The sequence below is a fragment of the Meriones unguiculatus genome, chromosome 21 (genome assembly GCF_030254825.1).
Source record: "Meriones unguiculatus strain TT.TT164.6M chromosome 21, Bangor_MerUng_6.1, whole genome shotgun sequence".
Lineage (NCBI taxonomy): Eukaryota > Metazoa > Chordata > Mammalia > Rodentia > Muridae > Meriones > Meriones unguiculatus.
In genome coordinates, this window is record NC_083368.1 from 33,862,942 (window position 1) to 33,918,674 (window position 55,733).

The window sequence follows — 55,733 nt, forward strand, 5'->3', positions numbered from 1 at the left end:
CTTAAAAAATGTTCAGTATCCTTAGCCACCAGGGAAATGCAACTCAAAATGACTTTGAGATTCCACCTTACACCTGTCAGAATGGTTAAGATGGATAAAACAAGTGACAGCGCATGCTGCAAGGATGTGGAACAAAGGGAGAATTCTTTCTTTGCTGGTGGGAGTACAAACCTGTACAGCCATTTTGAAAATCAATCTGGTAGTTTCTCTGAAAATTGGGAAAACATCTACCTCAAGATCCAGCTATACCATTCTTAGCCATATACTCAAAGGATGCCCCACCATACCACAAGGACACTTACTCAACTATGTTCATCGAAGCTTTAGCCATAATAGTCAGACACTGGAAAAAAAAAAAGAGCTGTCCCTAAACCGAAGAATAGGTAAGGAAAATGTGGTACATTTACACAATGAACTATTATTCAGCTGTTAAAAAAATTGTAACATGAAATTTGCAAGCAAATAGATGGAACTAGAAAAAAATTCATCCCTAGTGAGGTAACCAAGACCCAGAAAGACAAACATGGTATGTACTCACTTAGAAGTAGATATTAGCTGTATAGTAAGGGATAACCATGCTACAATCCACAGACCCAAAGAAGACAAGTAACAAGGGGTGCTCAAGGTGGGAAGCATGAAGCTTTCTGGAAAGAGGAAATAGAACAGATACCACCGGCGGACTGGGTATGGGTCATGATGAGAAAAGGAGTGATCAGGTAGGGAGAAGATGGAGAGAGTTCTGAGAAAGACCCCCGTAATTGGGTGGCATTTTAGGGGTGAGGTAGAGACCTGTGCAATGGAAACTCCCAGGAATCTTTGTGGGTGACTCTAGCTAAGACTCTCATCAGTGGGGGATATGGAGCCTGTACTGGCCATCTCCTGTAACCAAGCAAGGCGTCCAGTGGAGGGATTGGGACAACAACCCGGTATGAAACCTTCAACCTACAACGTGTCCTGCCTGCAAGATGTGCTGCAGTAAAGGTGGAGGAGAACTTGTGACAATGGTCAACCAGTGATTGAATGACTGGCCATGAGAGGGAGCCCAACCCTGGCACTGCCTGCAGGGCCAGGAACTAGAGGCTGGATAGCCCAGGGACCTAGGATGAAACCAAACATGACCAGAAAAAAAGTCAAAATCATTCTTTTTTTAAATTTATTTATTTTTTTATTAATTACACTTTATCCACCCTGCATCCCCCCATAAACCCCTCCCTCCTCCCTTCCCAGTCCCACCCTCTCTCCCCCTCCTCACGCTTGCCCCTCCCCAAGTCCACCAATAGGGAAAGCCCTCCTCCCCTTCCCTCCAATCCCAGCCCACCAGATCACATCAGGAGTGGCCGCATTGTCATCCTCCGTGGCCCGGTAAGGCTTCCCTATCCTCAGGAGGAGGTGATCCAAGAGCAGGCCAACCAGACTATGCCAGAGGCAGTCCCTCCTCCCATCACCGTGTAACCCACTTAGACACTAAACTGCCATGGACCACATCTGTGCAGGGGCCCTAGGCCATCTCCATGCCTGGTACTTGATTGGGGTATGAGTCTCTGGGAAGACCCCTGTGTTCAAATTTTCTGGTTCTGTTGCTCTCCTTGTGGAGTTCCTGTCCTCTCCAGATCCTACTATTTCCCATTTCTTACATAAGATTCCATGCGCTCCGCTCAACCATCGGCCATAAGTCTCAGTGACCGCCCCAACAGTCCACAGGGCAGAGCCCCCCAGAGGCCCTCCCCGGCAGGCTCCTAGGCTGTTTCCTGCTTTCTTCTTCTGATGTCCATCCTCTTTGCCCTTCAGGATGTGGATTTTGCATTCTAGTCAGAGTCCTCTCTCTAGATCAGTTTCTCTATATGTACAGATTTTAGTAGGTTTATCCTATATTATATGTCTATATGAGTGGGTATATACCGTGTGTGTCCTTCTGTTTCTGGGACAGCTCACTCAAGATGATCCTTTCCAGGTCCCACCTGCAAATTTCATGATTTCCTTATTTTTCATTGCAGAGTAATACTCCATTGTGTAGATGTACCACAATTTCTGCATCAATTCTTCAGCTGAGGGGCATCTGGGCTGTTTCCAGCTTCCAGCTATTACAAATAAGGCTGCTACAAACATGGTTGAGCAAATGTCCTTATTGTGTATTTGAGCTTCTTCAAAATCATTCTTAATGATCTTCTGCTTTACTTGTAGACTGGAACCTGGCGTAATTGTCAGAGGCTTCATCCAGCAGCTGATAGGAGCAGATGCAGAGACCCACAGCCAAACATTAAACAGAGCTTAGGGAATCCTGTGGTAGAGCAGGAGGAAGGATTGTAGGAGCCAGGTGGGTCACCAGCATCACAAGAAAACCCACAGAATCAACTAACTGGGCTCGCAGGGACCCACAGAGACTGAACTGACAACCAGCGAGCCTGCGTGGGGCTGACCTAGGCCGTCTGCATATATTTTATGGTTGTGTAGCTTCATCTTCTTGTGGGACCTCTAACAGTAAGAGGGGGTCCTGCCTCTGACTCTTTTGCCTGCTTTGGGGACCCATTTTCTCCTTAGTGGGCTACCTCGTTCAGCTGTACTATGAGGGAAGGTGTCTAGTCTTATTGCAACTTGATATTTTGTGTTTAGGTGATATCTCTCTGGGAGTCCTGCCTTTTTCTGAAGGGAAATGGAGGAGGAGTGGATCTGGGGGAGAGGAGAAATAAGGGGTAGGACTGCGAGGAGGAGGAAGGGAAAATGCAGTTAGGATATAATATATGAGAGAAGAATAAAGAAAAGAAAAGAAAAAAATAATAAAACCTCATTCTATTTGGGGTGGACTGATATTTCTGCTTATTTTTTTTAAGGAAACATAATTATTCCTTGTAATTTTTATGGGAGGAGTATATACTTCTCCTTTCAGGGTGGGCTGGGCCTTTTCTCACTTGGGAAATGTAAACAAATAGCCTATCACACAGTTGTTGAAATGGGAGCTGAGAAGAGGCAGGTCCTATCCAAAACCTCCTGGAGGAGCCATATGACCTCTGATTGACAGGGGACACTGGCAGGGAGAAAAATGAATGAAAGGGCCAGCTACAGCCATCTGCTTCCCGGGCACCATGTGAGACACATAAGCATCCCCTGAGACAAATGCTGTGGTCAGTGGTCAGTGTGTCTCTGCTAGATGGGCGTCTCAGTGTGTTTTTCTGTTACTGTGATCAAGTACTCTGAAAAAAGCCGCTTAAGGTAGAAAGAGTTTATCCGGCTCCAATTCCAGGTTCCAGACCACCACGGCAGGGACGTCACGGTCACAGAAGTCTGAGAAGACTGGCCGAGTAGCATGCCCTTGCTCTCGAGAACAGAGAGCAATGAATTAACACATGCGTCCAAGTACTCAGCTTGCCCTGCCCCTTTCATACCTGTTCCCTGCCCAGAAAATCTCTCACACACAGTCCCAGAACCTAACTTAATCTAGACGGCCCCTCACAGGTGTGCCCTGCGGCTTGCTTCCAGGAGGTTGAGGTGACAATAGTAATCATTAGAGTTGAGTACGAAAAAAAATTTTTTTTCTTTGAAGGGAGTAAATTTTAAACACTGAAATGAAAAGTCTCCAAACTGCTTTTAACTCACTTCCAAGCCTTAACTTTTATTGTGGCTAGATTCAAAAGAAACCAGGCCTGGCCTTATAATGAGTGATGAGTCATGAGCTGCTACTGCTGTCCATTGATCCTGTGATAAAGCCCTACCAATGGCAGGTTTAAACGAACTCCAAGGTAACAAACTAGAAATGAAAGTGGCCAACACAGCTATCATTCTTTCTTAGGCACATCAGGCATTTTAAAGCCACCTAGAGCAACTACTTCTAGGCTAAAATAAATAATATCGAGGTTAAATATTTTCTCTTGGTTGTCCTGAAGGGGTGGAGTGCTGCTTTTATGCCTAAAGCCTAGGTCGCTCTGGATGGAGGGCAATTTTGTCTTCTTCCGTGAAAGATACAAGGAGCAAAGTCCCTGAGCGGTGAGTTCCTGTACTTTCCTGGAGTGTCTCCCTTTTCTCTCAGAGTGTACCCTTTTTCTCATACTCTAGTTCAGGTGTTAACTCCTCCTATCTCCCTCCTCCTGGCAGTTGCCAAGCTAGCTAGCTCCCCTGGCCTGCTCTCTCTCTTTCTGACTTCCAATAAATTGTTCACAAGTTTTCTTCTGAGTCCGTCTTTAAATTCTTTTTCTTTTTTTTTAAATTTTTTCAAAAAGTATTTATTTATTAATGGGAAAGTCACAAATGACTGTATTTCTAAGCTATACTCTAGAATGTAGCTATTTCTGACAAGCAACTTGGTATAAACATTAGAAAGATCCTAACCACCACAGAGAAGTAACCATCTCCCATGAAACTGATGACCTATACAGCCACCACCAGGAGCTAAGTGGTGCTTTTTTTTTTTTTCAATACAGTTTATTCAGGAACCTTGAACAATCTTCTGACCCTGGGGAAAGCCAGCCCACAGCTTAAATAGCCTCTGGGTAGCCAACCCCAGCGTGCCACGTGGGCAATGCAGATAGGTCCACATACATGGAAGCAAGCCAGATCCTCAGCCTTAGCCAAATGTGGAATTGTTCGTGACAGAGAGCACTCACCATCGGGAAGGTGGAAGGCGGAAACCAGCTGCATCTTTAAGGCATAGCATTCCTCAGCTCTCTACAGTTCCCCCTTTTTGTTTTAGACGCATCAGGCAAGAGTAGAGGTCTGATCTCTGATATTAGAAATAAATTAGGACTTTGTACCGATGTTCATTTAGGTGTCATCCACCCAAAGAGCATCAGACCTGTCTGATACCTTTTTCTCAGAGGCAGGACCTGGGGCATCAACCTGCATGCAATCAGACATGCTCTTCTCTGGGTTCAAAGCATCTGACCCTGAGTGCAGTGCTTAGCCTCGCATCCTGAGCGTAACATTTTAGCTTTTTATGGTAGCCAACCATGCTTGGGGAGAATGTCCTGCTTCAATGGCTGTAAAGGCCTGAATGATCATGGCTCCATCACACTGTTGTGAGACTCTAATCTTGCATATATACCACAGGCAAACCAAGGAGACCATCACCAGAAGGCCTGCTAACGCTCCCATGCCCGCCCATTCCTTCAGATGATTCATGGCTGCAGCAATCCATGTTGATAATCCTGTGGCTAGTCCTGCGTCCAATCTGGTAGAATTTACTGTGACAATGGCCACTCTCAGCTGCTCCATCGTAGTATCGAATTCTCCAGTCCAATTACCTAAAATACAGCTCGACAATTGTTTAGACAGATTTGCAGCACAGGAAAAATTCTCATGTTATATGCTAGTGACTCAAAGTCCAGCATATTTTCATTGACAGCCAAGTTGAGCGATTTGCCATAGGGTATCAATTTGCTCCTGCACGAGGTCAATCCTCTGATTGAACACCATGAAGTCTCCTTTTAGTTGAGCATTAATTCCTTTATGTACAACTAAGGCATGAGCTACATTGGCTAAATGATTATTCAGGGTCTGAGCAGTCTGCCCAGTATGACTCATGGCTAATGCCCTGGTGGTAGCTCCAACAGCCGCCAATGAGATGGTAGTAACAATGGTGGCTGTAGTTCCAAGATCCCTTTTCTGTCTGAAGAGAGTCATAGCGTGAGGGGCATCAACGGGCACAGGCACCCAGTGAGGCATGTGAGTAACCAGGGCATACCTAAATTTACTAGCATTCCAGCATTGGGCAAAAAAGCAAGTATCAGCACCACAATTACTTGGCTCTATCTGGCTAATAATGAATAAAAATGGGGGATATAAACAAACAGGTGTGGGCTTATAGGAAATATTATGAGAAGCCTTAACCCCCTCTAAATTCTTTTTCTAAACAAGACTGAGAACCTGCAGCGAGGACTTTGTGCCCAGGTGATGTGAAGACAGTCATGGCTTGTGGGACCATGGGAATTCCCTCTCTAGAACTTCCCTCATCTGTGTCACACCTTGGGGTATCTTACTTGCCACAGCCTGTTCTTAGCTGCTTTGTAATGTTTTCACCTGGGCCTTCACCTGGACAGAGAGGAGAGCAGGTGTCGCCAAATTCCTTAAAGCTTGTTCCAAATTCTTTCAAGGCTGGTCTGTGTGACCTTGGACCATAACTGCTTTAGGGAATTAGTTTTAGGAAAGGACTATGTCCGCTATAGGGAAGTAGTTTTTGAAAAGAAGTTAGGGGTTTCCAGGAACCTTTTCTTTTTGTATCGATGTGACTTGAACCCTGAATAAACCCACGCTGCTTCAGTCATACTGACAGCCCTCTCAAGCTGATCCTGTGTGTAGTGTGATTTGTTTTAATTATTTTAATCCTCACTCCCCACTCAGGTACTGTTTGACTCTGCTGGCAGGCTCTGGCAATTTGGTGCCCAAAGCAGGGACCTGGGATATGGGGAAAGCAGTGAAGGACACCATGGTGTCCTCAAGCTCGGATCATAAAGGGGCACGGTGAGTAACACTGAGAGTCAAAATGGGAGAAGGCAGCAGTGTCAGGTTTTTTTTTATATGGTCTTTAATTAGAGACAAAGAAAGTGAAACTTTCAGGGTCAGAGAGAAGGAGGAAAGACAAACAGGAGGTTTTGAGACAAAATCGGCCCCTCCTGAAGAGTTCTATGTTGCTTCTGATGACGATAATTCTTTGTCAGAAGAAGACTCTGAGGATGACTTGAATCCTGATGAGGTTGCAGGGCTGGAGGATTCTGAGAGAAATCCTCCAATTCAGGCTATGACTTAAAAAAACTTGAGCCTTGGAAAAAAGAAATTAAGAAGTTGGAATAGGGCGTGGAGGAAATAAACAGAAAAATTAGAGAATTAACAGGGAAAATGAGGCTAAGTCCCCCACTCCAACTCCCTCATTGATTGCAGGTGTGGACCCTCCTCCTGGGATGGCTACTGCTGCTATAGCTCAAAACAGGAGTGGGCCTTTTCCTTTGTCCCCTGCATGAGCAACTGTATCCCTTTTACAAGCTTCTTTACAACAAGCTATGCAGAAAGGAGAAGATATAACTGAGTTTGATGGCTTTCCAATTATAGAACAACCTGACAGACAGGGTAAAAGGGTGGGAGTCCATGCTCCTATTTCTTTTAAGCAATTAAAAGAATTAAAAACTGCATGCTCTCAATATGGTCCTACAGCACCTTTTACTCAAGCTCTGTTAGAATCCTTGTCTACTGAGGCCTTCTGCCCAGGAGACTGGAATCAATTAGCAAGAGCACGTTTATCAGGAGGAAATCATTTATTATGGAAGTCAGATTTTTGCAGAGCACTGTCAAGTTACAGCTGAATTCAATCGAGCTCAAGGAGTTCCTGTAACTTAGGACATGTTTGCTGGGGAAGGAATCTATAGAGAAACAGGACAGCAGTTGGATTTTGATGTGGCATTTTATGCTCAAGTGAATGCTGCTGCCTGAAAGGCCTGGAATAAACTTCTGAAAACAGGTAGACAGGTGGAGGATTTGTCTAAAATCTGTCAGGGACCTGGTGAGTTATTTCAAGATTTTGTGGCAAGATAATACAAGCTTCATGCAGACTTGTAGGCGATGAAAATTCTGGGTTATTATTAGTAAAATGATTGGCTTATGAGAATGCTAACATTGCCTGTCAAGCAGCTTTGAGACCCTTTAGGAAGACCCTTTAGGAGATATTTCTGATTATATTAGGTTATGTTCTGACATCGGTCCATCTTATACTCAAGGAGTAGCTATGGCTGCCACCCTACAAGGAAAGACTATTAAAGAGGCATTATTTCAGCAAAAGAATGGCCCAAAGAATGGAGTATCTGGAAGTTGTTTTGGCTGTGGGCAAGTGGGACATCAAAGAAAAAAATTGTCCTAATAATGCTAATAAGAAAGAAGGGAATCAAGAGGAACCTGGTCTATGCCCAAGATGTAAAAGAGGAAAGCACTGGGCTACAGAATGTAGGTCTAAAAGAGATGCTGCAGGAAACTCTTCAATGCAGGGAAACAAGAAGAGGGGCCAGCCGCAGGCCCCACAACAATATTATGGGACGCTACAGAACTTCGTCCCTCCGCAAGGAAATTCATCCAGGGCCCATGTAGAGCAACCACAGGTAGCACAGGACTGGACCTCAGTTCCTCCAACTACACAGTATTAACTCCTGAAATGGAGATGCAGGCCCTACGTACAGGAGTTTATAGCCCATTACCTAGGGGGACTGTAGGATTATTACTAGGAAGAAGTAGTACTACTATGCAGGGAAATTTAGTAGATGCTGATTTTGAAGAGGAGATAAAAATTATGACACACTCTCTAAATGGAATTTCTGTAATAAATCAAGGTCAAAGATTAGCTCAATTAATATTGCTCCCCCAAGTTCAGACAAAAATGCAAGTAAGAAGGATAGGAGAGGAGATGGAGGTTTTAGAACCTCTGATACTTATTGGATACAAGCTATTGGTCCCAATCAACCTGAACCAGCATTACAAATTAAAGGAAGAGAATTTACAGGATTATTGGATACAGGAGCTGATGTCTCTGTCTTAACTTCTGATCAATGGCCTATGCATTGGCCTAAACAATCCTCTATAACACAATTACGAGGAATAGGACAAAGCCAATGTCCTGAACAAAGTAGTGATGAGTTAACTTGGAAGGAAGAGGAAGGACACAGGAACTGGCCTTCCTGCTAACCTGTGGAGTAGAGATGTAATGAGTAACATGGGATTATATATCTTTACAGTCCTAGTAATGTAGTTACCAATCAGACGCTTAATCAGGGATATTTACCAAATTCAGGATTAGGAAAATTTGGACAAGGCATAGCGCAGCCATTAATGCCTACCCCAAGAAATTTTAAAAAGGGGTTGGGTTATTTTTAGGGGAGGTCACTGAATGACCTGTACCTTATGCAGATCCAATTACGTGGAAAGTGGATATTCCTGTGTGGGTGAATCAGTGGCTTCTTTCCCTTGAGAAAATTGAAGCCTCTGAGCAGTTAGTACAGGAACAGCTTGATAGTGGCCATATTGCTCCATCAAACTCACCGTGGAACTCTCCTATTTTTGTTATAAAAAAGAAATCAGGAAAATGGAGACTTTTACAAGATCTCAGAAAAGTAAATGGGACCATGGCGTTAATGGGAGCCTTATAACCCGGACTACCTACCCCTTCTGCTACACCCAAAGATACTTTTAAGATTATACTAGATTTAAAAGATTGTTTTTATACTATCTCTCTTGCTCCTCAAGATTGTAAAAGATTTGCTTTTAGCGTGCCGTCAGTAAAATTTTAAAGAACCTATGAAGAGGTATCATTGGCTTGTATTACCTCAAGGTATGACGAACAGTCCAACCTTATGTCAAAAATCTGTGGCTCAAGCTGTTTTTAAAACTAGACAAGCATATTCTGTGTATATTGTTCATTATATGGATGACATTTTATTAGCTCACAAGAATGAAGGGATTTTATTAAGGGCTTTTGCATACTTACAACAAGCTTTGAAGGATCAAGGTTCAGTAGTTGCACCAGAAAAAGTGCAGGCAGAGCCACCTTATTTGTATTTGGGACATAAATTATACCCTCAGACTATTATGCCTCAGAAAATTCAATTAAGGAAAAACAACCTAAAAACTTTAAATTATTTTCAAAAGTTGTTAGGTGATATTAATTGGCTTAGACCCCATTTGAAATTAACTACAGGAGAGCTGAAACCACTTTTTGACATTTTAAAAGGAGAGGCTGATCCTTTGTCTAAAAGGGAATTTACCAAAGAAGCTCGTGATGCCTTGCAAAAGATAGAATTAGCTATTGAAAAGGAACATATTCAATATATAGATTAGTCAAAAGAATGGGGTGCATTTTTTTGGCTATTATTCATACTCCCACTGCAGTATTGTGGCAAGAAGGACCATTATTATGGTTACACTTGCCTGTTTCTCCTGTGCAAGTTCTAGTGCCGTATTATGAAGCAGTGGCTACTTTAGTTCAAATGGCTCACATAGAATCTCGTAAGTATTTTGGTAGAGAGCCCTCCTTAATTGCTGTTCCTTTTACCAAACAGCAAGTAGATTGGTTATTTCAAAATGCAGATTGTTGGGCCATAGCCTTTGTTCATTATTTAGGACGTATTGACAATCATTATCCAAAAGATAAATTACTTCAATTTGTCAATGAGCATGCTTTTGTATTTCTTAAAATAATTAAACAAAAGCCATTTCCTCAAGTTCCAACAGTATTCACAGATGTATCTTCAAATGGAAAAGATATATATATATCTATATATAGTGCAGGGGCAAACTTTTGTTTTGCAAACATTGCCAGCCTCAGCTCAAGTTGTAGAATTACGAGCTGTAGCTGCGGTCTTTAAAAATATGGCTTTTACTTCTTTTAAATTATACACTGATAGCCATTATATTGCTAAGGCTATGCAAGTCCTAGAGACTGTAGCATGTGTTGATATGGCTAATAGACAAATACAAGATCTATTTAGAGAGATACAACAAAGTATCCAGAGCCATGTGCAGCCTTGTTATGTACGGCATATTAGAGCTCAGTCAGGGCTTCCTGGACCTCTAACTTTAGGGAATGATTTAGGAGATCAAGCCACACATTTGGTCGGATTAACTCAACAAGAATTGGCTCAACGGTCTCATGCCTTACATTGTCAAAATAGTCAGAGCTTAAGAAAGCAGTTTAATATTACCAGAGAAGCCGCTAGGCAAATTGTAAGATTATGTTCTTCTTGTCCTGAACATTTTAATGTACCTCAATATGGTGTCAATCCTAGAGGCTTGACTCCTAATCATTTGTGGCAAATGGTCATAACTCATGTCCCAGATTTTGGAAAACTAAAATATGTTCATGTAACAATTGATACTTTTTCAGGATTTATCATGGCAACTCCCTTAACAGAAGAAGCCACCAAACATGTTACAAGTCATTGCTTAAAATGTTTTGCTACAATTGGTATTCCTTCCATTATAAAGACTGATAATGGCTCGGGATATATGAGTCAAGCTTTTCAGCGTTTTTGTGCGTAAATGAATATAAGTCATAAAATGGGCATTCCATATAATCCTCAAGGCCAAGGAAGTATAGAATGTGCCCCTGGATCTCTTAAGAACCAATTGCACAAAATAAAAAAGGACGAGTTATAGCTCCAAACACCACAGAATCATGTTAATCATGCTCTCTTTATTTTGATTTTTTTGAATGTGGATCTACAAGGCTGTTCTGAGGCTGTGAAATGGAAAGATCCGATTACGATTACTGGAATGTGTCAGGGCCCCAACCCTGTATTAATATGTGGAAGAGGGATGTCTGTGTCTTTCCACAGGACACAGAAGGAGCCAGGTGGATCCCAGTAAGGCTGGTGCAATTTGCAGGAAATGTTTCCCAAAAGGAGGCTATTCCTGCTGCAGACAATCTTGAATTCTGTCTTGATGATGAATGGAGAGCTGTATTGGACTTATGCTCCTGACTCACCTTTGTTTCATTCTGCTCATGAGAGAAGATATTGTGCAGATAAACCTTTTAGATACAATGTGACTGGACTTGATTAGTCTGGTAATCAGAACAATTCTCAACAAAATCGGCAAGAATGGTAAAGAGGATTGACTATGGGACTTTGGTCTGAGTCTGTTTTCAGCAGACCAAAACAAGCTTGCTTCAGAAACCCTTGAGAGGCCCTGTACCTGCCTATGCATATTCTCCTTTTGTTTTGTTTTTTGGAAATGTTAACATTTTTATACAAGAACCAAACTTTAATGTTTCTTGCCATTAATGTAAACTAACAAACTGTATTTCTAAGCTTTCAAAAGGACAGCAAGTTCTGGTTGTTAGACTGACTTCTTTTATTATGGTTCCTGTGAATGTTTTTCAGGCTTGATGTTCTGATAAGGGATTATGAGTGCTAGAAGCAGACCTAAAAGAATGCTTGGATTAATTATTGCAGGCATTATGGTCCTCATGGTCATCTTTTTACATCACTTTTCTAGGACTTAGTTTATTCCTCATGTTAGGAGCATGTCTCCTACAAGGGATAATTAAAACCTTCATCAAGGCCTTCTGGAATGTTAAAGCTGATTTGCATGAGATTAAACTCAGGAGTCTACACTAGTGAAGGCTGGTAGTCAAGAACTGATAAGCTCTCTCTGAGGTGTATTCAACCTAAGACAGGGCATGAATGATGGAATTCATGTACCAATGTAAGAATATATCTTTCAAGAAAGACAGGCTAAGACAGACACAATCTTCTGCTCCATAGCTCTTTAGCTATGGTCTTTTAAAAAAAGGGCGACCCGTGGCGAGCTGCTTTGTAATGTTTTCACCTGGGCCTTCACCTTGACAGAGAGGAGAGGAGGTGTCCCCAAATTCCTTAAAAGCTTGTTCCAAATTCTTTCAAAGCTTGTCTGTGTGACCTTGGACCATAACTGCTTTAGGGAATTAGTTCCAGACGTAGTTTTTGAAAAGAAGTTAGGGGTTTCCACAAACCTTTTCTTTTTGTATCGATGTGACTTGTCTTTGCTTTACCTATAAAAAATGAACCCTGGAATAAACCCACACTGCTTCAGTCATACTGACAGCCCTCTCAAGCTGATCCTGTGTGTAGTGTGATTTGTTTTAATTATTTTAATCCTCACTCCCCACTCAGGTACTGTTTGACTCTGCTGGCGGGCTCTGGCAGTTTGTGTAGAAAGCGTGGATAAAACTACATCCACAGGACACTTCAGAAAACTCGGCAGCTTGCGAGAGTCTGTTATCAGATGGAGAGGTGGGATGCAGAAGAAGGCAGCAGTTGGTAGGAATTGAGTCAGCAGCATGCTTGGCTTCCAGAAACAGGAACATGTTTTGGACTACATGAGCCCTTCCAGTTTCATTGGCAATAAGAAGACTGACAGGGTACGGCCTTATTGATGATAAGAAGCATGAAGTCTGGAACAGCTTTTGTTACATTTAAGAAGATATAGAGATAAAGCATATATATATATATATATATATATATACACACACACACACGTATATAATATATTATATAAATATCCTTTTAGCACGTGTTTCATTTTATTGGTGATGGATAGCTTTCAAATTCCAAGGTCTGGAATACTTTTTCCTGGTACTAGGTATACAGGGATAAGCTCCTGGGATGTCATTCCTTGTACTAGAAAGAGGCTAGAAATGGTACAAACTGCCACGAGGAAGCCATCAATCAGGCAGGGGATGGTGGTGAGACAAGAGTTAGTGGCGAAGGTGGTGCTAGCATAGAATCATGAAGAGCAAATCAAAATAGACACTTGGATGACGTGGTGAAAATAACAGTCTTCGAAGGAGAATAGCAAACACCGAGAGCAGGTTGAGAAGTACAGAGAGAAAAAAAACGGAGAAAAAAGCAAGTGGGGAAACGTCTTCCTTTAGAGGAGGCAAGCAGAGATGATGGAGCAGGCTCCCTGGGACTAAGCGTGGGATGCATTCAAACAAAAGACTGCTTTGAATGTTGATCCCTTCCCCTTTGCATCCCGAAAGAGGTGGGAGACGAAAGTGTGTGCGTGTGTGTGTGTGTGTGTGTGTGTGTGTGTATGCATGCATTGGAGGAGGTCAATGGAGAGTGAGGAGCAATGTACTTCCTTTACACAGAAGCTGTTACTAACACCAAGATGAGGTGAGCGGACCTCTGCAGTTGCTTGACGTCACACTAATTGTGTAGGCAAGGCCTTCTCACACACACTCACGCGCTCACTCATTTACTTACACCTGAAGATTCATGTGCGCATGCACACCCCCGACTATTTATTTAATATAATGTATTAAGACATATTAATTAATTAATAAATATATATTAAGATCTTAATGTATGGATGTAGTGTGTTTATATGTATAAAGTTTCAGCTCACCCAGAGTAGAGGTCTCTGCAACTGTTTAGTTTTTGAATTTTATTTTAATTGTGTTTGTGTGTGTGCACGCACTTGTAAATGTGAGCACAGATGTCAGTGCTGGGCAGAAGGGCGTTAGATCCCTTTGTGCTGAACTTAGGTGGTTGGTTATTAGCCACCTGAAGTGGGTGTTGAAAACTGAACTCAGGTCCTCTGTGAGAGTAGCAAGTGCTCTTAACTGCTGAGCTGTCTTTTTAGCGCTACGTTCACATTCTTCTTAGTTAAATCTCTGGTTTCCTAGAGAAGAAACAAAATCAGAAAAGTGATTTCATTTACAACAGATTTTATTGAGCAGTTAGAGTGTGACTCATTGCAAGGGAAACGTCTTGACTGAATGCGTCTATTTGGGAATACGCATTTAGGATATAGAATGACTGCTGCTTCTGTGGGCCAAGCTCTGTGCCCTCCAAAGTATTCCATAACTGATTGAGAGAAAAAGGAGAAAACTGTGTGGTTATAATGAAGCCAATAGTGTCATGAAAATGCTGTAGGCTATAAAGAGTGGCTACAGTATAAGAAATGCCAATTCACATCGTTGAACTAATATGCCTTCCTAGATTACTTTTATGCCGTATGCCAGAGGGCCCTCGATGGAAAATCCTAGGTAGAAGGACACTCTCTCTATGTTCCTTCCACTTCTGAGTGAACCCGAATACACGGAAGTCACCGGTATTTTTATTTTTGCTTCTGTTCCGTATTCCACAGAGATGAGCTTGCCTTCAGCCTGGCCATCCAGCAGGCGTAGGAGGTCTTTGACCTCTCTCTTTTCCCACACTACCCCACTCTGCCAGAAGGAATTTGAATCTTGCACTTCGCTGAAGTACCGTTCGATTTCGGCCTTGTGGACAAGACTGTGAAGACCCTTCTTCTGCCCCAGGTAGAAGAGCGTGCTCGGCTGTCTGGACCTGCACATGCGCCTGTACTGTCTCCGGAAGGACCGATTCAGGGAGGAGACGTATTTTTCTATTAAGGTGGAATCTTGATCTAGCTCTTTGTTTTCCGGCCAGAACAAGAGGCAAGCCAGGAAATACGGATCAGGATGCGGGTGGCTGAGCCCCACAATCTGCAGGACCTCTCGGAGCTTCGTTTTCAGCGTGTTAAATGGCAGGATGTACTTGGAGCTGGGTTTGAGGCAACTGAGAATAATGTTGGCCAAAATGAAATTTTGTGTCTCTTTTGTCAGCCCTTTTGTTAGCCGCTTGTTTTGCAGTAACAGGAAGCTGTAATCTTTCACTATATTTTCCATGTTGTTAACTTCTTTGTGGTTTGGGTTTAGATATTCGAGGAGTCCCGAAAACGTGTCTGCTCTCCAGGCTTCTATGCGTTTCCTACAGGTCTCCTCTTGAAGTAACAGATCTTCTTTGCCCTGTAACACGTTGGTATCCAATTGGCAGAAGAGTTCTGAGTATTTCTTGAAACTCCGGGTGACTTTCTTCATTAGTAAGAGTTCTGTCATTTCTTTTGGGGTGTTCCTTGGTTTCAGAAGACCCATATAATCCAAAAAAAAGTCAAAGCACCTTTTCAGATCCGACTGTAAATTCTGTAGGTGGAATGTAAAGTTGCTGAGAGCAACATAATATTCATCTTTGGGGTCTGGAGGGGTGATCCCCTTTCCAGATAAAAAGTGTACCATAGATTCTTTCAACATTTCATTTTCTTTGTGGAAAAGCGGGGTGAGCTGAAGAAGCTGGATAGTGTCAAGACCTACTTCTATTTCACCGAAGAAGCCAGCTGTATTGTATGTGTCATATCTTCTTTGGGACCTCTGTGGAGACCAGGCTTCAGTTTCATAGTCTTTGCTATCAGTTTGCTGCTGAGACTCTTTGAAAGCTTTGGAGGCTTTTTCAGCAATTTCTAGAAAATGTTTTAGATCATCCACACTAATAGTTTTACAGCTCTTATTTTCACCCAACCACTGTTTGATCTCACTTTTGTAAACTTGACCGAGCGTATCTGAAATATAGGAATTCTTAGGTGCTTTCCTTTTGGCCAAATTTGCCCAGACCAGAGCCGTGCTAAAGTTCTTCTCTTTAATATAGAAGTGTCTTGCCAAAGCTTGACAAATGAATGCATTTTGTGGGAACCGATCACTTCCTGCTGTCAAGACGTTTTCCGTTTCCTCATTCTGCAGTTCCTCAATTAAGGGGGAAAACAGTGTGTCTGTTTCGGCTCCATGCTCCTTGCGTTGTCTTGTAAGTAAAAGAGTTTGCACATCATGCTTAAATTTGTCTCTTCCTATTCCAGAATCATAGAATATATTGTCTTTTAGCATATTCAGTGCAATTTGACACTTATCCATTCCGTAGCTCACTTCCAGTTCTTTTAAGCAGTAGATGGCAATTAGAGGGTGAATGATACGTATACCAGTGTATCTCCCGTATTCTGAAACTTCAGTTCTTATTAGAAGTGTGGAATAGGTTCCCATGTTGTCTTCTACACTTTCAGGTTTCCCATATTTACTGGTGTAAGTGATTCCAAGAAATATTTCACACTGTGAGACTGAAATTGTAGAGTCTGTAACATAGGAGTTGAGTAATGCCAGGTAAGAAATGAGCTGGGCTTTCCTGCTGGAAGCGTCCAGGTCTTTCAGTGTGTTCTTCACCACATTTTTTATGTAGGTCCTGTCAAAATTGCCTTTCAAGATCATGAAGGAATAAAAGTTTTCACAGTTCTTATACTCCTTTTCAATTTCCTGTAGTTTGGCCTCAAAGGCTCTTTGTTCTTTGGGAGAAAGTTGGTATTTGAGTGAAATGCTGTCCGCTAACTTTGCACTTTCATCTGGATTCTGAGATCTCATGCAGTTCAGGATTATTACTAGTGTCTTTTCATATCTCAGACCCTTTTCTGCTATAAAGGAATTGATGGCATTCTGCAGAATGTAGGTGTTTTCTTGATCTTCAAAATCATCCACAAGGAGAAGAACGGGAATGTAGTCCTGGTGGCTGGTAGCTTTGTAGCTGAACAGCTTGCTTACTTGTTCTCCAATCTCTGCAAAATCAGTTGCTTTGTTTTTCAGTACAGCGCATCGGAACTTCTGCTTTAGGTCCCAGAGAACATGCATAGCCAATGTAGTACCGCCACATCCTGGGTGGTGGTACAGGTTGATGACTTTGGCAAAGATCGGCTTAGGGGAGTCTGCACACTGCTGTATTAAAGTAGTAAGTTCTTCAAACCTATCCCTTTTCACAAAAGCTGAAGAATAGTTTTCAGAAGAAAAATAGAAGTTCCACCAGGATACTTTGCCTCCTCGATAAAAGTGTTCTTCTCTCGATTTCTTAAACTCTAGGAATTCAGATTCATCTTTCTCTATGTCTGTGTCTCTACACTCATTTTCACAGAGGATTTCCAGTGCAGTCAGGATATCTTCCTCCATTTTCTCCAGAATAACGGAGGAGGATCCACAGGAAGGCAAAAATCTTCTTGAAGACTGAATGACTGATTTCAGCTTAAGGATAGTATTGTTGATCAGTTCTAAATTTAAAGTGGAAATACTGTGTTTTTCTAAATCATCTTCGATTCCCAGTCTTACTTGTAGTAGATCACTCCATCGTTGGTAGATATCTGAGTTAACACAGATACACAACGTATTGTCCATTCCATTGAAAACTTGATAGAAAGCACAGAAAGTCTCAATGAGTGGATCTTTTTGGTTTTCTACTGGAGAAAGCAAGAGGAACACCACCAAGACCTTCCCTTTCACTAAAATATTTTCATCTGTGAGGAATGAAATAAGTCTTCTAACCCCAGAAGCCCTTTCTTTCTGCCATGCTTGTGGCTCTAGAGGTTGACAGGACTCATCTGTCAAGTCTACTCTGCCATTGCAGAAGATCCAGCTGGGCTGCTCATAAAGTTTCAGAGAAGAAATTTTCTCTTCTATGGAAGTTTTTTCTTCATACTGACTGGGCAGGTGAAGGTTTGCAACTCTGCTTTCTCTGTAAGCCTTGACCACTCCCTTGACCCGAGAGAAAGGATCAAAATCCAGCACAGCAAACAATTTAATTTCCTTTATAAAATCTAAGTGCTCTGTTTGATTTGGTGCACATTTATTTGTTACAAGAATGTACCAGTCGTAGTAGGATTTATCCAGTGAGCCTTGGTGTCTGGTCAAAAGTTTAGACAGTTTTAGTCCTTCGCTCTCTTTCTTCACCACCACCCTACGCTGTTCTTCTTCAGCCTCCTTTCTAGACTTTGTCCATGTCTTTAAATTCTCTAGAAATTTTTTGAACTCTCTATCCCGCTGCTTGACATTGGCCAGGATATTCTTAGAGCTAGCTCCCTCTCTCACAAACAATGAACTATCTTTGCTCTGTTTCCATGTTTTATCTGTGCAACTTTGCATCATAATGTAGAAATACTTTTCTTTACATATGGAATGTTTAGGAATAACATCTACCTCTATGACAAATCTATTAGATGGAGTATTGTTATGTAGTAGGACTTCCACAAACCTTGGTTCCCGTATACATGCCCTAGCTTCCTTGATGTCACTGTCTTCAAAATACTTTGTGATCATTACATTGAAGTGATTAATAAAGACATCTTTATTGGTGACTTTCACACCAACAATTTCTCCGTGTGGTTTGTCTTTCACTCCAAAATGGATAGTGCCATTGGTGCGTGAGTTCATACAAGCTGCTGCAAATCTGAAGACTTCATTGCTAAATTTCATCTTAAGGTCCTCTTCTGTGGCTGCTTCTGTGTTTGTGAAGGCTTTGAACTCATGTACTGGGTCAATTAAATTGAGTGGCCCTGTTTCAGGCACTCGTAGAATAGAATGTTCTATATATTGTTTGGCTTCATGGAAAGAATCAAACGGGTAGGGCATGCAAGCCATCTGTTCTGGTTTGGGATGACTACCTTCCATGTCTTTAGTTGCTATATCACTAAATGCATTTTCTTCCTTAGGGCTTGGCTCTTGCTCTTCATTCTGTCCTGTCTCTCTGAGATCGTGAGCACTATTGGATGAAACTGATTTTTCTTCTTCATTTTTGGTCGTTTTTTGGTGTTCTTTTATCGAGAGCTTTGTATTAGTTAATTGTCTGGAATCTTGATTGTCACTTTCAGGGGAACTGTTCAATTTGTTATACATACGCCTTATCAGAAGTGCAGGACCCCGTGGTAACCCCATTTCCCTAAGATCCTTTTCAGTTAGTTCTTGAAGGACCATCCCTGTTACCTCCTCATTGAGCAAGATTTGAGCATATTTCTCATCAATGTTAAGGTCTTCAGTTATCCACTTTTTCACATGTTCTTTGGTCCAGTCTTTTATCATTTTAGGTTGAGTTGTTTGTCCATTCATGGCCAAGCTTCAAATTTGTTCCTTGGAAAAAAGTAATACAATAATATTTTAGCATTATATTTTATCACTAACATCACACAGCCAACTTGGTATGTAACATTATACAAATAGATATATGATATTTCTCAAGAATAACTTAAAACTGCTTCATAGTCATTCTTTAGTTTTACAGTCCTAATTACAAGCAATTGTAATTGTGATAGTGAAATAGGCAGTAGCTGTGAGCTAAGCGAAAAAACCCTTTTGTCTTTGATGACTTTCCTTTTTAGACTTATCTATGTGGAAGTTAGGGTTTTGTGACATAAACTAGAATCTTCAGTAACAACATACTTTTCATAGAAGAATATTTTAGTTAAACTTCAAATATATGAACATCCACAAAAATTAGTATCCCAGACTCAAACTGATCAGCAAATAGGGCAATGATCTGAATAGGCCAAAGCAACACTGAGAACATAAAGAACAATGTGGAGGTATCATTCCTGATCTCAAAATTATACCCTGGAGCCATAGTGACAAAACAACATGGATTTAACACAAGGACAGATTCGTAGACTAGAGGATCTAGAAATAATACCTATAGCCACAGTAATCTAAACTTCCACCCAAATGTCAAAAGCACATATTGGAAAAAAAGACTACCTAACCAACGGATGTCTATGGCGAACTAGATGTTCACACAAAGAAGAATAAAACCAGGCAACTAGTTCTAACTCAGCACAAAATCCAATTGAAAATGAATCAAAGTCTTAATGTAAGATCTGAAACTTGACTGAGGATAATATAGCTAAAATATTTCAATATATAGGCATGTAACAGGTTTGGCAGAAATGAAGGTACCTAAAAAGATATCTAAAGAGATACCCATGTCTCTCAATTTTGCTGTCAGACTATTGAAATATTGGATCCCAAAGGATCCGGAATTTCCCTTGGGCTGGAAAAGAAAAAGGCCCCAGCTAGAGAGAGAAGTTCCCTCCCAGAAGCAGATTCACACATTTCTAAAGCCTTATCAGACAAGTTGAGACCTAAGCCCAGACGATGATGGGTCTTGGTGGGCGGGACCAAATCTTGACCACGACTGCTTAAAGGTGTATATTCTCAGCCTTCTCTTTTAACTTTAATTTCACGTTAGGACACAGAAGAAGGATAATGAGGCTGCAATGAATACATATCATGTTTCTGATTTCCACTTTTTTTCCTCTTCTAATTGGCTTATTAAACAAAAACGACTGGACTTGATTTGGGGCACAGGCTGTAATCCCCAAGTTTGGTAACAGACATAACAAAAGCTTTCCGAAAGGACTTCAGTAGCATAGAAAATAATTCTAAGAACTGACGTATGGGATGATATGAAATTTAAAATCTTCTGCACAGTAAAGGGAACAATTACCAGAGGAAATAGACAGTCATTAGCAACTATATGTCAAATCCAGGATTGATATATAAAATACATAAGTAACTCTAAAATAACCAAACAAATCATTTAACCAGTAAATAAGCTAATGAGCTAAATAGTTTTCAAAAGAAGAAAAACAAATGGCCAAAATTTATTTGAAAAAACAAACAAACAAACAAACAAACAAACTGTCAACATCCTTAGGCACCAGAGGAATGCAAACTAAAACTGCTTTGAGATTCCATCTCACCCCATGTAGAATGACTGTCCTTGAGGAAACAAATGACAACAGATACTGGCCAGTTGTAGGGAAAGAGGAACCCTTCTTTACAGCTTGGGGGAATGGAAACTGGTATAGCCATTATGGAAATCAGTTTACCAAAAACTATAAACAGAGTTGCCATTATAATCCAGTTCTATGGTCCTAGTACATAATCAGAGGGCTCTACATCTCATCTACAGAGGTACTTGAGAATATTTGTTTATTGCTTTACTGTTAATGATTATTTACTATTATATTTACTATTGATTTATCTTTTAGTTAAACAATGGCTATTCCTAAACCATCTTTATACCCAAATCACCACACAGACACTAGGATTTATTTAATTAACCTAGAGCACAATGCTGGGAAATAATTACTCCATCCTAAACCTCCAAGCAGACAGAACTTCCTCCCACATTATATTTGCTTTTTCCCACATTATATTCAGATTTCCCACATTATATTTGCTTTTTAGTCATATCTTAGATCCAGTTTATTTCTCCTGATGTTTTCAGGTCCCTTCCCACTCTTCTTTCTCTTCCCCTCTGGAACATGATGTCCCATCCTGTTCTCTCCATTGCTCAGCATTGGCTGGTTGTTTTATTGACAACACAGAGAACAAATGATAGCATGTTTACACAAAGTTGAGACAGATGATATTTAGAATAAGCATCACAATGCAATGTCTGGATTGAAACAAGATAGTAGGGTAGAGAAATCAGCATTTGAATGAACAAGGGTAAATTGTATACATTCCATAAAAACATGATACCAACACTTCACTATAGTGAGCCAGACTAAACGTATGTTAACAGATGAAGAGATCAAAACATGTGGTGCACAGATGCAGAAACTCACAATCAAACACGGGGTGGAGTGCAGGGAAACTTGTGGAAGAGTGTGGGGAAGGATAGAAGGACAAAGAGGGGACAGGAGTTCCACAAGAAGACCAACAGGCCAACTTTCCAGGGCCCAGGGTGGTTTGTGGTAACTGAAGCATCAACCAAGAACCGCGCCTGGGCTGGACCTAGGCCCCCTACACAGATGTAGTGGATGGACAGCCCCATCCTCATATGGGCTCCCTAGTATGGGGAATGGGGGATCACTCTGACATGGAGTCTGTTGCCTGCTTTTCAATCACTTTCCTCTGGTGGGGCTGCCTCAGCAGGCCACAGAAGCCACATAAGCTCAGTCCTGATATTACTTGATATGCTGGAGTAGGGTGGGAAATCCCCTTGTCTGAGGAGTAGGAGAGGGAGGATAGGGAAAACAAGGAGAATAGGTGGGACTGGGAAGAGAGAAGGGAGGAGGCTATGACCGGGATGTAAAATGAATAAATAAAAATAAAAATAATGAAAAAAAACCTGACAGGCAGTTGGTAAAACTGCCAAGAACTACAGGACAACCAAAGAAAACCCGGGGGTGTATGTGGATGTATTTGGGGAGAAAGGTGGTGCACATAAACAAATGAATTTTATTTACAATAGTAGTAAAGAAAAAACAATCATTATACTTACAGGAAAATGGATGGAACTGTGAGTGAAGCAACCTAGTCTCAGACAGACAAATGCCACACACTTTCTCTCATATGAGGAACTTAAATTTTAATTTTTATAAGGTGTGTGTGGAGAGAGAAAGTGAATGTGTGTGTGTGTTTGTGTGAAACTAGAAAGGGCAACATGAGAAGGGAAAGGAGGTCTTAAAAGGGAAGAAAGGGGGCAGAATAGGGAGGTAATAGAATACACGTGACATATAAGTAGAAAGAGAGCTACCAGGAGTCCAAGAAAACCTGCAGCAGTAGGACAAGGAGGGGGTTACTGGAAGAGGAAAATTACCAAAAACGAAGTATAGGAAAATGCTGTGATGAAACTTATTACCTGGTATACTGACTCAACAAAACAAATATTAAGTAATGTCTGTTTAAAATTACTAATGTATGAACCACTACTTATATAAAATATAACAAAATATAGGTTTAACCTAATTGTGTTTGGCATGTTTTGCACAAACTCACCAGGAGGCTCATCTCCAAGCTTGATAAAGGAAACTAGGTGAGAAGAACCGGGGTTTGAGAGTGCAAGGGCTATGATGGGCCAAAGCTATGATGGGAAAAGTGATGGCCAGAAGGATTGGCAAAGGCTGTAGCCTTGTAGCCATTGAGGAGCTTCCACTCCAGTGAATTTCTTCCTGCTTGCCTTAGTGTCTTGGATTCTTTTAGTTACTTTTGGCTCCAATCTGAGATCATGACCAATCCCAAGCTAATCAAGAGGTACAATGAACCCTATAAATGTATTTCAGATGAGGTGGGCGTGGTCTCAAGAGGTTCCACAAAAAGTCGTGTATTTATTGTACTTTATTCATTCAACAAGAAGTTATTGCGTATCTATGATGTTCAAGGCATAATGTTAAAATCAGTGGTGACCCAAACAGATGTGAGATTCTTTCAGGAAACTCGTAACTCCATTTAGGAGGAGTAAAAATATAAATCATGCAAGTTACCCAAGCATACTCAAAAAAGTTTAGAATGATAAGTTGTGGTAGGTGTGAGACATAGGGAGGGATGTTGGGCTGGGGATATGTGAGGAGGATAGGAAAAAAATGTGAGACTGTCTTCTGTGAGGTTAAAGGTGGGAAGGAGGAGGAGAATAGTGCCCGGGAGTCTGACTGAAGGAGCTGAGTCATAGTCTACTGAGGCTTCTTCAGTACTGATTGGTAGTCTCAGGTATAAGGTATGTGTGTTCTAGCAGCAGACAGTTTCTCTGAACCAAGGGCCAGCCAAAGGAATACAAACAAGTAGCTTTTTCTTCTAGTCTCAGAACTGAGGGGCCAACCCTGATCTTCCTGCTTCTCTACAGACATGCATAGTGCCCATGTTTTGATTTGAATCTAGTGTTTCAAATGTTTGGGAGGGCAGTGAAACCTTTATGGGGTGAGAGTTGGACTTAACTGCCCAGGCCCGAGGGGAATTTAACAGGTACCCGAGGAGGAGTGAATGAAGGAACAAAAGCCACAAAGAAGGAGAGCAAGTCTCAAATCTGATCAAGCTCTCGTTTATTTGAAACATTTCACACAACTTTATAGGGAGAAGGCAGGAAGGGGAAATGCGTCAGCAGGATAGTTTATGGCACAAGAGATAGCAGGGTGGTTTATCATGCGAAATACCACAAGAATATTAGCTAAGATATCTCAAGATGCTCTAGCCTAACGAGCACATGTCTCACAAGTTCGTGGAACATAAATCTCTCATCCATGACCTTAAAGGTCCCAGTTCAGCTGTTGATAACTTTCCACTAGTTGTCTTTGGCTCCCAGCACTTATCTGGCAGAAGTAGCTCACTAGGAACAGGCCTTTGAAGTTTATTTCTGATCCCTAGTTCCTGATTTCATCTTGGCCTTCTGGTCTACCGTGGTATGAACAACTCTCCTCAGCTGTAGTCCCTTACGACCACAAGGTCATGCCTAAGAACATGAACCCAAAGAAAACTGAAACTGTGAGCCAGAATATCTATTCTTCCTTTAAATGGTTTCTATTAGGATTTTGTCAGAGCAACACAAAAATAGCTAATTCATTCATCTCAGGTAAAACTGAAGAGAGGAGCTTTGCCATACCATACATTTATGAGCTCTAGATAGAACTGATAGTATAGGCAGTTACCCAATATGTTCTTGAAGGGTTTGCTGAAGATATTTTATAAAAGAGGCTGATTTTTAAAATTGCTCTCTTTTGTATGGGATGTTGAAAATATAAATATCTCAGATTCAGGGTCAGGAGCCTCATCAACTGAGCTGTCCAAGCCTTTGGCTCTCCCCTGAGAGGTTCTGCCCAGCAATGGATGGAAACAGAAACTGAGACTAACAGCCAAAAATTGGGGGAAGCATAGGGAGTCTTGTAGAAGGGTGGAGAGGGGGTTGGGGGGGGGAGATAGAATGACCTGGAGCAGACAGGAGCTCCACAAAAAGACCAACATTCCCAACTAACCTGGGCCTGGAAGGGCTTACTGAGACGGAAGCACCAACCAAGGACACTGCATGGACTAGACCTAAGCTCTCTACACATATATACACACATATAAAATAGGAAAAGTAAAGACATGTACACAATGAACCTGAGAGTGCTTTGACATCCAGGGCTCCAGTTAAGAAGGAAAAAAGCAGAGGGACCTGGGGAGGCCCAGACACCTCCCACCACGATGGTGACAGCCCCACACCAACCCATCATCAGCTACCTGATGAATGTGTCAAATGCTAACATTCAGAGAATGGCCCTACTAGAACCCACCAACTCCTGCTCCAACCCAGCTCTGGGCTCCCATCTTTACAGGTAACTGTGCTTTTGCCCTCAAATATTACCCACCGGGGGGAAGTCTGTTCCCTCAGAAGTAGATTGTTATCAATGCAGATTCTACTTGCGTTTTTTCTCAACTCCCTTCCGAAACGTCCTCAACTTTGCTGTACCCTATTTGACTGGTATTCAGTCTGCAAACCACATCTATACATGCTGAGAGAGATATTCCCTGTGTGCTGCGTGCTGTGAGTTATTATTAGTAATTAAGATTGAAATAAAAGAGCGTGCACCTGTCTGAGCCCATTATTGAGGTCGGCAGGACTGTCAGGCAAACTGATGCCTCTAAGCCACAGAGCCTTGTGAATTTACTGTAATTCAATTAACTTTGACACTGTGGAGAGGCACACGGGCGTCAGTCTAAATTTCTGGCACAGGGTGCTTGTGACAGCGTCTCTGGCTGCTTTCACAACTTGTATTTATTGTGTTAGATAATACCTACAACCTCAGACTCCCGGTTTCACCGCTTCTTACAATCTTGCTGCTGTCATCCTGGCCTAAGCCACAAGCCATCGCTTTGAAAATTCTGTTTCAGTTGTACAGCAATTTATTTTTATGCTGTGGTTTTAGTCTAGTTCCCCACCTAATTATGTTTTCAGCATAGTAGTAACAGTTTTGTTGACTGTCAGTGGAGCCCCCCAACTGCTCAAAAACTTCTCATTTCACCGGAAGCAAAAGCTGAATGTTCTGTTCTGCAGGCTCTGTCCACATGCTGTGCTTTGCCGCCGCCAATCTGTCTCCTCTAGCCACCGGCTTGTTTTGCTGATTCCTACACACAGCGGCCTACTGCAGAATAGGTCCAACTAGCTATTTCCTCTGCTCAGACTGCTCTCTTGTCCACGCCTCCATTGCTCCCTTCCTCACCCCTTCAGTCCTTTACGCAAACTCATGGAGGCCTCTGTTGATGCCTTTGCCAACAGTGTTAAGCAAGCCTCTCTTCTCCCTCCAGCCCTTTCATCTACTCGTCCTTGTTTCATTTTTTCTTTTTAAGATCCACACACAACATGTTTTACTTGTCTTTCTCATCGTGTCTCAGGAACTAAGGTATAATATGTAGAAAATAGACAGGTTTTATTTCTCATTCACAGGTGAATCCTTGAGGCCCAGTATTTGCTGAATGAAGAGATTGTAATTTTTACAATTAGTGAAATAATCATGTTTTTTTTATGGAAATTCATGGTTTAGCAATGTCTGTGTAACAAAGAACTTAGAAATCTCTTCATTTTATTATCCAGAGACAAGGCCTAATTGCAATTTCTAAGTTAACTATTCACCATAACTAAGAGAAGGGTATTTTCTCTTAGTTAAGAGAAGTTAGTAAACATACATTCTTCAGGGACCTGAAGGTCTGTCGTGGACCCTAGTTTTTATCAGTTGCCTTAATTATGGCCTCTGAATGAGAGTCTTTCTCACACCGGCTTTTCTGTGGAGTTGGTCTCTTTCTACCCAAGATGCTCAGCTCTCTACAATTCTAATCACCCTTGCAGTTCTGGGAAAATGGACTCTCCTTTGAAGATGCTCCTGTCGTGCTTGGCACACTGGCCCTGGTCTGTGTTAGGTGGTACCCTCTCTTGGCCAGAAACATCTCCCAGCAACTCAGGCCACCAACTGTTTTCTTGTAATATCACAAAGACTGTGATATTGTAACAAGCTCCAGGCTTCCTCTTCTCTGCTGGTCAGTAGTTACAGCTATTTTTATATACCTTACCCTATAAGGTAAGCACATTAGGATGTCCTGTTTACTGGTGACTGCGTGCCTAGTGACAACTGTGAATGGTTGTGTATGTGAGGTGTGTGTGTGTTTTCTGGTATGTAAAGTGTATGATGTGGAAAGTGTGTGGTGCACAGTGTTGTGTGTTTATAGTGTAGGGTGTGATAGTTGGTGTTATTTGTGTGCCATGTGTGTGGTGTGTTTATATGGTATGCATGCATACCTGTATGTGTGTGTGAGATGTGGAGCTGGTGGGATCTTTGTTTTTGTGTCAGCTCACACAATGGCAGCTTCCCTTCATTACTGTTTGCTTTACAGGAAAATAGAAGCTTCCGTCTTAGATCCAGTGGCTGCCATCTGTTCTCCTCATTTTATCTCTTGCTTATTACACAAGTTTCTTCACTATTCAAGGATGAAGATCTGGGCAACTTAGACTAAAATTAAGAAGTTAAGAAAGAAAAAAAAAGTAGTTGGGATATAGTTCCATGGCAGAGTTCTTGTCTATCATGTGCAAGGTCCTGCTTCAACCCCCAGGACTAAAAAAAAAAGAAAAAGATGTAGCCCCTTTATATCATTACAAACTTCCTCAGCTCCCTATCTCTACAATGGTAGTTGAAGAGTAAAGCCCTCCTCCCTTATTTCTCTCTCTCTCTTCCCTTCTCTCCCTCCCCCTTTCCTTCCCTCTTTCTCTCCCTCCTTGTCCTCCTCTCTCAGTCTCCGCTGGTAGACACGCATTCTACTCTGAGCTACATTTAGGACGCTTTCACGTGGTTTGTGCTCCCCCGCCCCCGTCATATAAAATGTCCGAAGAACATTTTCTATGTCCCTGCAGCTCAACACAGAAGCTGTGTTTTAGAGTGACAACGGTGTGGGGAGAGAAGTGTTGCTAATGCCTCCACAGAATCCCTCGCTTGTTTTCATGACCTCAACTTTAAACTGGCCTGTAGGCATATTTTAAGCACACAGGCTTTTGATACTGAGCAAAGAGCTCTACCGTGTGCACATAGGGAAGGAGCTGTGATCAGGAAAACCGTGTGATGGTTAAAGTAGGGCTCTGCCCAGCCAGGCTGTTTCAGAAGAGGGGGCGATAGGAGGGAGCACATGGCTGTTTTCCTTCACCTGCTTCAGAGGAAATGCATAGGGCGTGGAGGGGAGCCTCTTTGTCAGCATGGGAGAGGGATGCTGCTTTTACTGTTTTCTTTGGGGTGCAGCAGAGTAAAAAAAAAGTGTTTTGTCATGGCTGCTGATTTCAAGGGACCTGCCCCTGAGCAGCAGCCCAGCATCCGGCCTTCAGCCTGGCTGGAGCTCAATAGGGCACACCCTGCTCTCACACTTGGAGGAAATGAAACTGTAGAGCAGTAAGTTTCATTTTCCTGAAATGTATGTTACAGCAATACTTTTTTTTTTTTCCTCACGTGGTCACTACATGCTGGCTGCAAAGGCAGGACTGGATGAAAATGGTGACTAAACTTTGCAAGTTTCTCTCTTTGGTTAGGTGTAACTTTTGGCATGTTTTATAGGACAGAAGTTTGTAGTTGGTTATTTTGTTCTACATCGTTCTGCACGCTTGGATTCTTGATGGTCCCCAGTCCCTTCCACCTCCAGAATATTCTGCACGTTCACTTGCCAGGCTCTCTACGGTAAGCCCTGGCCCCAGCTAACAGTACATGTACAAAAGAAACGATGCTTCGCTTTCCTTCTTGAACATTTAATAAGAAATAACATACACGTTTGGAAAAGTAAGCATTTTAAAAGATAGGATTCAGTATTCAGAATTAGGGTTTTTTTTTTTTTGTTTTGTTTTAAAGACGGCATCTCATAGAGCTTGGGATGGGATGTGGATTCAAAATATTGCTGGGGCTACCTTCAAAGCTCTGATTCTCCCGCTTCAGTTGCTGGGGTTGCAATTGACTTTAGACGTTAGCTTTTAAAGCTTAAAGCTGTTAAGGATAGTAAATAAGCCTTTAAGATTAGAAATTGGGGATGGAGAGCTGGCTCAGTGGTTAAGAGCACTGGTAGCTCTTCCAGAGGATCTGGGTTCAATTCCCAGCGCCCACATGGCAGCTCACAACTGTCTGCAACTCCAGTTTGAAGGAATCTGACTCCCTCACACTGACATACAAGCAGCAGGCAAAACAGCAATTCATATAAAATAAATGCAATATTAAATAAACAAAAATAAATAAATAAATAAATAAATAAATAAAGATGGGAAACTTACCAAAGCTTTTCCGGAAACTTCTTTTTGTATTAGAAACTTGAGGTGTGTGTTCTTGGAGCTATTTGGTCTGGAATGTGGCGGAATCACACTCTTTCAGTCAACAGGAAGCAGGACAGAGCTGGTCCTTTTGCAGTTTTCCTGAAAACGTATTTGTAAAGCATATATTACCTCAAACAAACAAAAACATCTTCAGTGTTAACATCACAGCAAATTAAAATGCAACCAGATGGACTGTGGTCTAGGAATTGTTTAGGGTGTATTTTTCCCCTTTAACTTTCTACCCCAAGCATTTTAAAACATACACTTTATGGAATGGTGAAAGGAATATTCTTTCCCTAGACGGCATCTTTTCCCAGGCTTAAACCATTTTAATTAGATAAACACCTAAAAGCATGCTGTTTGCAAGCTTGCCTTTCTTCTCTCCCACTCAGTTCCTGTGCTGCTGTGTAACTCTTCAGCTGATTACCCCGCCTTTTGGGTCCAAGCCCAACCCCCCACCTCTGGTCTCTCCTGAACTGCAGGAAAAGCTCAGCAGCTCAGTTTCCCTCTTGTAGTTTTCAGTCCTTTCAGAGATTTCTGTAAATCTCCTGGAGGGACTGGGTTACAAACACTAGTAACATCCCACCAATATTCTGTTCACTGTCCTCACTGGCTTCCATCTGACTGACAGTGCAAAGCCATACATGAAAAGGCGTGCTGCTACCTCTCTGCTATTACACTGCTTTTTCATCTCTCTGAATCAGATCTAGCTGCTTGGCCGTCTTGTTGCTCCTTGCTGCAGATGGTGTAAGCTCCTGTTTGGGGCTGTTCATCTCTCTGGAATCCTCTTGGTTCTTGGTTCTGAATTTTCTTGAGGTCTTTTATCAAATATTGCCTTCTTATGGGGCACTGCTTGGAGGCCTTATTGGCCCCATTAACCAGCATTTCTTATTCCTTTTCTGGATTTATTTTTTATTTATTAAGAACTTATCACAAACAAATATTTCATATACTTTAACTTACTCATCTTGTTTAATTTGACTCATTCATTATTTTATTACTACATGAGACCGAGTTTTCGTGCTCACTACCTACAGTGTCATATCATATGCTGGCTTCTTAAAAAAACTTGCTGAATAAATGGAATACATTCTTACAATGAAAATTTACATTTTTGAAAGCTTTCAAGCTATCAGTGTTTGTAGGTACTTGGCTTACTAGGTACTTGGCTAGGATGGGAGACAGCAATCCGGGGAATCTCTTTAGTACTCCCCTCATTAGGCTAGAACAACCTCCAGATTCTATCAACTGGTCACACAAAAAGAAAGTTTTAGAAAAAGGCAAGGCGATGAATCAGCAGATTTTTTCTTTTTTGAAGTCCTTGCAAGCGTCTAGTTTCACAACATACTTTCTCAGCTTCCTGTTGGGGCACTCAGTCCCAGAGGAGGCCACTTCTCCTACATGGTAGCCCTGAATGAGGCTTCTTGGTGTTCCAGACCTCAGTGTCCACTGCAGAAGCTGAATCCTTGCCAGGGACTTGCCCCATTCCATAGGCTCCCCTGGTCAGGGCCAGAGGCAGTGTTGGATTCCAGTCCAGGGCACTCAGTTAAATATTTAACTGGCCGCTCATCCTCTGTTTATCAAGAAGGCTGGGGACAGATCCCCTCTTTGGATGTAGCAAAAGGGGGAAACAGAAATTCCAACAAGACTCAGTATTCTAGAAAACACTGTACATCAGGAATTTCCTCTGCGGCCCATTTCCTTCTGCCAGGCCGTGACTGCTGCCAAAAACATCAGAGCTGTAATCGCTCATTCAAAACAAGAGGCTGCCAAAGGGATAGACAGACACATTCTCAGATAGAAAACACTTCGACTTCCTAAATTTCAACCTTGTTAAGTGGAACATCTTGTCTCAATATGACATTCTAAACTCTTCGAAAATTCCCTTAGAAATGCCAATATGTCAAAAATTCCCCAACCTACTTCCAACATGCCAGCAGTGCGGAGCATGATTCAAATCTATGATATTCAGCAAAGCTTTTAAAATCCTTAGCATTTTATGAATTTTAAGCGCATCTGGATGGGTAGCGTTGGAAGGAAGCAAATCAAATTGCTGTCATTGGCTTGAACAACCTTTGAGAATGTCAAACTGCAAATCTTTGCTGCTTAGAACTCCTCGGCTTTCCTGGTTTGTTTTTTTTTTGTTTGTTTTTGTTTTTACTCACAGATTTTACTTATATTTGTCTAGAGTATCATTTCTTTATGAAATGGACTACTACAGCTCAATTAAACCAAATCAAATCATAATCATCTGAACTGTTTGCAAATGTGCCTATTAGCTAAATTTATAATCTTGTATTTGCCTAGTACAGCCCAAGTTTTAAATACAGAAAGCACAAGAGCAAACCAAGGCTTGCCTGTTTTAAAGTGTGAATACAAAACATATTGTTAACCACGTTAATTATTCAAAGCAGCTCCAGGATGCCAAGACTCCAGAGAACATGGCAGTTTTTACTCTCTGATGCTGAGCTAGAAAGACAAACAGACCTTTACCTCAGGGGTCCTAGACAGTGCCCTTGATCTCCAAGCCCTCAGGAGGGCTGTTTAAAGAGAAAGGTTCCAGTTGTAGCTCAGCCCCACAGGGCTACACACTCTCTGATGGTCCAGTACAGTGAGACTCAACACAAGCAGTACAGTTTTGTTTTCCTGAAGAACACACTGACACAACGCCATAAACCAAACCAAACCAAAATAACAGCAACAGCAGAAACCCCTCCACTTCTTCCACTCTATTGCTGCTTGAAACAGACGAGAAGGGGAAAATTAAATGGCTAGCTCTGGACAGCGTTGCCTTTGATGAAGTGCAAGCAACACTTTTAAAGGCATCTAACATTACGTAGAATAGGAAGGTAGAAATTGACATAATCACAATAGATCCTAGATACCACTGTAAGTATTTGTTGTTGTTTAGTTTCCTGACTCCCTTTTTGTTATTTTTCTATTTTTCTTTTCCTGCCCATTTGGCATAATGAGAAGCCCACTCATTACTCTGACCAGCTCTCACCATTGTAATTGTAATTACCCGAGCATTTCTGTCCAGGAAAGCATTTGCAAGTTAAAGCATCAGTTAAATAGACTCCTACAAATATTATGTGCTGCTGTTACTAATCAACTTAATATTTTATACACAATGCTTCATTAACAAGTGTGTATTGATAAAAAAAAATACAGCTAGAACTTTAAGAAATAGCTTTTTCATTATAGCCATAAAAATGAGGAAAGATTTTGTAGCTCAGAAACTTACCAGAATTTTCCTGGAAACTTTATTATTCTAGAAACTTGAAACCAGTAACATTAAAGCTGTGTTCTTTTCTTCAGATACAGTTCTAAGCATCCTGTTCAAAACCGAAAAACTTGGGCGGTTAAAGCTGCAGAGTTCTCTGCCTTCAGTGCTTTGCCTCTGTGGACTCTGGCGCAGAATCAGAATGAGGAAGTAGTTTCAGTTTTGGTTTAGTTCATAATCTTGAAGAGAGAGTTCTTTATAGGGCTGGGGGCTGTAGCCCAGTGGTAGAGCGTGTGTTTAGTATGCATAGGGCTCTGTGTTTGGTCCCCAGGGACATAGGAAACAAACAAACACATTATAGAAAACTATCAGTAACTGTGAACCGTGGGTAACAATTTTTTTCACCAGACATGTTTTTAGGTCACAACAGCTAAGAAATTGGAGAGAATACAAACACAAAGAAATCAGAAATATCAGGAAAAAAATACAGTCTTGTAGTGAGCTTAGCACCTGTTATTGGTTGATTTATATCTCCCCCAAATTCCTAAACCAAAGTTCTAACTTTAAGATTCTGGCTGTATTTGGATATAAAGTTTACTTGGACAACAAATGGAATTAAGATTATTGATAACCTTTAAGGGCTTGATTGAAAAACAACACTGAGTCTGATACAAAGCAGATGCCTTTTCCTGTGGGCTATAATTCAGGACAATGTGTGTGTGTGTGTGCATGTGTGTGTGCGTGTGTGTGTGTGTGTGTGTGTGTGTTTGCATAGGTACAAGAATGTTTTTGTAGATATATCCATTGGGAAAGGAAGTATTTCTTCATTAATTAATTTGTTCACTTTATGGCCTTTTTGCAGCCCCCTCTCTCCTCCCCTCCCAGTCCCACCCTTACACCATTCTTCCCCTTCTCTTCAGGGAAGGGGAGCCCCCTATTGGTACCAACCCACCCTAGCACCCCAAGTTGCAGCAGGACTAAGCGCATCCTCTCCCACTGAGGCCAGACAAAGCAGCCCAGCTAAGCGAAAGGGATCCAAAGGCAGCTAACAAATTATCCCCTCTTCCACCCTCCAATTGTTAGGGGACCCACAGAAAGATCAAGCTGCACATCTGCTACATATGTGTAAGGGCTCTTAGTTCCAGCCCATGCATGCTCCTTGGTTGGTGGTTAAGTCTGTGAGCTCCCATGGGCCCAGGTTACTTTATCCTGTAGTTCTTCTTGTGATGCCCTTGACCTCTCCAGCTCTGGGAGGGAGGACTTTAGAAGAAGGGGGGTAATGTGATACAAGTGATAAAAGTGATCTGACAGGAGAAATGGGAAAAGAGAGACTCCTTAAGGAGGAGAAGGAGGGAGTTAAATACAGAAGAAGGTGGGACTAAAGGAGAGTAGCAGGATACAGTTGATTTGATAGAGAATATAGAAAAAGAGAGGGCTCTTTAGGGAATGGGCAGGGAAGTGAGTATAGAAGATATGGGTAAAGTACCAGAAAATAATAATATCTGAAAAATTCATGAGGAATCATATACCATTACAGGGCTTTTGGACAAGTTACACCTCTGTGGCTTGGCCAGTCACAGCACACATAGCTCATCTCATAGGTCAGGCTGGCTCTATTCTACCAGCAGCTGCTGCCCTTGGTTGCTGGCTCACAGTCCTGGATTCTTCAATATCTTGAGATCTCCACTGCAACTCTTCTGATAACCACAGAAGAGTTCAGAGAATAATTGGAATTTGTTAAAAATTCTCCAAAAAAAAAGTCAGATTAAGCAAGTTCTTGCTAGTTAAATTTAGGAAACTTAGAACACCAAAACTAACTGTAGAAATACATCATGACCCATCGAATGACAGAGAAACCATGAAAATATAAACAAAACGGTAAAGGAAAAGATTTGTGAGGATATCATACATATTTCATAACATTTCAAATTTCATCTTCACAAAATACTTTCAAAAGACAAAAAGGAGAGAAGCTAGCATCACTGCCAGGAAGCCTAGTCAGTGGACCCTTTCACTAGAACTCACAGCTCATCCGAATGAATGTCATCTGCAGTGGGACAAATGGTAATCAGGTACCATCGAGTTTGGTTCTCTGCTTAGTCAGCCTCCATGTAAAGCGTCTCGTCACGTACTGACGGACATTAGGAACTCTGTCATTCCTTCTCAGCCATGAGAGACTTATACTCTGTCCATTTCTACCCTTTGATTTTTGGATCTGGAATCTTGGCTAGTAGAGTAACGTTACCATATCTTAGACACGGATTCAGAGCACATATGACCTTCTGGAGAATCTTGACACTTCATGTGTGCCATAGCCAAGTCCTAACAGGTTACTGCTTGTCTATCAACCCTGTCGCTTCTGAACGTGGGGAGGTTAGACCATGGTTTCTGTGAACAGGACCTACTGCTGAGCTTTCTCTCCCCTGCTCCCCGTATGAAATTAGTTTCTTGCCACATTACCTTTTCCTGTTAAAAAGGAATGACTTTCAGGTGAGCACCAATGACTGTACGAAGTACAATTTCACCAATATTCAGTTTCGTGAGATCGATGAGTTCACTGGGCCTGCTTACACACTGTTATCAGCGAGGCGTTACTTACAGGAGTGTGTGTGGCCCCAAACAGCTGCATCACTGTCACACGCCACTTCGTGAATGGAGCTCTCACAAAAGCTGCACGAAGTCCCAATTTCAATCAAGCTTCCATTTCTTCTTTTTTATGAGGTCCAGTTGGATCCAACACAACTCGACCATCACATCAATACAGAAAGGAAAGGTGGATTGCAATCAAGCAGCTACTGATAGATAAGGGACACAGAACAGACTCCAGAGTTGAATTGTAACCCCTGAGCCCAAATCACAAAAGCCACAAAAGCCAAAATCATCTTTGCCAAGTTACAGTTACATTTTCAGCCAGTCAAGATTCGGGGATAGGGGACGTTAAGAGACGTTTCTTTATGGTACACTTATCTTGATCTCATTGGTTGGTTTGCTCAGCTGTGGTGGAGAAACTTGCCCAGCATTCATGTCTCATTGCCAACCAGGATGTCACTCATCCAGAGAGGTCTTGGGAACTTAAACTTTGCTTGACTCCTATTCAAAATGGTAGTCTCATTCAAAATGGCTTCAGTTTAGTTTCTTCTTGCTTTATGTAGTCTTTCACCTCTCAAGAACACCTCGAGCTGGGGAAGCAGGGGCTCCTGACTTCCTTCAGGAGTGTCAGTGGCTTCATTTCCATTACCATAGGCTTGCTAGCACTGTAGCAACTGTATTGTACTTTGGGTTTACTTTTTATTTGTTTACTTATTGCCATGGCTACCAGGAGGAAAGCCCAAGATGGCACCAAGTTATGTCTGGGATAAAAAAGCCACCATACGACATTCTACCCATTTCCTCTTTGTCATGGTTTCCTACGCCAGGCCATTATTAAGGCTCCCCTCTGCATGCTGAATGCTTCCCTTCTATGAAAGGTCACACGGGGAATTATATTTTCTCATTTTTACCCCACTGTCATTTTTATGAGCATTGTATCCCTCCCATCGGCTCCCTATTTTAAAAACCTGCTCTAAGCCACTCCACTTTGTCTGAAGCACTGGTTTTTTTCAGGATGTGCATTGCCCAGGAGACTCCATCTTCCAAGCAGCTTTTTACTCCATTGAGAAGGAAAAGGGAGACTGGGAGCCCTGTGTGGATCCAGAATGACATCATCTTTCAGGTCTCACTCATTCAGCACACATTGGCATCACTTATTTCTAGGAGTGGAAAGAGAGCCAGTCTGTATATTTACTGGGTAAACTGAGACTGGAGGAGCACATGGGTATTCTAAAATCATATCAGAGAAACCAGGTCCAAGAACTTACAGACATGTCAGACCAAGGAAAGGGTATAACTCTGCACTGGTTGGTTTTGTGTATCAACTTGGCACAAGCCAGAGTCATCACATCAGAGAGAAGGAGCCTCAGTTGAGAAAACACCTCTATGAGATCAATAGGGGAGGGAAGGTATCTTATCTCATGGTGGGGTATCTGTGCTGGGTAGCCCACCAACCTTGTGGTATAACATTCATGACACAGAAAAATACCTAACATTCCTGAGGTCTGTAGATAACTTCCTCAACGTTAGTTATATTAGTCAGCCAATCACTTTGTAACAAGCTTGCCCTTGCTAAATGTCACCTAGTCCTGCTAAGCTGGAAATTCCTGGTCCTTGCTTAAATCCCAATAAAACCCTACCTTGCAGCTGCTTAGGGCTCTCCCCTCTTATCCACTGCATTGGTGGCCATCAAGAGCCCAAGCTTAAACCTGAATAAAGCTCTTTGCTCTTGCATACATGGCCCAGCTCCTGGTGGTCTTTGGGGACCTTAAGATCTGGGCATAACAGTGCCATCCCTGGGCTAGTGGTTCTGAGTTCTCTAAGAAAGCAAGCTGAGCAAGCCATATGAAGCAAGCCACTAACTAGCCTCCTTAGCCTCTGTGGCCTCTGCATTAGCGCCTGTCTCCTGCCCTGTTTAAGTTTCTGTCTTGAGTTCCTTTAGTGATGAAAAAGAATTTGGAAGTATAAGGCAAATAGAGCCTTTGTAAGGATTGTGTACCAAAGATACACGGTGGGTTCACAAATCATGCCATGTGACTGGTTACACATGGGAGGTTTGTTAAGGGAAGGGGGAGGGGTCATAGAGACTGTCTCTGGGCAGGGTAGGAGGGGGGGAGGTGGTGTGAATTCTCTTAGAAGTTGACCCAGAGCATGTGCTGGTGGTTTCAGGTGGTCCATAGGTGGCCTCACAGATGCCTGATATCTAGTTCATCAGGTCCCTTAGGGCTGGCCATAGAGATGGCTGCTTATGGATCTCAATATTTCTCCCTTTTTGTTTTATTAAAAAGTGAAGAGCTAGGAAGGAGCTGATGGTGGGGAGGGCATAGGGGTGACCTTTGCTCTTCAAGCTACTTCCTGCTGATTAGGGGTATAGCTGGTCCCCACCATCAGGGTTGATTAAAAGGTCATTGTCATCTGGTTCTGTGGGCAGAGGTTGATAATCCTGTAAGAGTAACTGATTAATGGCTTGGTTAGAGAATGTTTGCATTTGTTGTTGAAGGAATGTAGAGAAGAAGTTAATAAAGCAGGGTGAAAAAAGCAAAAGCAGAAAGACAAGCAGAAGAGGTGTGAGGAAGGGCAGAATCGACTTCCATATGGGGTTCTCGAAGGCCCGAGAGCTAGAGGCCTCAAGCTGTTCCCTTCATTTTTGTAGATTTGTCTGGAGTTGTTGGATTTTGTCTTTTACTATACCTGACTGGCTGACATAAAAACAGCATTCCTCCTGGAGGAAGATGCAAAGGTCACCTTCTTCAGGTGTGAGGAGATCCAATCCATGTCAGTTTTGAAGTACTACTGCTGCCAGCGAGTCAGTCTGTCCTTGGAGGGTTAGTATTGTCTGAGCCACTTGCTGGAGGTCCTGGATGAACTGGGAAGAAAGCTGATAATATAAAGTTAGTGAAATGGCTGGTCCTGCTGTCCCAGTCCCGACAGCTGCTGTGATTCCTGCAACAGCCAAAGAGGGGCAAGATTTGAATTGCCCTCTTATTCTGCTGGGCAGCTATTGAGTCCATGACCGGGATTGGTAGGGGCTCTTTTTCATTTCTCACCCCCAGCTTGGGGAAGAGGAGCACCAGTGTGCAAAATCCTGACCAATCAGCAGACAGATGATGGTAGACCTGAGTGCCACAAAGAATCGAGGTATTATTAGCATAGGGCATTGGGGTTGAGATGAGGTATCAAGGATTATACTTTATTACAATCTAAGGAACTTAGCATTCCTGCAGAGTGTGTCCCAGATGCCTTGAAACAACTTGCCACACCAAAGAGGGTGATATGAAAAAGGCAGGGGGTTGTGGCAACATTAGAGTCAGGGCAGTTAGTGAATGGTGAAGTAAGGTTACTTGATAGAGTCACTGGAGAAGCTGTCAGCGGTAGTTCTGAGTTGGTCCCAGGTGTTACACACAGCCAGCAAGCTTTAAAACGGCCTGACTGGGTCACATGAAGGAGCTGTAGGCCAAGGTCAGAGTCTGAAGTAGGAGACGAAATGACAGGTTTGTATTATTAAGGAGGGGGGACGTCAGAGATGCAGTGACCTTAGAGGAGTGTTTAATTACCTTCTCTACTTCTCCCATCCCCAGAGATTTGGTAATTGGAATAAAATTTCTCTGGATATGGATGATACTTATTGGTAAATAGGGTGTGTTGCGGCAATAGAGTTTTCCAACGACACCTGTTTCCCATCTGGGATCCCAAGGGTCTCAGATGTATAAGTAGAGTCTTTTTATACAGGTGAAGGAGCTTCTTCTGTGCTGGCATGTGGATTTGGCAAGACCAATTTGGGCAGCCTCCATATCTGTCCAGCCATTTTTTGCAATAATCTTTTGTTTGATCAAAGAGGAAGCAAACAAAAATTCTATCGAATAAGAGAGGAGGGATAGATGTGGGGGTGATGGCTATTTCAATCGACTCCTGACAGCCTCCTATAGAGCAATTTCCTGACCCTATTTATGAGAGACTGTTTATTATCAAAGATGGTTTCTTGTACCTCCAATCTCCATACGGATGGACTACCTTGGATAGAAAAAGGCAAGAGGGAGAGGAGGAAAAAAATACATATCCAATCTAGTAGGGTTGAACACAGCTACTGTAGTGAGGCCTCATTTCTCTGGAACTGGAGACAAGGTGGTTGATCTTGGCGTCTTCTGGAGCTTGAGGAAGCAGGTTCTGGAGTTGATATGTAGGAAGGGGCATTCTCTTGAGGGGAGGGGTAAAAGGCTTGATGGATAGATAGATGAATCTAGTGAGGGAAGCCCTCAAGCAGCTGTGGGGGTCACAAGAATTACCTTGAAAGGGCCCTGCCATTTAGGAGAAAGAGATGGGGGGCTTTGGTCTAGGAGGAGAGAAGGACCTGGTCCTCGATGTTAATAGGAGATGGACAGGGGTTAGTGTATGGCTGTGGTAAACAGTGGTCAGTAAAGACCCATAGAAGAAAACGGAGATGACAGAGCAAGGGAGTAAGTAGGTGGTCAGGGAGAGGCGAGATTTAGCTAAAAGACCAGGAGTTAGGACTGGTCTTCCATACATGAACTCGAAGGGCGAGATAGAGGTTTTTTGGGGGAGAGCTTGCAGCCTGAAAAGGGCCAGGGGGAGGAGTTTTACCCAACTGAGGTGAGGCTCTTGTGATAGTTTAACAAGTGTATTTTTTAAGGATCGGTTAGTTTGTTCTATCTTTCCTGAGGACTGGGGATGATACGGGATATGAAAATACCAAGGAATATTAAGGACTTTCGATTAGGTAGGGGAAACCTGAGAAGTGAACTCAGGACCATTGTCTGACTGGAGGGAGGTAGGGATTCCAAAATGGGGGATAATCTCATGGAGAAGGAGATCAGAAACTGTCTGGGCTCTTTTGTTAGTAGTGGGAAATGCCTCTACCCATCCTGAGAATGTTCCACGAAGACCAGGAGGTACCAGACACGTTTCACCGCTGGTGTGTGGATAAAATCAAGTTGCCAGTCAGTCCCGGGGAGAAAGCCTCTAGCCTGGTGGGTAGGGAAACGGAGGTATGATATCCTGAGTTAGGATCTGAGGCCTGGCAAATCTTACAAGCGGCAATAATAGTCTTTAGGAAACGCAAGTCCTCAGTGGTGGGCTGCAGGAGGGACTTGACAAAGTTAGATGAGGCTCGACTGTTAGGATGAAAGAGCGGGTGTAGATAGGACTGAATCTGACAAGTGTCAAGAGATGGCAGGGGAGATATGGGTTGTAGTGTAAGGATGTCCTGTAGTGGATGAGAAGAGTCTAGGCCTTTAAGGGCCACAGCCTTAGCTGCCTCATCAGCCTGATTATTTCCTTTGGAAACAATGGAATTGTCCATCCGGTGGGACTGGCACTGGACTATTCTGGTGGCTGTGAGAAGGTGGGAGGCTTCTAGCATGACCATAATTTGGTTGGCATTGGTTATACTCCCTTTGCTGTAAGTAACCCATGCTGTCTTCAGATGGTAGCATGGGAAAGAAGAATATAAAAGGCGTACTTAGACTCTGTGCAGATGTTAAGGGATTGTCCCTGAGCCAATTAGAAGGTGCGGGTAAGAGCTATTAGTTCGGCCTGTTGATTAGTGGTTTGGACAGGGAGGGCTTGTGCCTCAACCACCTCAGTATCTGACGCTATGGCACAGCCCACTTTTTGAGCTCCCTCGTGTACAAAGGAGCTGCCATCTGTGTACCAGGTATAGACGGCCTGAGGTAATGTGCCCTCCTGTATGTACGAGGGGTGGGGCAATAGTTCTTCTAAAGTTTCAGTGCAAGAATGAGATAGGGGATAGTCAGAGTTAGGTCGAGGAAGAAGTTTGAAATATTAAGAGGTTGACATGGTTGGAAAGTAAGAGTAGAGTCTTCTATTAGCACCACCTGGAGGGAAAGAACACTGGAGGAAGGTAGAGTTTGTAAAAGTAAAAATACAGATTGTGAGACGGCAGTCATAGGTGACCCAAAAGTTTTTTTGAGTCTCGAATCAGAAGTTCCACAGCCACTAAAGCACAAATGTGGGGTGCCCATCCTTGGATTATCAGGTCTAATTGTTTTGATAGGTATGCTATAGGTGCAAAGGGGGGGGTCCCAGTTGGTGACCCAGGGCTCCAAGGCATATCCCTCTTTTCCTGTTAGCATTTGGTGATACGTGGCCTTTGCAATCTCCCAGAGGTAGATTACATAATATTTTATTAACTTTATTTTTAAAATGTCAGTGAGACAGGTAGCACAGCTGCTGAAAAACACTGGACTTTAGAAATAACTGCTGAATTAGATCAGTCCATTTACTTTACTGGTGTGTTAACCTCAGAATGTAAGTCAAGGAATATGTCGCCTTTGGGGAGAGGCTATGCCTTTATTTCCACAGAAACTGAGAAACTATGGATTCCTTCAAAGCTAATAAAGATTAGATTTGACCATGGGAGACCTCCTGAAAATCTTGACTGCTGACATGGAAGGTGCAAAGAAAGAGACCCAGAAGGATGGGGGCAAAAGGACAGAAGCAAGACAGGGCCAGAAGGATGGAACAGAAGGCAGGAACAGAGCAGGGAGGTGGAGCAGAGAGAGTTGTAGGAGGAGAAGCAATGGCAGGGGAGTCGGTCTGAGTGTGGCTGGCTAGCTGAGGGACTGCTCCAGTGAACAGATGTCACCAAGTCTTCATTATTAAACCCTAAGCAGGACCCCCCCAAAAAGCCCCTGCAATAGGCTGTATCGGATTTCCCTGGCTGATGTTTCACCTTCGGATTTTTAACCTCAGTTATATACCTTCCTGCTGTTGTAAAACAATAATATCATTGTTGTACAAATAAACCTATGAAGAAACCGAAAGTACTGCGTCAAGGCAACCTCTTTTTGATAAAAGGGTGACCCATGACTCACACCAGGCCGGCAAGCACACAAAGGAAGGAAGGTCATTTAGGGTTTTTTTTGCTTTTTGTTTTTGTTTTAAGCACGTAGTAAACATGTCTTTTACACATTGGCTAGAGTCCACCTCACATTATTTCACAGTTCCTAGTTTTAAAAGAATTGGCATGAAGGAAATAAAGCAAGGGAGAAGAGCACAACAGGGCCTCTATGTAAGCAAAAGTTTTAGTAGTTGGGAAGGTGAAAGCTGCACAAAAATTTTACAGAGTGGAAGAAATTTATAAATTATTACCACTTGGTAGGATATTTGCTTTTGATTAAATAATAATAATAATAATAATAATTTCTCATATTACCTAGAGTCAGAACCATACAACTGCTCCCCCACAAATTTATCTTTGGTTTTTCTGTGCCTCCCACTGTATTTGAACATGGGCTTGCCCCGTTAGGCCAGGTTCCACAGTATGAATCCTTGCATTATCTTGTATATAGAAAGACCAATACATACTTAGGCTAAGTGTCCAAGTAAGGAAATATTTTTACCTTACATAATGGAAATGTTTCGGTGTAACTATTCTGCCACCAAGTAGCTGGCTAATCACTCTGGGGTTTGATGCCATATTGGGAGCTTTGTGTTGGTCTCTGTAGTTTACAGATGGGAACGGCTTTGGTCAGCTCAGCCTTTGTGAGGAGAAGTTCTTATCGGTGACCCTATGTCTAACCTCTGTCCTTGCATATGTCTACTTTGCTTATACGCCTTTTGTGTGATGACTTAGTAGCTGTGGCAGTTTGAATGAAAATGGCTCAAATAGGCTCATAGATTTGAATATTTAGTCACCAGGTAGTGGCACTATTTGAAAGGATTAGGAGGTGTGGCTTTGCTGGAGGGCGTGAGACACTGTAGGTGGGCTTTGAGGTTTTCAAAAGCCCAAGTGTCTTAGTTTGGGTTTTATTGTTGTGAAGAGGCACCATGACCAAGGCAACTCTTATAAAACAAAACAACAACAAAAACCATTTAATTGGAGTTGACTTACAATTTCAAAGATTTAGTCCATTATCATTATGGTAGGAAGCATGGTGTGCACACAGGCAGACATAATGCTGGAAGAGCCAAGAGAGTTCTACATCCTGATCCACAAGCAGCAGAAGGAGACTGTTTGTCACACCAAGCAAATCTTGAACATAGGAGACCTCCAAGCCCATTCCCATAGTGACATACTTCCTCCAACAAGGTCACACCTACTCCAATAAAACCACACCTCCTAACAGTGTCACTCCCTATGGTATGAACATTCAAACGCATGAGTTGATGAAGGCCACACCTATTGCCCCCACCACACCAAGCCAAGCCCATTGCCTCCCTCTTCCTGCTGCCTGTAGATCTGGTTGTGGAATTCCCATCTACTTCTTCAGTACTGTGTCTGTATGTAGGTTCCCTGCCGTTGTGGGCATGTGAACTGTGCAACCAGGGAAAACCAGCCTGGAGCAAGAGTGAGGTCAGGAAGTGCCCAAACTCCAAAATTATCATCTTGAGACCAGCAGGAGTAAGGATTGCTCTCCTCTCCTGTTTTGGGCCTGCCTGTCCTGGTTCACATAGTCTTGCAATGCCCGCCTCCTTCACTCTTGAGGTAGTCCTGTATCCTGGTAACCAGGTTTCAGGTTTCCTCATAAGGACATTTTCAGCCTGCACCTGAAATTCCTCTTCATGCAAATGAAGCATTCCCAGCACCTCAGCCCCAGCCAATGATGTTCACTCACCTGAAAAGCTCTACCGACTACCCCAAGGTTTATGTAGCCCTTATCTCTCCCCTACCCCAATAAAGAGAGTTGTATTACTGGAAAAGCTGTGTCATTGAAAGAACTGTATCGGAGAAGGCTTTCTAACCCCTTCTTCTCCAGGCATTTACTACCAGACTTAGATTTTGCTAACTCACCCAACCCCCTAATCTTCATTCCTCTAGTATCTGGACAAATCTATGCCTGGGTGCTCTGAAGAGAAGAAGCAGGAAGGACCTGGGCTCCAGAACAACATACCATAATCACAATGAACCGTAAATCTCTGAAACCGAAACAAACTCCAGTTAAATGCTTTTTTAGAAGAGTTGTCCTAATCATGGTGTCTCTTCCCAGCAATAGAACTCTCAGTAAGACAGAAATTGGTACCAGAGAGCAGGGTACTGCTGTGACCTGACCATGCTGCTTGTTTGCAGAATGTGAACCTTGAACTTTGGGTTAGAAAAGCAGTTAAATGTTGTAAACAGAGCTTAATGAGCCATCATTCTAGGAGGGTGGAATACAGTAGTGCTAAGAGAGCTATGTGCACTGTGAATGCTGAGCCCAACATGTTTCAGAGGGAGCAATGTATCACCTGGGCTATAGTCTATTCTTAGAATATTTTTGACAAATAATGTGTCTGTTTTCTGTTCTTTTTTATAATTTTTATTTTTTAATATTAATCACAGGTTATTTACTTTGTTTCCCAGCCATAGCTCCCTCCCTCATTAACTCCCAATCCCACCCTCCCTCCCTCATCTACTCCCTGCCCCTTTCCAAGTCCACTGATAGGGGAGGACCTCCTCCCCTTCCATCTGACCCTGGTTTATCAGGTATCTTCAGGACTGGCTGCAAAGTCCTCTTCTGTGGTCTAGCAGGGCTGCTCATCCCTGTGGGGAAGGGGGTTGGGTGGGAGGGGAGGTCAAAGAGGCTGCCATTGAGTTCATGTCGGAAATAGTCCCTGTTCCCCTTACTAGCATACCTTCATGGATACTGAGCTACCATGGGCTACATCCAAGCAGGGGTTCTAGGTTATATCCATACATGGTCCTTGCTTGGAGAAATAGTCTCATAAAAGATCCCTGTGCCCAGACATATTTGGTCCTTGTGGAGCTCCTGTCCTCTCCAGGTCATATTAACTCCCTCTTCTTTTATATGATTCCCTGTACTCTACTGAAGATTTGGTTTTGAGTTTTAGTATCTGCTTTGATACACTGCTAGGTAGAGTATTTCAGGGACCCTCTGTGGTAGGCTCCTGTGACGTTACTTGTTTTCTCCTACATCCAATGTCCATCCCATTTGTCTTTCTAAGTGAGGATTGATCATCTTACCCCGGGTCCTCTTTCGTAGTTATCTTCTTTAGGTGTATAGATTTCAGTATGTTTATCCTATCTATAGGATATACCATGTGTGTCTTTCTGCTTCTGGGATACCTCACTCAGGATGATCTTTTCTAGGTCCCACCATTTTCCTGCAAATTTCATTATTTCCTTGTTTTTGATTGCTGAATAGTATTCCATTGTGTAAAAGTATCACAATTTCTGTATCCATTCCTCAACTGAGGGGCATCTGGGTTGTTTCCAGGTTCTGGCTATTACGAATACAGCTGTTACAAACATGGTTGAGCAAATGTCCTTGTTGTGTACTTGAGCATCTTTTGAATATATGCCTAGGAGTGGTATGGCTGGATCTTGAGGAAGCACTATTTCTAATAGTCTGAGAATGCGCCAGATTGATTTCCAAAGTGGTTGTACAAGGTTACATTCCCACCAGCAATGGAGGAGGGTTCCCCTTTCTCCACAACCTCTCCAGCATGTGTTGTCACTTGAGTTATTCATCTTAGCCATTGTGATGGGTGTAAGGTGAAATCTCAGGGTCGTTTTGATGTGTATCTCCCTGATGGCTAAGGACATTGAGCATTTCTTTAAGTGTTTCTCTGCCATTCTATATTCCTCTACAGAGAATTCTCTGTTTATCTCTGTACCCCATTTTTTAATTGGATATTGCTTGAATTATTGCTTTTTAACTTCTTGAGTTCTTTATATATTCTGGATATTAGCCCTCTGCAAGATATAGGATTGGTGATGATCCTTTCCCAGTCTGTAGGCTGTCGTTTTGTTCTGACCAGGGTGTTCTTTGCTTTACAGAAGCTTTTCAGTTTCATGAGGTCCCATTTATTGATTGTTGCTCTTAGAGCCTGTGCTGTTGGTGTTCTGTTCAGGAAGTTGTCTCCTGTGCCAATGAGTTCAAGGCTCTTCCCTATTTTTTCTTCTAACAGGTTTGGTGTGTCTGGTTTTATGTTGAAGTCTTTGATCCACTTGGACTTTAGTTTTGTGCAGGGTGATAAATATGGGTCAATTTTATTTTCCTGCATGTAGACTTCCAGTTAGACCAGCACCATTTGTTGAAGATGCTGTCTTTTTTCCATTGAATGGTTTTGGCTCCTTTGTCAAAAATCGAGTATCCATAGGTGTGTGGGTTTATTTCTGCATCTTCTATTCGGTTCTTTTGATCCACCATTCTGTTTCTATGTCAATACCCATGCCGTTTTTATTACTATTGCTCTGTAGTACATCTTGAGATCAGGAATGGAGATACCTATTGTTGTGCAGGATCGTTTTGGAAATTCTGGGTTTTTTGTTTTTCCATATGAAGTTGAGAATTGTTCTTTTAAGGTCTGTAAAGGATTGTGTTGATAATTTGATGGGAATTGCATTGCATCTGTAGATTGCTTTTGGCAGAATGGCCATCTTCACTATGTTAATCCTACCAATCCATGAGCACGGGAGATCTTTCCAAGGTACTTAATGTTATTAGTGGCTATTGTGAAGGGTGTTGTTTCCCTGATTTCTTTCTTGGCCCTTTTGTCTTGGGTATACAGGAGGGCTTCTGATTTTTTTTTTTAGTTAATTTTGTATCCGGCCACTTTGCTGAAGGTGTTTATCAGCTGAAGGAGTTCTCTCATTGAATTTTTGGGGGTCACTCATGTATATTATCATATCATCTGCAAACAGTGAAACTTTGACTTCTTCCTTTCTGATTTGCATCCCCTTGATTTCCTTTAGTTGTCTTATTGCTCTAGCTAGGACTTCAAGTACTATGTTGAAGTGATATTGAGAAAGTGAGCAGCCTTGTCTTGTCCCTGATTTCAGTGGGATTGATTTAAGTTTCTCTCCATTGAGTCTGATGTTGGCTATAGGCTTGGTGTATATTGTCTTTACTATGTTTAGGTATGTGCCTTGTATCCCTGATCTCTCCAAGACTTTAAACATGAATGGGTGTTGGATTTTTGTCAAATGCTTTTTGACATCTTTGGAAATGGTCATGTGGTTTTTCTCCTTTAGTTTGTTTATATGGTGAATTATGTTGATAGATTTCCATATGTTGAACCACCATTGCATGCCTGGGATGAAGCCTACTTGGTCATGGTGGATGATATCTTTGATATGTTCTTGGATTTGGTTTGTAAGGATTTTATTGAGTATTTTTGCATCAATGTTCATAAGAGAGATAGGTCTGAAGTTCTCTTTTTTTGTTGGGTCTTTGTGTGGTTTAGGTATCAAGGTGAGTGTGGTTTCATAGAATGAGTTTGGTAATGTTCCTTCTGTTTCTATTTTGTGGAATAGTTTGGAGAGAATTGGAGTTAGCACTTCTTTGAAGGTCTCGTAGAATTCTGAGCAGAAACCATCTGGCCCAGGGTTTCTTTTGGAAGGGGGAGACTGCTTATATTTCCTTGGGGGATAGAGGACTCTTCAATCTTTCTATCCAATCTTTCTATCTGATCTTGACTTAATTTTGGTAGATGGACTCTATCTAGAAAATTGTCCATTTCTTTTAGATTTTCAAATTTTGTGGCATAAGTACGACCTAATGATTGTTTGGATTTCCTCAGTGTCTTTAGTTATGTCCCCCTTTTCATTTCTGATTTTGCTGATTGGATAGTTTCTCTCTGCCTTTTAGTTAGTTTGTCCATCTTGTTGATTTTCTCAAAGAATCAGCTCTTGGTTTCATTGATTCTTTGAATAGTTTTATTTGTTTCTAATTGATTGATTTCAGCCCCGAGTTTGATTATTTTCAGCTGTCTGCTCCTCTTGGGTGTATTTGCTTCTTTTCTTTTTCTAGAGCTTTCAGTTGGGCCATTAAGTTGCTTGTATGAGATGTCACAAATTTCCTCTTGAAGGCACTTAGTGCTATAAATTTTCCTCTGAGCACTGCTTTCATTGTGTCCCATAAATTTGGGTATGTTGTACCTTCATTTTCATTGAATTCTAGGAAGTTTTTAATTTCTTTCTTTATTTCTTCCTTAACCCAGTTGTCATTGAGCAGCCAGTTGTTCAGTTTCCATGTGCTTGTAGGCTTTTTTCTATTTCCATTTTTGTTGAGGTGCAGCTTTAATCCATGGTGGTCAGATAGAATACAGGGGATTATTTCAATCTTCTTGTATCTGTTGAGGCTTGCTTTGTGACCAACTATATGGTCTATTTTGGAGAAAATTCCATGGGGTGCTGAAAAGAAGGTATATTCTTTTGAGTTTGGGTGAAAAATTCTGTAGACATCTATTAGGTCCATTTGAATTGGGGCCTCTGTAAGTGTCTTTATTTCCCTGTTTGGCTTCTGTCTAGATGATCTGTCCCTTGGTGAGAGTGGAGTGTTGAAGTCTTCCACTCTTAAGGTATTGGGATCAATGTATGATTTAAGCTTTAAAATAATGTTTCTTTTACAAATATAGGCTCTCTTGTATTTGGGACTTAGATGTTCAGAATTGTGATGTCCTCTTGGTGGACTTTTTCTTTGATGCGAATGTTGTGCCCGTCCTCATCTTTTTTGATTAATTTTGGTTGAAAGTCTATTTATTAGATATTTGGATGGCTATTCCTGCTTGTTTTCTGGGTCCATTTGCTTGGAAAACATTTTTCCAGCCCTTTACTCTGAGATAGGGTTTATCTTTGTTGCATAGGTGTGTTTCTTGGATGCAGCAGAATGTTGGATCTTCTTTCCACACCCATTCTGTTAGTCTGTGTCTTTTTATTGGAGAGTTGGGTCCATTGATGTTGATAGATAATAGTGACCAATGAAAGTTAGTTTCTTTTATTGTGGAGTTGGTGGTATTACTGTGATTCACTGCTTGTTTTCTTTTAATTTTTGTTGGGAAATTATTTGTATTCTATGTTTTCTTGGGTACAGTTGTTTTCATTGGATTGGAGTTTTCCTTCTAGTATCTTCTGTAGGGCTGGGTTGCTGTGCAGATATTGCTTAAATTTAGTTTTGTCATGGAACGTTTTGTTTTCTCCATCTATGTTGATCGAAAGCTTTGCAGGGTATAGTAGTCTGGTTTGGCATCTGTGGTCTATTAAAGTCTGCCTGACACCTGCCCAGGCTCTTCTGGCTTCCATTGTTTAGGGAGAGAAGTCTGGTGTGATTCTTATTGGTCTACCTTCATATGTTACTTGGCCATTTTTCCTTGTTGCTTTTAATCTCTTTTCTTTGTTCTGTAGATTTAGTGTTTTATCTATGATGTGATGTGAGGAGTTTCTTTTCTAGTCTAGTCTTTTTGGTGTTCTGTAGGCTTCTTGTATGTTTAAGGGGATCTCTTTCTTTAGGTTGGGAAAATTTTCTTGAAAATATTCTCTGGACCTTGGAGCCTGGAATTTTCTTTTTCATCAATTCCTATTATTCTTAGATTTTGCCTTTTCATGGAGTCCTTGATTTCTTGGATATTTTGTGTTTGGGACTTTTCTGATTTTACTTTTACTTTGAGAGAAGTATTAGTTTCTGCAAGCATATCTTCAGCACCAGAGATTCTTTCTTCCATCTCATGTATTCTATTGGTGATGCTTACCTTTCTGGTTCCTGCTATTTTCTCTAGGTTCTCCAGCTCCAGGGTTTTCTCTGCTTGTGTTTTCTTTATTGATTCTAATTCTGTTTTCATGCCTTGCATCGTTTCATTCATCTGTTTGAATGTGGATTCCAGTCTCTCTATGATAGTCTGTATTTTTTTTATCGTTTCCTCTCTATATGTCACTAATTGTGCCTCTACTTGTGCCTCCATTTGTTTGACTAAATTTGACTGTGTTTCTTTGAGAGCATTGTTCATTTCCTCTTTCTTTGTCTCCACTTGGGTAGCCAACTCTTTGAGAGATTTGTTCATTTCCTCTTTAATTGTCTGTATTTGTATGACTATTTCTCTGAGAGATTTGTTTATTTCCTCTTTATGTGCCTCTAATAACTGGATAAGCATAGCTTTAAATTCATTTTCCTCTGTTTCCACTGAATTGGAGTATCCATTAATTTTGGGGGTTGCTGGTGAAGCCACAACGTCCTGATTTTTATTGGATGTGTTCTTTTGCTGACCCCTGGCCATTTGCTTATCCATAACCTTCACTTTTTGTTCCTGGATTCTGCAGATCAGACTGGTACTGTCTTTCTCTGGAGAATTCTTCAGGAAGATGAGAGAGGTCCAGTGGTTTCAGGGTGTGCTTTGGTGTTTCAGTTATACATGTGGGAGGAAAGTCCACTGGCGCAGAAGGACAAATGTGAGCAAGCATGTGCACATGCATGTGTGTGGAAGTGTGTCCTGAGGGACAGGGTGCTAGAGAATGTAGAGGCCTTAAGTGTGAGGGAGGGGCACCTTGCAGGCACCGAAGAGGTTGCAGGTGCTAATGGTATTGCAAACACTGGCATTATCGTGGGCGCAAATTCCCTGAGTATGTCAGTGGCCTACAGGCAACTGGTATTCGTCTCTAACTGAGCTCCAGGAGTTATTTGCCTAGATTCCACTGGTAGATCCACAGATCAGGGGCTTCAATATCCCAAGAAACCCTCTGTTTCCCATAGTGAATGTGTGGGTGGGAGGGATCAGCTATCTGGCTGCTAGCTTAGAAAGACTCTGGATCTGGGGCTTTGTAGGCACTTGAGGGTGCACTCACTCTCTAGCAGGTCAAATCATAAAGCACAGGGGTTCCTCCTGTTCTCTACTGGCTGATTTGGACCTTCTGAGTCAAATGTGGCAGGATGAACTCAGTCAGCTCAGTGGTGCTACAGCTGTTGAACTAGGTAGATCAGCTAAGGCTGCAGAACTGGAGTGTCAAGGTGCCTGCTGGGAAGTCCTGGGGACCCACAAAAGTGGTCCACAGATCTAGGTGGCCCTGCACCTGGTGTACCTGGGTAATTTTGCAAGTCTGCTGGACTTTGGTGGCTGTACAGCTGGCTATCTGCCACGGAGCGATGGGGTGGCTCAACAGTCACTGGCTGGGATGTCCTGTGGAGTTGGTACAGCCGCTCAAAGATGTGGAACCAGGAAGGATTGTACTGCAGATGTGGGACTTGGCAGGTGGGTAATCGGTAGGTAGGTACAGCTGGCAGCTGTGGCTGAGTTGCTAAGAGCCCCGCCTCTGCTGTCTCCATCCCTAGGCAGTGAGTTCTGTGCTCAGCATCATTAGCTCCTCCAAGAAGGAGGGAGACCCAAACAAGGGAAGTGCCTCTTTCTATTTCCAGAGAAGTCCGCACCTGACCTGAACCTAAATGTTCTCCACTACTGTGATGTCCCCTCTCTTTCAGGAAGCCAAAATGTTGATTTTCTGGCTTCAGTTGCCCCTCCACTCACCAGTTATTTTTATTTGATTTATAACATTTTTTCAATGTTTTTTTATTTAACTTTTATTTATTACACTTTATTAATTTTGTATCCCCCCATAAGCCCCTCTCTCCTCCCCTCCCGGTCCCACCCTCCCCCCCCTTTCTGCATGCATGCCCCTCCCCATGTCCACTGATTGGGGAGGTCCTCCTCTCCTTCTTTCTGATCTTAGTCTATCAGTTCTCATCAGAAGTGGCTGCATTGTCAGGGTTCTAGGTTATCTCCATGAATAGTCCTTGGTTGGAGTATGATCATGTCTCTGGCAAGTTCCCTGTGTTCAAATTTTCTTGTTCTGTTGCTCTCCTTGTGGAGTTCCTGTCCTCTCCAGCTCTTACTATTTCCCACTTCTTACATAAAATTCCATTCACTCTGCCCGTCAGTGGCCATCAGGCTCAGTGTCTGCTTTGATAGTCTGTAGGGCAGAGGCTTTTAGAGGCCCTCTGTGGCAGGTTCCTAGGTTGTTTCCTATTTTCTTTTTCTTCTGATGTCCATCCTCTTTGCCTTTCAGGATGGGGATTGAACATTTTAGTTACAGTCCTCTCTTTTGCTTAGTATGTTTAGATGTACAGATTTTGTGGGTTTATTCTATGCTGTATGTTTATATGAGTGAGTATATACCGTGTGTGTCTTTTTGCTTCTGGGACAACTCACTCAGGATGATCCTTTCCAGGTCCCACCATTTACTTGCAAATTTCATGATTTCCTTATTTTTCATTGCTGAGTAATACTCCATTGTATAGATGTACCACAGTTTCTGCATCCATTCTTCAGTTGAGGGGCATCTGGGCTGTTTCCAGCTTCTGGCTATTACAAATAAAGCTGCTACAAACATGGTTGAGCAAATGTCCTTTTTGTGTACTTGAGCCTCTTTTGGGTATATGCCTAGGAGTGGTATGGCTGGGTCTTGAGGAAGCGTTATTTCTAGTTGTCTGAGAAAGCGCCAGCTTGATTTCCAGAGTGGTTGTACAAGTTTACACTCCCACCAGCAGTGGAGAAGGGTTCCCCTTTCTCCACAACCTCTCCAACATGTGTTGTCATTTGAGTTTTTCATCTTGGCCATTCTGATGGGTGTAAGGTGAAATCTCAGGGTCGTTTTCATTTGCATTTCCCTAATGGCTAATGACGTTGAGGATTTCTTTAAGTGCTTCTCTGCCATTCGATATTCCTTTACAGAAAATTCTCTGTTTAGCTCTGTTCCCCATTTTTTAAGTGGATTACTTGGTTTGCTGCTTTTCAGCTTCTTTAGTTCTTTATATATGCTGGATATGAGTCCTCTGTCAGATAAAGGGTTGGTGAAGATTCTTTCCCAATCTGTAGGCAGTCACTTTGTTTTGATGACTGTGTCCTTTGCTTTACAGAAGCTTTTCAATTTCATGAGGTCCCATTTATTGATTGTTGCTCTTAGAGCCTGTGCTGTTGGTGTTCTGTTCAGGAAGTTTTCTCCTGTACCAATGAGTTCTAGGGTATTCCCCACTTTTTCTTTCTAGCCCATTTAATGTGTCTGGTTTTATGTTGAGGTCTTTGATCCACTTGGACTTCAGTTTTGTGCAGGGTGATAAGTATGGATCTATTTTCATTTTTCTACATGTAGACATCCAGTTGGACCAACACCATTTGTTAAAGATGCTATCTTTTTTCCATTGTATGGTTTTGGCATCTTTGTCAAAAATCAGGTGACCATAAGTGTGTGGGTTTATTTCTGGGTATTCTGTTCGGTTCCATTGATCCACCATTCTGTTTCTATGCCAGTACCATGCAGTTTTTATTAATGTTGCTCTATAGCACAGCTTGAGATCAGGGATGGAGATACCTCCAGAAGATCTTTTATTGTAGAGAATTGTTTTATCAATTCTTGGTTTCTTGTTATTCCATACGAAGTTGAGAATTTTTCTTTCCAGGTCTGTAAAGAATTGTGTTGGTAATTTGATGGGAATTGCATTGAATCTGTAGATTGCTTTTGGTAAGATGGCCATTTTTACTATGTTAATCCTGCCAAGCCATGAGCATGGGAGATCTTTCCATCTTCTCATATCTTCTTCTAATTCTTTCTTCAGAGACTTGAAATTTCTTTCATACAAGTCTTTGACTTGCTTGGTTAGGGTTACACCAAGGTACTTTATGTCATTTGTGGCTATTGTGAAGGGTGTTGTTTTTCTAATTTCTTTCTCAGCCCTTTTGTCTTTTGTATACAGGAGTGCTACTGATTTTTTTGAGTTAATTTTGTATCCGGCCACTTTGCTGAAGGTGTTTATCAGCAATGCTTTTTCAGCATCTAGGGAGATTATCATGTGGTTTTTTTCTTTCAGTTTGTTAATATGGTGGATCACATTGATGGATTTCCGTATATTGAACCACCCCTGCATACCTGGGATGAAGCCTACTTGGTCATAGTGGATAATATCTTTGATGTGTTCTTGTATTCGGTTTGCGAGTATTTTGTTGAGTATTTTTGTATCAATGTTCAAAAGGGAGATTGGCCTGAAATTCTCTTTCTTTGTTGAGTCTTTGTGAGGTTTAGGTACCAAGGTGACTGTGGCTTCATAGAATGAGTTTGGTAATTTTCCTTCTGTTTCTATTTTGTGGAATAGTTTGAAAAGAATTGGAGTTAGCTCTTCTTTGAAGATCTGGTAGAATTCTACGCTGAAGCCATCTGGTCCTGGGCTTTTTTTGGATGGGAGACCTTTAATGACCGCTTTTATTTCTTTGGGGGATATAGGACTATTTAATTGATTTACCTGGTCCTGATTCAGCTTTGGTAAGTCAAATTAATCAAGAAAATTGTCCATTTCATTTAGATTTTCAAATCTTGTGGCATATAGACTTTTGAAATAAGTCCTAATGATTGTTTGGATTTCCTCAGTGTCTGTAGTTATGTCCCCGTTTTCATTTCTGATTTTGTTGATTTGGGTGGTGTCTCTCTGCCTTTTAGTTAGCTTGGCTAAGGGTTTGTCGATCTTGTTGATTTTCTCAAAGAACCAGCTCTTGGTTTCATTGATTCTTTAAATTGTTTTATTTGTTTCTAGTTGATTGATTTCAGCCCTGAGTTTGATTATTTCCAGCCGTCTACTCCTTTTTGGTGTGTCTGCTTCTTCTTTTTCTAGGGTTTTTAAGCGGGCCATTAAGTTGCTTGAATGAGCTGTCTCGAATTTCTTCTTGAAGGCACTTAGTGCTATGAACTTTCCTCTTAGCACTGTTTTCATTGTGTCCCACAAGTTTGGGTATGTTGTGTCTTCATTTTTATTGAGGTCTAGGAAGACTTTAAGTTCTTTCTTTATTTCTTCCCTGACACAGCTGTCATTTAGTAACAAGTTGTTCAGTTTCCATGTGTGTGTAGGCTTTTTGCTATTTCTGTTGTTGAAGTTCAACTTTATTCCAGGGTGATCAGACAAGATACAAGGTATTATTTCAATCTTCTTGTATCTGTTGAGGCTTGCTTTGTGACCAACTATATGATCTATTTTGGAGAAGGTTCCATGAGGTGCTGAGAAGAAGGTAAATTCTTTTGTGTTTGGGTGTAAGGTTCTGTAAATGTCTGTGAGGTCCATTTGATTCATGACCTCTGTCAGAGATATTGTTTCTTTGTTTAATTTCTGTTTTGTTGACCTGTCCTTTGTTGAGAGTGGGGTGCTGAAGTCTCCCACTATCAATGTGTGGGGATATATATGTGGTTTAAATTTTATCAATGTTTCTTTTACAAATGTGGGTGCTCTTATATTTGGGGCACAGATGTTCAGGATTGCGATGTCTTCCTGGTGGAATTTTCCTTTGATGAATATGAAGTGTCCTTCCCCATCTCTTTTTATTAATTTTGGTTGAAAGTCTATTTTATCAGATATTAGAATGGCTACTCCTGCTTGTTTCTTGGGTCCGTTTGCTTGGAAAGTCGTCTTCCAACCTTTTACCCTCATGTAATGTCTATCTTTGTGCCTTAGGTGTATTTCTTGTATGCAACAGATTGCTGGGTTTTGTTTACATATCCATTCTATTAATCTGTGTCTTTTTACTGGAGAGTTGAGTCCACTGATGTTGAGAGATATTAATGACCAGTGGCTGTTAGATCCTTTGATTTTGATGTTGGCTGTGGTCATAGGTTGTGTGCTTGGTTGCTTTTTGTTTTACTGTAGTAAGGTTAATTATTTCCTGTGTTTTCTTGACAGAAGCTAATTTTTTTTGGGTTGTATTTTCCCTTCCAGTGTCTTCTGTAATGCTGGATTTGTATGTAGGTGTTGTTGAAATTTGTTTTTGTCATTGAATATCTTGTTTTCTCTGTCTATGAGGACTGAGAGTTTTGCAGGGTATAGTAGCCTGGGCTGACATCTGTGTTCTCTTAGGGTCTGCATGATATCTGTCCAGGCCCTTCTGGCTTTCATAGTCTCTGTTGAAAAGTCAGGTGTGATTCTAATGTATTTGCCATTATATGTTACTTGGCCTTTTTCTCTTGCAGCTTTTAGTATTTTTTTCTTTGTTCTGTATACTTACTGTTTTGATTATTATGTGGCGGGAGGATTTTCTTTTCTGGT

General features: G+C 41.9%; 1 protein-coding gene across 4 annotated transcripts; it reads right to left on the minus strand.

The window, feature by feature from the left end:
• Window positions 1-14,153: 14,153 nt before the first annotated feature.
• Window positions 14,154-32,571, minus strand: Samd9l (sterile alpha motif domain containing 9 like). 4 transcript variants are annotated; one of them, XM_021653226.2, is made up of 3 exons: window positions 32,404-32,571; window positions 29,121-29,258; window positions 14,154-19,207 (listed from the first exon to the last, which is right to left on the minus strand). In XM_021653226.2, the coding sequence occupies exon 3, from the start codon at window positions 19,184-19,186 to the stop codon at window positions 14,441-14,443; it is 4,746 nt and encodes a 1,581-aa protein (XP_021508901.1). In that variant the 5' UTR covers window positions 19,187-19,207; window positions 29,121-29,258; window positions 32,404-32,571; the 3' UTR covers window positions 14,154-14,440. The 4 variants fall into 4 exon arrangements, with proteins under 4 accessions (XP_021508901.1, XP_060230241.1, XP_060230242.1 ...); XM_060374258.1 differs by lacking the exon at window positions 32,404-32,571 and adding an exon at window positions 31,653-31,674; XM_060374259.1 differs by lacking the exon at window positions 32,404-32,571 and adding an exon at window positions 29,505-29,545.
• Between the last annotated feature and the right edge of the window lie 23,162 nt (window positions 32,572-55,733).

Excerpts from the sequence above, each read along its gene's own strand:
- Samd9l (XM_021653226.2), bottom strand. The coding sequence starts at position 19,186 with ATGAATGGACAAACAACTCAACCTAAAATGATAAAAGACTGGACCAAA.